The sequence below is a fragment of the Myotis daubentonii genome, chromosome 20, assembly GCF_963259705.1.
Source record: "Myotis daubentonii chromosome 20, mMyoDau2.1, whole genome shotgun sequence".
NCBI lineage: Eukaryota > Metazoa > Chordata > Mammalia > Chiroptera > Vespertilionidae > Myotis > Myotis daubentonii.
The window spans coordinates 15,509,318-15,579,669 of NC_081859.1; the positions used below are offsets into that span (position 1 = coordinate 15,509,318).

At 57.1% G+C, this 70,352-nt stretch overlaps 1 protein-coding gene across 1 annotated transcript; it reads right to left on the bottom strand.

The window, feature by feature from the left end:
• Positions 1–4,113: 4,113 nt before the first annotated feature.
• STUM (stum, mechanosensory transduction mediator homolog) lies at positions 4,114–53,133 on the bottom strand. Its single transcript, XM_059677298.1, has 3 exons — positions 52,770–53,133; positions 12,688–12,867; positions 4,114–7,345 (listed from the first exon to the last, which is right to left on the bottom strand). Exons 1-3 carry the CDS (start codon positions 52,951–52,953, stop codon positions 7,311–7,313), a joined length of 399 nt encoding a protein of 132 aa, XP_059533281.1. The 5' UTR covers positions 52,954–53,133; the 3' UTR covers positions 4,114–7,310.
• Positions 53,134–70,352: the final 17,219 nt, after the last annotated feature.

Sequence of the window (70,352 nt, forward strand, 5' to 3'; positions counted from 1 at the left end):
GAAGGAAGGAAGGAAGGAAGGAAGGAAGGAAGGAAGGAAGGAGATAGGGATGGAGGGAGGTGCATGGGTGGCTTGTGCACTGAACCGAGGCGGGCGAGGCAGCCGCGGCCGTGGCCGTGGCCGTGGCTGTGGTCATGGGGCCACAGGAGTGACTCTTGCTCCATCGCTCTCCGCTGTCTCTGTGTCGTGTCTCACTGCAGCCTCCTGTCTCCGAGAGGCGGGCCTTGGTCCTGGGCAGCGCGCAGGCCTCCGAACTGCAGCCTCGGGCCAGGGAGCAAGCAGCTGCCCCCAGACTGCAGCTAGAAGGCTCTCAGCAAAGCCCCCGCCCTGCAGGTGGCTCTGCGAGAGGGCCCTGCTATTGGCCTGGGTGGGGGGCGGGGGGCTATGATTGGCAGGCGCCCCCAGAATCACAGGGAAGCAGGGGAGGAACTGGCACTGGGACAGGGTGTGAGAAGAACCAACAAGGGCACGGTTTTGTCTGACCCTGGACTTGAGCTGGGCCGGGGCTCACATGAGGCCACCGTGAGGGGCAGGGCCTTTCCCTGGGGTGAGAGTCGCCCCCAGCGCGCCCGGAGCTGATGCGCCCGCTGCTCCGATGCATCGATCAGGCGCTGTCCGCTGCCCGCCGCCCGCTACCCGCCACGGTGTCGGATGACGCCCTGGGTGTGAGGAGCAGCGAGCACCCTTCCATGTGACATCAGAGTCAGTTACTGGATTTCACCTGTGAGATGCCTCTGTCTGGCGAGAGTGCTGTGAACTCTGATCTGTTCTAATGGACTTGGTTCCCTTCCTCCACGAGTGTGAGAGCTGCTAGGTCTTCACCCAGTTTCTACAGATGCTGGCTGGCCCGGCCGCTGTGGCTCAGGGGTCACAGTTGGATTCCCAATCAGGGCACATGCCCGGGTTGCGGGCTCCATCTCCAGTGTGGGGCCTGCAGGAGGCAGCCCATCAATGATTCTCTCTCATGGTTGATGTTTCTATCTCTCTCTCCCTCTCCCTTCCCCTGAGAACTCAATAAAAATGTATTTTTAAATGAAGAAGCTGAAGGTGTTGGCTGGGCCGTGGACTGTGCCCTGCCGATTCCCGCCAAGGGAGCACCAGGCCAGCCAGTCCCTGGTTGGAGCTGAACCTCTAGCTCCGAGTTCGTCACTCTCTCCTTGCTTCTTATTGATGTGGGAGACCTTGCCATGCGCACGTCCACACGTTTGCCTCACCAACCCCTCGCACAACCAAGACAAGGCCGTGAGTTTCATCTGCACACGTCTTCTTGGTAAACCCAGGCGCGTCCCAGAGACCAATTTAATGTGTAAATTTCCGGCTGCAAAGGGATCAGATTATCAAAGATATGGCCCTGGGAGGAGGAATTGTAGAGCCTCCCGGGAGGAGAGGAGTGTGGGTGAGAAGGTCTGAGGAAGGCGAGGCCGCCCTGGGGAAGGGCGACCTTCAGGACGGAAAGGGTGACCTTCAGGACGGAAAGGCCGCCGACAGCCAACGCAGCCGACAGAGGGAGGAGCCTTGGGGAGCCAGTCCGCAATCCGTTCGCTTATGAACATGAGAGCACGCAGGTTGGAGAAGCCACCAAGGTCACGTGGTGTTTATTACATAGAAAAGGGGGGAAGGGAGAAAAGGTTTCCAAAGCCGTTTTCCAGGATTTAAAAAACCACGAACTGGAACTACGAGACGTGTCATGCTTTACGTACTAATAACAGGAACGCGTGTGAGTATATAAATATGTACATGGAGATATGTACACAGGCTTTGTCATCTTACATGGTATTTTCATTGCATGTACAGTAATGGTGCTCGAGTTACAAACGTCAAAGCTGGCGGCGCTGCAGAAACTGGAGCCCCACTGGGGGCCGCGGAGATGCCAGCCCCGGCCGTCGCGGGCTTGTCCCAAGGCCCCGGGAGAGCCAGGCTGTGCGTGGGCGGGCCCGGCTGCGCGGCTGGGACCAGGGCACGTAGGAAGCTTCCCTCCATCCCTGACATCAGAGTTCCTTTCTCTCTTGGAACCAAAACGGCTCCGGTCACTGGGGTGCTGGACCCCCTGGTGGCTGGACCCCGGAAGCTGGTGGGGCTGCTCCCAGGGGTCTGGGTGGGAGTGAGCAGCGGAAGCCTGGAAGGTCGGCGAGCGCGTGTTGTCAGAAAATGAGAGAAATGCACAGCGACTGACGTCACGGAAACGGGCCCAAACAAAGCCAGTCACGGTGTCAAAACACTGCAGTTCACGACACCACACTCACCCGTGTGTGCACAGAGCCAGGCTTGTGTGTGTGTGTGTTTAAAATGAAAGAAAAGAAGAAAAAAAAAAAAAGAAAGAAAGAAAGAAAGAAAGAAAGAAAGAAAGAAAGAAAGAAAGAAAGAAAGAAGAAAGAGGGAAAGGAAAGGAAAGGAAAGGAAAGGAAGGAAGGAAGGAAGGAAGGAAGGAAGGAAGGAAGGAAGGAAGGAAGGGAAGGAAGAAAAAGAAAGAGAGAGAGAGAAAGAGAGAGAGAGAGAGAGAGAGAGAGAGAGAAAGAAAGAAAGAAAGGAGGGAGGGAGGGACGGTGGCACCGTGTACAACAGCGTGGACTTAGCCTCTGAGCAGGGCGCCCGGCCCGTCACAGCCGCCACCCCTCTCCCTGCCGGTCACGGACCGGCACCAGCACAAAACATGGGGTGGCCGTGACTGTCCTCCTCCTCTCCTCACTGGTCCCCACACGGGGGAGATGGGGGGGGGGCGTTGGGGAGCAGAAAAGGCCTCAGAGGAGCATGGGACGAGCCCAGAAGGCTGCCCCTGTGCCCCGTCCCCTGGGAGCCTCGCCTCCCACTGAGCCACGCAGTGCACAGTGCGTGGGGGTGAGCCCAGCGGGGGAAGGAGAGAGCCCGACCAGGTGCTGGAGAGGGGAGATGGCACATCGGGGCCCCGGGGGCTGACAGGGCATGATGCCACCGCCCAGGCTGGAAGGCAGGGCTGCTGGACGAGGCGAGGCCCCTGGAGAGGAAAACCCACCTGAGCCTCCAGCGGCCCTGCCCGTCTCCCAGCACGCAGAGGGGCTGTGGGCGAGCACGTGTGTGTGTGCACGTGTGTGTGTAGTGTGCGCGTGTGTGTGCAGTGCGTGCATGTGCACGGTGTATGCGTGTGCGCGCAGTGCACGGTGTATGCGTGTGCGCGCAGTGCACGTGTGTGCGTGCACGTGCGTGTGTGCGCACGTGTGCGCAGTGTATGCACGTGCGCGTGTGTGCAGTGCATGCATGTGCAGTGCGCGTGCATGCAGTGTATGCATGTGCACGTATGTGTGAAGTGCGTGTGTGCAGTGCGTGCATGTGTGTGCTGCAGCCCACTGAAGGGTGGGTGTGCGGTGGGGCTACTGGGGAGTCGGCCCGCGGGGGTGGCTGGCATTTTGGCAAATCCAGGCAGGAGAGAGGGGGAGGGCTGGGGACAGATTCCACAGCTAAATCAAAGCAAGAGACAACTTGTACCAGAAACTTAGACTCGTACAAGTGGGACCAAGTGGGCGGGATCAGGAGGGGAGAGTGGAATTGGGGCTGGTGTTTCTGTTTTACCAGAAAGAGTCCCAGAGGCAGGGTCCAGCCCAAGTCCACGAGGCCCAGCCGGTGCAGGAGAGGACCCTCCCTTCCCTGTCCCTGCTCCTCCCCCTCCCCCTGCTCCTCCCCCTGCCCATCCTTGCTCCTCCCCCTCTCCCTGTCCCTCCCCCTGTCCCTCCCCCTCTCCCTGTCCCTCCCCCTCTCCCTGTTCCTCTCTCCCTCTCCCTGTCCTTGTCCCCCGCCCTCCTCTCCCCTCCCAGCCCTCTGCCCTGACAGAAATGGGGGACACCATGGCTGCCCAGGCCCCTCCTTGTTCCCCATCTACAGATGGCTAAACTGAGGCCGGAGCCCTGGGAGAGACCGAGGGCACTGAGGCAGGAACTCACACCCAGGCCGGAGGGCGCTCAGGGGCCTCCTGTCTCACCGGCTTTAGGGCGGGTTCCTGAGCGTCTGACCAGGAGCTTCCACAGCCGGGACCCCACCCCCACCGCCGGGACCACACCCCCACCACCAGGGACAGGACCCCACCCCCACCGCCGGGACCACACCCCCACCGCCGGGACCCCACCCCCACCGCCGGGACCCCACCCCCACCGCCAGGACCCCACCCCCACCGCCAGGACCCCACCCCCACCGCCAGGACCCCACCCTGCTTCAGCAGCGCTCCTCCAGCCCGGTGGCCTGGCTCAGTGGTCGAGCATCGACCTATGAACCAGGAGGTCAGGGTTCGGTTCCGGTCAGGGCACATGCCGGGTTGCGGGCTCGAGCCCCATGGGGGGCGTGCAGGAGGCAGCGGATCCATGATTCTCTCCCACCGTTGATGTTTCTCTCTCCCTCCCTCTCCCTTCCTCTCTGACCTCAATCACACACACACACACACACACACACACACACACACACACATTTTCAAACGCTCCTCCACCGCCAGCCCCTCTGGGGAAAGCCCTCCAAACAGAAGAGCAAGAGGGATAAGAACAGCAGCGAGCAAGGCCTGCGACCGCCCAGCGAGCGGACACACAGGGAAACGACCCCCAGCGGCTTCTGGGCAGGGCTTTCTTCCGGCATCACTGACGGTGACAACGGCCGGAGTCACCGAAGACCAGGGCCCAGCTCCCCCCAGGCTCTTCTCGGGTCGGACCCTACTGGCTCAGGCCCAGGGGCCCGAGGAGCTGGATCTGGGCGCAGCTGACGGGCCCTCATCACCCCGCCACACCCCACCCCCCGTCGGCGGTGACAGCCCCTCCGCAGGGACCCTGCCCCCGGCCTGCCGTTAAGGTCCGCCAGCAGCCTCCGTCCACACCCACAGGCCGTCCCCCCGCAGGGCTCACTCCTGCACCAGGTCCCCCGCGGCCCAGGGACGCCCCCTCTGACCAGCCAGGTCCCAGGAGTATCTCACTTACGATGGAGCTCTCTGCACCCCGGTGACCCCCGAACACCCAAGGCCAGGGAGTGTCCTGGGGGCTCCGACTGCTGACAGGCCAACCTGAGGGAGCCCTGTGCGTGCTGGGCCATCGGCCGGCCCAGGGCTGAGTGTCCATCCAGCAGGCGGGCGAGAGCCCTCCGTCCACTGGCTTGTGTGTCACCTGAGCTCTGGCCCCGACAGCCTGCGGCCACCGCTCCTTCTCTAATGAGGCCGAGTCCGTGGCTGATCAGATGGCGCTCCCGGAGCAGATCTGCCCACGTGCCATCCTCACAGCTCCCCGCTCAGAAGACCTGGGGTCCACCCTCCAGTTGCCCGAACAGGGGCTCCCCCTGAGCCTCAAGCCTCCTCAGGTTTGGAGACGCCTCTGCGCTAGTCACTCCACACAGCACTCGTGGGGACACCTGTCACTCAAAAGAACCCCACCTGCGCCTGGACTGTGTCACTAAACATGCAGCATAATAGCTGTCCCTCCTCTACCCTCAGCCCCAGCCCAGCCCCAGCCCAGCCCGGAAAATGAGCTCCTCCGCCCCCTCTGTAGAGGTGCCCGCCCCCCCAGACCCGTCACCACTCCGGGGAGCCGCAGACGGGGTGAGGGCTGTGGGCAGAGGGCCATGTGGTCACTTCGCCAGCGGAGGCTGGTTGATCTGATTCCAGGGGAGGCCCTGAGCGTAGGCAGCCAGCAGCTCCCTGCTCGGCCTGGAGGATGCGAAAGGGTCTCCTTTCTGATCAAACCGCGCTGGTCCCACCGGAAAAGCACAGAGGCACGTGGAAGCCTGAAGAGGCCTGGGTTGGCGTCAGGAGACAGGAGGGAGGAGATAAAGACAGGGCCAGGGGTTCAGAAGGCAACCCCGCCCAGGCAGCCATGGTGAGGTGCTCCTCAAAACTACAGGATGGGGTGGGCGGGGGGCGGAGATCAAGCCAGGAGCAGAGAACTGGGGGAAAGGGGGGTTTGGGGGAGGTGGGTGTTGGGAGGAGTGGCTGGAGGGGATGCCAGGGAGCTGTCCGGCCACAGGGACCCCAGGCCGCTTCCCAGCAGGACTGTAACTGAGATGCCCAGGGGATGGGGTGGGGGACCACTGCCCCAGGTGGGGGGTTAAGAGCAGAGACTATGCAAACAGTGGCCCCAAAGGGGCTCACGGAGGAGCCAGGGGCCTGACCGGCTGTGGCCCCAGCATCCCATCCAGACAGGTCACTGCTCCGGTCCTGGCCGGACTCTGACTGAGCCCCTGACGACAGGAAAAGCCCCACCGTCCCCCCCCCCCCCCGGGACACCCCAGCGGCACAGAGGCCAGTGGGCTGGCAGCCGGCTGGGGCCAGGGCGCACTTGAACGATTCCTGTGTTAGACAGTGAACACAGACACGTGAGTGTCCGCCTCCTCACTAGCATCGCGGAGGTCTTCCTCCTCCTTCCAGTGGATCCGGGACCCCAGGCGCCTGGCAACTTCCGTGGGATCTGCTACATCGCGAGCCCCCCCAGGGCCCATCGGCTCTCGGCCCCAGAGGCACCCCTGTCACGTGTGTGATGCAGGAGAGCTGTTCCAGGCCGAGGGCTGTTAGCACATGTAGGTTACACACCTCCTGCTCCCCTCGGACCCAACATTCCTCAATCAGAGACCCAGCCCCTCCAGTGATCTCAGAAGGACTGGGGGCCAGGAACGGTGTTAAGTGAAACGGGGAAGGCGCTGGGCTGTGCGCACCCAGACCCGGGTGGCAATTCCGCGGGCGACCGTCTGACCCCACAGTTTGCCCTGGCGCGGGGCCCCTGCCTCCTTCTCAGGGAAACAGGTCACAACACACACAGGCCCGCAGGTTCCCGTGGCGAAGAGCTGGGGTGCGAGCGGGAGGGCAGGGCCAGTCACACCGGAGGGATCCGTGTGTCCCCTGCCACCAAAGCTGAGGGCACCGCAGCCTGTCCACTCCGCTGGAGTCCATCCTTTCTCTCTCCGCCTGGTGCCACTCCCAGGAGGCCACTCACAGGCGCTGGGGGCCCAGAGGCAGCGTCTACCACAGTCCTGTCCGCTGCTGCCTGGACGGGCCCTGCTGCCTGGCGGCGTGCTCTTGCTGTGGGCGAGGCGAGGGGGTGGGTGTGGGGGCACATTCCAGCCTCTGTCCGCATCCCTGTCTCTACCCCACCCCCACCCCGGGGATGGGGGGGCTCTGGGTGCCGGGCCGACAGGGCTTTCGGAGCGGGGAGGGGCTGGCAGCCCTCAGAGCTGCGGAGAAGAGCAGATGTGTTTCCAAAATAAATAATCGCTTTAAATCCTCCCTTTCCTCCAAACCAGGAAACAGCAGAGACAGCCTGGGAGGTCCTGGTGCTGCCGGGCGCCCTCACGGGGCCGCCCGGACTCTCGGGGTTCCGGGCTCACAGCTGCTGAGGGATGCCCTGCTCCTTGTAGCCTGCGAGGAAGAAGCAGAGGAGAGGGTGAGGCACCCACCTGCTTCAGGATTTCTCCCGGAGCCGCCCAGAGGAGGAGGGGCTCCTGAGACCTCAGTCAACGGCCCACAGGGTCCAACTGTCCCCAAGGGCATTGGCTGTTCCATGGGAATCAAAGGGGTGAACGGAAACGGTGGAGCGTGGGGTTTCCTGGGGACATGGGAGGAGGGACCTGCGTGGAGGGGGGGGGGGCTGGGAGGTGATCCACGCCCCCTGAGCCCACAGCCCTGCACACAAGCGGCCCCCCAGGCTGGCCTGGCGTGAAGGTGCCGGGGAGAAGGTGCCAGACAGGCTCCCCCAAGTGATGGGCGCCTGGTACGTGTGGATGGAAGGAGGAAGGAAGACAGCCCACAGGAGGGAGTGAGCATGCGTGTCTTCAGCTGGACGCTGGGGGCACAGGCAAAGGTGACTGAGGGTTTGGAGCCTTTAGAACATTTGGTGATAATTGTGAGGCCACGGGAACACTCACCACATCGATATTAGAGATTCGCTGCTTGTTTATTTGGGTATAAAAGGGCACTGTGGTTGTGTTTTTTAAAAAAGGATACCTCCTGAAATATTTAAGGATGAAATTGTGGGTCTTGAATTTTGAGTGGTTACCCCCTATTAGCTGGTGACTTGGCCCAAAGAGGACCTCGGGTGGACTTAACTTTTTCCCCTCCTTATTTATCCGTTTATTCATCTATTTCGGGTGCTGAGAAATCCAGGGCTGGGGGTGGGGGCGAGGCAGGGAGTAACTGATGAAACAAGAGCAGCCTTGAGCTGACCGCTGTTGGGCCTCAGGCACTCACTGGACTCAGCCTTTATGTTTGTTTATGTTTCAACATTTTCCAAAATAAAAAGCTAAAAATAGAAGCCAGTTGACCAGCTGAAAGAGGGGACGAGTGGGGCATTGGGGGTGGGGAGGGTGGGGGGGAGGCAGCCCAGGCCCGAGGCTGGCACCCACCAGCAGACTCACCTTGGGAAACTTGGAGAACACAAGATGTGAGGCAGCATGAGGAAGGAAAGGAAAAGAAAAAGAGAAAGGAGTCTGAAAACAGAGGGCAGAGGGGCTGCTGAAATACAAAACAGAGGATGCTCGAGGCCCGGGTGATGGAGCGGGGTGGGCTCACCGTGGCCAGTGGCCAGCCTGCCCCTGGTGGCCCCTTTAGGCTGTGGGCACCGCGAGGGCTCCTCCTCCCCAGGAGTCCTGCCCATGAGGCACTGCCAAGAAGCCCTCTCCAGGCCCCTCCTTCCCTCCACAGCTCAGCCACGCCCCCTCTGCTGCTCGCCTCCTGCCCCTCACTCTCTTGTACCCCAACACCTGTCTGCCTGAAGGTGAATCCTGGATGGACCTGAGCAGGGTCAGCTGCAGAACAGGTCTGACCACAAGAATCCAAAGGTACTGAAGTGCCATGCCTGGCCGGGCTCCGCTGCGTCTGAGCCCTGTGGGTCACCCTTGTATAAACAGGAGCCACACATGAAATCTAATGCCCGGAAGGCAAGCAGATTTTATCTTGCAAACATCTTGGATCAATTGGCAGTGACTGCCTGAAGCCCCCATCGCGAGATTGTTCAGCAGAAAGTGTAACAATTGATTGGTAATGTCTGCCATGGGCAAGGCAGTAGAAAGAAGTGACTGTAAAATGACCAAGTAGTTACTGACCCATGACCAAGACGGTCTGTTGTTCCCCGTTATTTGCTTATTGTTAATATAGAGTAGAGTCCTAGCTGGCTTGGCTCAGTGAATAGAGCGTTGGCCTGCAGACTGGAAGGTCCCAGGTTCAATTCGATTTTGGTCAAGAGCACATGCCTGGGTTGCAGGCTCGATCCCCAGTGTGGGGCGTGCAGGAGGCAGCCAATCAATGATCCTCTATCATCATTGATGTTTCTATCTCTCTCTACTTCTCCCTTCCTCTCTGAAATCAATAATATATAATAAAGAAGTAATATGCAAATTAACCCTCATGCCCTCACAAGATGGCTGCCTACGACCAGGCCAGCAGCGGGGTCAGTTAGGGGCGACCAGCCGGCAAGGGGGGCAATTAGGGGTGATCAGGCCAGCATGCGGAGGCAGTGAGGGGCAATCAGGCCAGCAGGGAAGAGCAGTTAGGGGTGATCAGGCAGGCAGGCAGGCAGGTGAGTGATTAAGAGCCAGTGGTCCAGGATTGTGAGAAGGATGTCCAATGGCCTAAACCAACAGTTGGACACCCTCTGAGGGGTCCTGGATTGGAGAGAGTGCAGACTGGGCTGAGGCCCCTGCCCACCCCCCCCCCCCGCCCCAGGGAATGAATTTCATCCACTGGGCCTCTAATATATATATATATATATATATATATATATATATATATATATATATATATATATACACACTAATAAAAGAGAAAAATGGTAATTGGCGTACGGCGATACCGTTTTCATTGGCTAATCAGGGCTATATGCAAATTAACTGCCAACTAAGATTGGCAGTTAACTGCCAACTAAAATTGGCAGTTAACTGCCAACAAGATGGCGGCTAATTTGCATATGTAGGCACAATGCAGGGAGGCGAAAGGGAAAGCAGGAAGAAGCCCCCTGCCACTGACAGTGATCAGAAACCCAGGGGGGAGCTAAGAGCTGGGGGGCAGGGCAAAGGCGGCCCCAGGGCCGCCTTTGCCCTGCCCCCCAGCCATGATCAGAGAATCAGGCGCCTTTGCCACCCTGGCCAGTGATAGCAGGAAGTAGGGGTGAGCCAGCGATGGGAGCTGGGCACGGTCGAAGCTGGCAACCCAGGAGCTAGGGGTCCCTTGCCTGGGCCTAAAGCGAAGCCCACGATCGCGGCGCCCCCCGCTGCCACTGCAGGTCCCCGCTGCCTGGGCCAGATGCCTAGGCCAGAGGCATTAGGCCTGGGCAGGGGTGGAGCCTGCAACCGCGGGGAGCTGGGGGTCCCCTGCCCAGGCCTGACACCTCTGCCGGAGGCCTCAGGCCTGGTCAAGGGGCCGATCCGGTGATTGGTGATCGGAGGGTGATGAGGATCAACTCCTCTGGCTGAGGCATCAGGCCTGGGCGGGGGGTGGAGCCGGGGATTGGGGGGATATGATGGTCCCCTTGCCCAGGCCTAAAGCCTGGGTCAGAGGGGTCAGGCTTGGGCGGGTGGTGGAGCAAGTGATCAGAGGGAGATGGGGGTTCCCTGCCCAGGCATGATTCCTGGGCCAGAGGCCTCAGGCCTGGGCGGGGGCCAGAGCCAGTGATCGGGGGGAGATGGGGGTCCCCTGTCCAATCCTGACACCTCTGGCGGAGGCGTCAGGCCTGGGCAAGGGGCCGATCAGGCGATCAGAGGGTGATGGGGGTCTACGCCTCTGGCCGAGGCATCAGGCCTGGACAAGGGGCAGAGCCAGCATTTGGAGGGGTCTGGGGGTCCCCTGCCCAGGCCTGAATCCTGGGCCAGAGGCATCAGGCCTGGGCTGGGGGCAGAACCAGTGATGGGGGGAAATGAGGGTCCCTTGCAAGGGGCCGATCCTGCGATTGGAGGGTGATGGGGGTCAACGCCTGAGGGCTCCCAGTATGTGAGAGGAGGCAGGCTGGGCTGAGGGACACCCCCCCCACACACACCCAGTGCACGAATTTCGTGCACCGGGCCCCTAGTGTATATATATATATATATATATATATATATATATATATATATATACACACACACACATATACATACACATACAGACACACACTAGTGAGCTTGTAAGTTCTTCATTTTAACTTCTACTTTGATCTATAGTTCTCCGATTCCCCTCTTAGGAGTTTTTTTTTGTTGTTGTTGTTTTATGGTATGGTATGGTATGGTATGGTATGGTATGGTATGCTATGCTATGCTATGCTATGCTATGCTATGCTATGCTATGCTATGAGAAAGATCTTCCTGTATGGTTACAACTGAAAAGTTTCCTTCATTTTTCTCAGAAGGGGCTGGAGGGACCAGAAAGGGCTCTGCCCAGCCAGGAGTGAAGTCAGGTGTGGCTATTCCCTTCAAACTCGTCATCCTGGGACACACTGCCTTGTTGCTTGGGGCCATCCAGGCTCGTGGCACCGTCTCAAGAGTGGCAACTATTCATCCTTTGAGGTGGGTTTATTTTTGGGGGAAAGTGCAAGGACACCTAATACTGAGGTGGGTGAGCACGTCTGGGTCCAGGGCAGGAAAATGGGTAGCAGCGAAGTCTGGCGGGTTTTCTGGTGCAGCCCCTAGTCCATCCCCAAACAGTGCTCTGAAACGTCTGACATGAAGACAGCACCCGGGACCAGTGTACAGACATCCAGGGAGCTGGCTCTGACCCCAGGGGAGGCCCGGGTTGGGAGCAGTAGGAAGGGTGGGGGTGAGGTTCTGCATTTGATGACCCTGCAGCCCAGTTATGGCCCCACACCCGCCATAGAGGACCGGGCTCTGGCTGAGTCAACAGCCTGAGGTGATGGGAAGTGAGGCAGCGACAGGTCCCCGCCTGTACTTGGGGGCTTCTATGTCCTCATCTAGGGCGAGGCGAGGGGGGCTCTGGGTTATCGCTGAGACCCAGTCCCCACGGTTCCTGGGTACAGCCTTGGTGTGAAATGGTTGGTGAAGGGCCAGCAATCCCAGTGAGGAAGGAAGGCTTTCGAATCAAGCGACAAGGAGCTTAGTTTAAAGGAGACATTGTGCTGCTCTGGCTGTAAAAGCGCAGTCACAGGGTCCGCGGGCAAATGCACCGCGTGGCCGTTCCCTTCTTTCTGGAAAGTGCATGGCCGAGGCGCAGGGCAGGAGGCACAGGGACCCGAGCTCCCTGGCTTGGTCTCTGCCTGTCCGTGCCCAGGAGTCCCTGCAGGCGTGGGGCTGGGCGTGCAGGGAGGCGGGCGGCACAGACACGGACACGGACACCCGTGAGGAGGACACAGGTGAGCCCTCAGGGAAGGAGCAGGCTCAGCAGATCTCCTGGCCACGCGCCAGGCCCTGAGGGTCACAGACACCCAGACCCCAGTCAGCCTGCTCCTCCTCCAGCCCCGTCCCCTCCCCCGGCCCGGCTCCGCCCACAAGGAGGCGTGGCCCGTGGCTGCTCCTCCTCCGTCCTGCCCAACAGCCCAGCCCATGAGGAGGCGTGGCCTGTGGCTGCTCCTCCTCTGGCCCCACCCCTAACCTGGCCCAGCTCGGCCCACAGTGAGGCGTGGCCCATAGCTGCTCCTCCTCCAGCCCCGCCCCCTCACCCTATCCGGCCCCGCCCCCTCACCCACCCCTGCCCCGCTCACAAGGAGGCATGGCCGATGGCTGCTCCTCCGGCCACGCCCCCTCACCCAGCCCCCCACGAGGGGCTGGCCCGTGGCTACTCACTGGCCAGGATGACCATGTCCATGCCCCAGAAGATGCTCATGATCCAGCCCACCATGACGATGGCCGTGAGGATCTGGATGAGGGCGGCCGCGATGTTCAGCCAGAAGACGCAGCACACGTGCCTGTCAGGGAGGTCGGTGCGGGCCCCGCACAGCACGGCGAAGGCCGAGACGAACGTCCCTGTGAACCAAGGGGACAGCGTGTCAGGTGCTGGAGACGCCGGCATGCTCCTCACTGCCCGGCCTGCCTGCCCCCGGGAGCCCGGGGAGAAGCAGCCTGTGTCCATCCCCCTCCCGCTCACACCGGGGACCCCCTGGAGGAGGTCCAGCACGGGGCTGCCGCGGGCCTTGGGGACACAGGGGTGCCGTGGGGGCAGGAGCGGTGGCATGGGGTGTTGGGGGGTGCTCAGGGCACCTGTCGGGGCTCCGAATGCCTGGAGAGGGGCTTGCCCCAGCCTGTTGGGAACTGAGCTGACCGTTTTGAGCAGGAGAGTGATACCCCGGGAGCAGGGATCTAAGGAAGGTGACTTGTGGGCAGAGTGTGGGCGGATTGAAGTGTTTGAGAACCAAGCATTGCCCATGAACCAGGAGGTCACTGGTTCGATTCCCGTCAGGCACATGCCTGGGGGAGGGCTCATCCCAGTGGGGGGCGGGCAGGAGGCAGCTGATAGATGATGTTTCTCTATCCCTCTCACTTCCCTTCTCTCTAAAGATCAATTTTTTTTTAAGTTTTTTTAAAAGAGAACACTACCCAAGTAGGACAGCATGAGAGGAGCAAGAGCCTGTGGGGGATCTGAAGTTCAAAAGCACAGACGCCGCTCCCTGCTCAGCTACACTGTGCTCGCTGTGCTCCCCTCAACCCTCATCCCCTGGACTCTGCCACCCACTGGAGGCGGTCATTGGCACCCCCACTCTACAGATGGGGGACAATTCCAGCCCCGGAGGTGGTCATTGGCACCCCCACTCTACAGATGGGGGACAATTCCAGCCCCGGAGGTGGTCATTGGCACCCCCACTCTACAGATGGGGATCAATTCCAGCCCCGGAGGTGGTCATTGGCACCCCCACTCTACAGATGGGGGACAATTCCAGCCCCGGAGGTGGTCATTGGCACCCCCACTCTACAGATGGGGGACAATTCCAGCCCCGGAGGTGGTCATTGGCACCCCCACTCTACAGATGGGGATCAATTCCAGCCCCGGAGGTGGTCATTGGCACCCCCACTCTACAGATGGGGATCAATTCCAGCCCCGGAGGTGGTCATTGGCGCCCCCACTCTACAGATGGGAACAAGCCCGAAGAGGCTGAAAGCCTTGCCCACACGGCACAGCCCCATTCAGACCCAGACCTGCCTGGTGTAGAGCCTGCCCTCGGTTGGGGCGCTGCCTCCGCAGATTGGAAACCAGGGGAGCTGGGATGGCCGCCCTGGGAAACAGGAGGGCGGTTCCTCGAAAAATTGATTCCCAAAGGAACTGAAAACAGTCTCCCAGGGCACCTGCACTCCCTTGTTCACAGCGTGTTATTCTCAACAGCTAATCATGGAGGCGGCCCGTCGTCCATAGATGGAGGGACAAGTAACTAAAACGTGGTAGATCCACCACGGAGAGTATTCAGCCTTGAACAGGAAGGGAGTTCTGGCACACGCTACAGCATGGAAGGGGCCGGTCACAAAAAGACAAAGACTGGGTTCCACGTGTACGAGGCACTCAGAGGAGTCACATCCATCCACAGGAAGTAGAACGGTGGCTGCTGGGGGCGGGGGGGGGGCGAGGGGGGCAGATGGGGAGTTCGGGTTTAATGGGAGCAGTTTCCGTTTACAAGATAAAGACGTTCTGTGACGGATGGTGGCGACGCTGCAGTCATGTGGATGCACTTGACACCGAGCTCTGCACTGAAGGACGGCCGAGAAGGTGAGTTTCACGTTGTGTGGATTTTACCGCAATAGAAGGAATTGGGGGGAGAGAGACTTGTGTGAAAGAGGGGACAACCTCAGGCGGGCGGTGTGGGAGGGACTTCTGGTCACCACTCGCTCTGCTGCCACATCGACGCAGTCGTGGTAACGGTAAGACGCCTATAAAAATGCAAGCGCACTGTGTACCACTGACTTGTACGACATGTACCTATCACACCTGCAGTCGCATTACTTTAGATACATTATTACTAATGAACTTATTAATGATAATTTGGATAAATAATTTCACTAAGAAACAACAGTGATAGGTCCCTTTTGTCATATAAAAGTAACATATGCCACAGAAGGATTGAGTGCGTGGATTTATAGTATAAAAACATCATCTTAAGCCAGCAGGAAACTTAAAAAATAATGTTAGCACCATTTCACACGGAGGTGTTAATTATTTAAATAAATAAAAAGCCCTCCCCAACAGCGACGTGTTCGTTCTCATTCACAAGCACGGACCAGGCGCCTGTGCGGGGTCCTGGGAACGGAGTCCACTCGGGCGGCGGGGCTTGGCCCACGCCCACCCCCACCCCCACCCCCACCCCGGAGCGCACGCTCTGGAGGGAACACTGGCCACAGAGAAGAGTGAGGAATTCGCGTGGTCGTGTCAGGAAGACGCCTCAGGAGAGGCAGGGATGGGGCGAGGTCTGGAAAGCCCAGGGAGGGAGGGCGAAGGGCGCCCAGAACCACCCCGCGGGGACGTCCGGGAGCTCAGAGGTGCGGGGACTGCGTGGCCACGGGCTGCTGGACACGGGGAGGAAACAAGGCCAGCTCAGACTTGGGTTTAGAAAACATGGAAGAACGAGGCTGAGGTGGGCAGCGGTCAGACGGGCGTGGGACCCACGCGCCAGGCTTCCTCGCCAGGCAGCTGGCAGCCCTGGGAAGGGTTTCCACAGGGAAGGATGCAGCCAGGGCTGTTTCAGAATCAGCCCCAAGGGCCGTTGTACCCAAGGGCTGTGGCCCCCAGGGCTGTGGCCCCCAGGGCTGTGGCCCCCAAGGGCTGTGGCCCCAAGGGCCGTTGTACCCAAGGGCTGTGGCTCCCAGGGCTGTGGCCCCCAGGGCTGTGGCCCCCAAGGGCTGTGGCCCCAAGGGCTGTTGTACCCAAGGGCTGTGGCCCCCAGGGCTGTGGCCCCCAGGGCTGTGGCCCCCAAGGGCTGTGGCCCCAAGGGCTGTTGTACCCAAGGGCTGTGGCCCCCAGGGCTGTGGCCCCCAGGGGAGGGCGTGGGGAGGGGTGAGGAGAAAGGCTGGGAGGAGGGACGCAGCAGAAATCCCGCGGGAAGGGCAGTGGGGGAGACCGTGGGAAGGACCCCCGGAGGAAGGGGAGGCCGTGTCCCCAGGGTCAGCGGCCAGCTGTGAGACGGGGAAGGCGGGGCCAGGGCGCAGGGTGAGATGCAGCCTAAACCAAGCAGGAAAGCCGAGAGGCATGTCCACCCGCTGAGGAGAGCCGCTGGGGACGGGGTGGGGGGGGGGCTGAAGTGAATGAGGTCACCCCAGGAGGGCAGGAACGCAAGGGAAGATGCTGAGGGACACTGGGCTCTTAGGCGAGCACAGAAAGTGACTACAAAGGGGACGAGGGGCCAGTCAGGGCGCTGAGGGAGGCGTCAGGTGCGGGAGGGGAGAAGGTGGGGGTCCCCTGCTGCAGAGGGGAGGGACCTGCCCAGCCCAGCGGCCAGTCTGAGAGAAGGAATGACGGACGGACAGGAGCGGGTGTCAGGGGTCAGAGGCGAGAATGAGGACCAGCCGTCTGAGTCCCGGGAGAAGCGTAAGCGAGTTCACCTGCGAGGAGACGCTGCCGGGCAGGGGCGGTGACAGTGGGACCCGACGGGGGCGACACGGGTGTCAGGGGTCCTGATCAGATGAGACGGTGAGGGTGAGGGTGGGGGAGCCACAGCAGACTCCAGCCGGTCTGTGCATCAGAAACCTTGGGCTGAGTGTTTCAAAAGCAGGTTCCAGGCCCCACCTCCAGGCCCCGGAGGCCCAGCGGGGTCCAGGGATCGCTGGTTAAGAATAACACATCCCCCAGCCGATTCCTACATGCAGTCGGGGTTGCAAATCCCGTGAGAGATCGGCCTCGCAGAGACCACCTGACCTGCAGGAAGGAGCCCACGATCCGCCCTCACTGTGCGCAGCCCCCCACAGGGCTCAGTGCTGGGTGGTGGGGGGCGGGGCGACCCTCTGGGGACAGGCACGGGCCGGGCCTTGAGCAAGTGCCTGGGGCGTCAGGGCCCCGCCAACACCAGCTGGCACGGAGGACAGGGAGCTGTGCGGTCAGCCACTGTGGGCGTGTGAGAACACCCAGAACCTGGGCAGGGCGTGTGCTCTGTGTCCGTCCTCCCGGGACCCCCACCCCATGGAGACTCAGCGAAGACCCCGCAGGCTCTCACCACAGCCCCCGGCCGCCTTCCCGCTGAGGTCACCGGCTCCCAGGAGCCCACGGCTCGGCCCAGAAGCAGGCACAGGCGGTGGGAAGGGAAGCCTGGGTCCCTTCTGCCTGGAGTTACAGGGTCCTGGGGGAGCCCCCCAGCCTGGCTCCCCCTCCCCCACCCGCTTCTGGTGGGCCCTGGAGAGAGGCCAGGAGTCGGCTGGCAGTCTCCCGTCAGGGAGCGGCCTGGGGCTGGACATGTCCTCTGTCCCTCAGGTCCCCCAGGTCCCGTCCTGCAGGCCTCCCGCGGGGCTCCCATGGGGCTGTGGAGGCGCTGATGGGAAAGGGACTCTCAGGGCCCCCTGGAACTCGGGGGTGGGCGGGGGGGAGGCAGCGCTGTCTTCTGAAGCAGCTGCTCCCCATACAAAGTCCCCCCCTGGGACCCGGGCCAGTCAGTCAGTCAGAGCCAGACGCCACCTGCAGCCGGCTCTGCAGCCACTGACTCACCTGGGTGTCCTCTCACTCCTCCCGGGGGGGGGGGGGGGGGGGGAGGGCGGGCACAGCCCTCTTTTTGTAAATATATATATTTTTATCGATTTCAGAGAGGAAGGGAGAGGGAGAGAGAGAGAAACATCAATGAGGAGAGAGAATCACCGATCGGCTGCCTTCTGCACGCCCCTCACTGGGGATGGAGCCTGCAACCCGGGCCTGTGCCCTGACCGGGAATCTAACTACTGAGCCACGCCGGCCGGGCCAGCACACCCCTCTTCCCAGCACAACCTTGAACGGAACTTCAGGGCAGGAAGGAATCGGAAGGGAGGCGTGGCCGGACTTCCCAGCCGATGGGGACAAGCCACTCCCTGCACACAGGTCCCACTGCCGCCTGCTGCCAGGGCAGAGCCAGGGCGTGAGGAGTGGGAGGTCACGTTCAGGGTCAAGCTCAGCCCCCGAAGCTTCCATTCTCACACCTCAGGGGCACCAGACGCAGTGGGGGTCGTGCTAACAATACAGCCCGCTAGGCCCACACCCCGAGGTCCAGTTCCGAGGTGCGGGCATCACCTCCTCATCACGTGCCGTTATTTACGGGAAATGGAAGTGGAAAGGCCAGAGGAGTGTACAAGTTCCCAAATGATTCCAGACGAAAGTGCTTGGGAGGAAGAATCAGAATAGCTTGAAAGTGCACAGGCCGATGCGCCCGTGGCTACTCGAGCTGGAGACGATGAGGGCTCGGACCTCATGGGGCTCAACGCCTGCGCTCTACACCTTCTGTTCTGATTCCTTAAGAAACGGGGCAGGTGCCCGGGCATGTGGCTCAGTGGTTTTAGCGTCGACCTATGAACCAGGAGGTCAGGGTTCGATTCCCGGTCAGGGCATATGCCTGGGTTGCTGCCGGGGTTGCGGGCTCCATCCCCAGTGGGGGGCGTGCAGGAGGCAGCTGATCAATGATCCTCTCTCATCACTGATGTCTCTCTCTCCCTCTCCCTTCCTGTCTGAAATCAATACAAATATTTAAAATAAAAAGGGGCGGGGCAGAAAGGGGAAGAGATATTTTGGGGGAGGCACTGCCTGGTTTCTCAGCTCAACAACCTCAGGGACAGAGGGTGAGGAGAAGGTGCTCAGACACCCCTGAGCGGGACGAGGTGTCTGAGAGGGCGAAGGGGTGTGAGTCCGGGATGCCGGCCCAGGGTCCGAGGCTGCGGGCTCTGTGAGGACAGCGGTGTCCTCATTCAGGACCCCCATCCTGGCAGCGAGGAGCTTGCCGAGAGCAGACAGACTATGCAACCGAGAGAGACCGTGCAAGTCAAAGCACAGCCCTTGTACGTCCCCCATCCGGGCCCTCTGGTTCTCCCACGCCACCTGCCCTCGCCCTCGCCCTGTGCCCGCACCAGTGCACCACCCACAGCACACAGACACCCACCCATGCCCTGTGCCCACACCAGTACACCACCCGCAGCACACAGACACCCGCACGGGCCCTCACCCCTGTGCCCGCACCAGTGCACCACCCGCAGCACACAGACACCCTCACGGGCCCTCACCCCTGTGCCCGCACAAGTGCACCACCCGCAGCACACAGACACCCGCACGGGCCCTCACCCCTGTGCCCGCACCAGTGCACCACCCGCAGCACACAGACACCCGCACGGGCCCAGCCCATGGGATGCCCCTCGTGAGCGGGGAAGCGTGTCTCCAGCGCAGGAACTGGTCCTAGTGGCCATCCTGCCACCCCGACCCGTTAGCGACGAGGCTGTGACCTGACTATGACGTAACCTCTCCGAGCCTGGGTTTCATGGGAGAGAATGGGGTAGGATGGGATGGGGTGCGGTGAGGTGGGGGGGATGGGGTTGGGTGGGGGTAGGATGGGGGGATGGGAGGGGAGGGGAGGGGATGGAGTTGGGTTGGGTGGGGTGGGGAGGGTGGTGTGTAATGAACGGGAGCCCGGCTGGCACTGAGGCCTTGAGGCCGGGCTGTGCCCTCCCGCTCTCCACAGGACGATGCTGACAGGGTCACTCGGGGGAAAGAAGGGCCAGGGCAGCAGGTGACAGGTGAGACAGCACAGCTCCATCTCCTGCGGGTGCACCGGGCGAGATGGTTCCCACGGTCGGACAGCTGGACTGAGACTGAAGCAGCGGCTCTGCCCACAGTCCGCCAGGAGCCTGTGAGTCAGCGCAGTGAGACCCTGGCCCGGGAGCCCCAGGGCCCTCAGGGAGCGGCTGCTGCAGGAACGGAGTGGGGAGCCCGAGGCCTGCGCCCACCCCCTGCCTCAGCGGGTGTCCTTCCCCTCGGGGGCGAGGCCCAGACCTCTGGGTTCATGGGGGACCCGCATCCAGTCACCCAAATGCAAGCAGCACATACGACGGGCCTACCGCCCGCTCAGCGCTGAGCCAGGGACAGCGAGTAACTCTGCTTTGGGCACGGGGACCAGGCCGCCTGGGGTCTGCGGCCACCACGTGTGCAGCAGCTGTGCCAGGGCTGGGCCATCCCGGTGCTGTGGGGGTGCCCGCAGGTGCCCCCCCGTGGCCACCCGGGCCTGCGGGAGGACAGCCCTGGGGCGTGGGCCGTGGCACCCTGGGTGGCCATGGAGCAGTTCCCATCACGCCCCTGGGCCCGGAGCCCGTGGTCCTGGCACAGAGCCGCCTGTTCCTTAAACTCTTTCCCGGTCTTTCATCCCTCGTTTCCCATGTGTCCACGTAGCGTTCCTGACGCACCTGCCAGGCGCCAGGCGCTGGGCTAAGTCCACGTGGACCCGGACAGAGAGGAGCCGTGGCCTCGGGCGTCCTGGTCGGGAGGAGGACACGCCAGGCACAGAACCCACCCCTGCGTGGCCGGCCGCGGGGCGGAGCAGCATCACGGGGGACAGAGGGGAGCAGCAGGAGGCCAGGCCCAGTTCCGGCCGCACCAGCCCAGGGCCCGAGGCCTTGACAGTGACTCGCTCCTCTGGCCCCGTTTCCCCACCATGAGCTGACGATACTGATGGCAGCCTGCCAGGCAGCGGGGGTGCGAGGGCTGTTCGAGCGTGGAGAGCGCTTAGCACACAGAGTGCACGGAGTGAGGGGCGTAGGAGCACACAGAGCCCCGGTCCCAGGCTCGGGGGGGCGGGGGGGGACAGGAAGGCGTCCCCGCAGCCTCTGCTGGAGGAGACCCAGCGCTAGGAACCTGACATGAAACCAGGTCTCCCTGACGCCCGCTCAGAGTGGCTGGTGGCCAGCGGCGCCTCCTCGCCTTCTAACAAACGCACGACCGCGCTCACGGCGGCCTCGTGCAGGGAGGCGCGCCACCCACCCACAGGCCCCGGCGTCGGCAGCTGGTGACAAGCACAAACACGATGGCTGCGCAGCGACTGGGCAGGTGCTTCCAGGGAAATTACAACAACAGCCTGCACACGCGGGACGATCACACGTAATCATGTATGTGGACGAGAGCTCCAGTGGACGAAGCGAAATAAAAACAGTTTGCCGTGCAGAGTGATAGGTCGTTTTTTTCTCTTTTTTTAAAAAAAAAATTCTCTTTCCAGTTGAAGTGTTTCAGGCACCTGTCAGGGCCCGCTCCGCAAGGCCGGCGGCAAACGGCCTCTCACTGGCCGCAGAGAAGGCGGGAGCGGCGAGCACCCGAGGGGGCAGGCGGCACGCAGGCACGGGCACAGGAGAAAAGGCGAGGTCGTGGGGCTCGGCTGGGGCTGCAACAGGGCACCCCGAGCTCCCAGGAGGCCCTGGAGCAGCGGTTCTCAACCTGTGGGCCGCGACCCCTTTGGCGGTCGAACGACCCTTTCACAGGGGTCGCCTAAGACCATCCTGCCTATCAGATATTTACATGACGATTCATCACAGTAGCAACATGACAGTGATGAAGTAGCCACGGAAATAATGTTATGGTTGGGTCACAACATGAGGAACTGTATTTAAAGGGCCAGAAGGTTGACAACCACTGTTAGCGGACGCCTCCGTGGCGATCTGTTCACTTTAAACCCTCGCTGAAGGCCTGCGTGTTCCAGGCGGTGCCCGGTCCTGGGACATAAAGGGGAGTAACATGCAAGCCCTGTTCCTGGTGTGGCGACGCGGTGCCTCCTGGGCGCCCGCCCTGTCCAGGCACCTGCAGCTCCCGCGTGTCCGGGACAGCACAGAGAGGTGGGGCCACACCTGGTACTCGAGCCAGCAAATCCCTGTTGGTGAAGCCCGTTTGAGGGGGTTACTTCCAACGTAAAGGCCACACGCCCTCCTGCAAGTGTGGCGCGTCCCTGGGCCCGAGCAGCGACGTCAGCCCTGCTGGCAGCACGCTGTCCGCACTGATCCCGGGGCCCTGGCAGGAAGCTGCCCCGCCCAGCAGCACGCGGGCCACCCGCAGGGCCCAGGCCGCAGGCGCAGGTGTGCCTGCCGGGCCTGTGGGAGTCCCCAGCCAGACAGGGAGCGCCTGAGCATGAGCGTGTGCCCCCTAAATCTCTGGAGCCTGAGCCATGTCCTGCTGCCAAACAAGAACCACAGCGTCCGCTTCCACACCACCCCAACTCCCTTCACCCCCTCTCCCCCCCTCCCCCCGCCCCCGCCCGGTGTCCCAGCGCCTGGGCGGGGAGCTGCTTTGTCTGCTCACTGGGAAGGACGCCCTGGTCGGGGCTTCCCTCCAGGGCAGTGGTTCTCAACCTTCCTAACGCCGCGACCCTTTAATACAGCTCCTCATGTTGTGACCCAACCATAAAACTATTTCCGTTGCTACTTCATCACGGTCATGTTGCTACTATTATGAATTGTCATGTAAATATCTGATGTGCAGGATGGTCTTAGGCGACCCCTGTGAAAGGGTCGTTCGACCGCCAAAGGGGTCGCGGCCCACAGGTTGAGAACCACTGCACTAAGACCTGCAGAACGGGACAGGCCGTGTCTGTGGCTTGTACTTTCTCTGGCCTCCTGTCCTTGTCTCCGGTGTGACGTGGTTGACCTTGAGGGGACCGTGTGCCCTTGGGGACAAGCCCGGGTGGCTGGCTTCCTTTGTAAGCAGGTCTGCACCGGGTCCCGCAGTCCCCCGCCCCGCCCTCCGGGGGCTGCACACAGCAGCACAGAAACACGGCCACGGGGACCCTCTTCGCTGAGAAGCTGGTTCCACAAGCCCAGGAGGTGGGCTCCCCTGGTCCCTGCAGGGGAGGAGCGGCCAAGCCCCGGAGACAGGCAGCCTGCACCCCGGCTGCTTCGGAAAGGTGGCCTGGCACAGGTAGGTGGGGCCACACCCCAGCCCCCAGGCCTACTCGGGGGCCTCAGCCGTCGCCGCCCCTGGGGCACCCACTCAGGGCTGGCTCTTCTCATGGTGTGTGATTGGCACCCGGCGGAACTCAGCCCAGGATGCCTGGGCCGGCACCACTCTGCCGTCGGGAAGGGAGCAGGAGCCGGCTTCTGGGAGGCTGTGCGGTCCAGGAAGTTGCTCCCCCCTCAGGGTCTGGGAAGGGGACAGCCCTCAGGGCACAGCCTGACAAGAGGAGCTGTGTGAGCAGCATGAGCGCTGCATGTCCTAGACCAGTGGTCGGCAAACCGCAGCTTGCAAGCCACATGCAGCTCTTTGGCCCCTTGAGTGTGGCTCTTCCACAAAATACCACGTGCGGGTGCGCACGTACAGTGCGAAGTTGACTTAAAACTTTAAATAAAGTTTATTAAGTTAATTTTAGGGAACGCTGTGCAGTGAAAGAAGATGTAGTGTTGAGGATGGAGAAAGGCATGTTGAGACGGTTTGGACATATAGAGAGGATGAACGAAAGGAGACAGACGAAACAAGTCTACAAGACGAGTGTGGATGGGAGAGTTGGAAGGGGTCGACCTCAGCGAACGTACCTCCATCAGATTGAGGACGTTTTTAGCAAAGGCCAGCTTAGGAGCACCCTCATTAAGTTAATAACAATGTACCTACCTATAGAGTTTAAGTTTAAAAAATTTGGCTCTCAAAAGGAATTTCAATCATTGTACCGTTGATATTTGGCTCTGTTGACTAATGAGTTTGCCGACCACTGTCCTAGACTGTCCCCCACAAAAATGGACACGAACAGAACACAGACCAGGGAAGAGCTCCCCAAAGGGTTTGGGGATCAGATCCCATCCCCTTCCCCGGAGTCAGAAAATTTCAGATATGCGAGCAATCGGTGCACACAGACAGTACCTCAGAGTGCGAGGCCGTTCCTACAATGCTGACTGTTTTCCCCGCCCACGTCAGCTCATGCACCTGCAGGAGCCACTCTCTGCCCCCCACGCTGTCACACGTGAACCTGCAGGAGCCACTCTCTGCCCCCCACGCTGTCACACGTGAACCTGCAGGAGCCACCCCTTGCTGCCCCCCCTGCCGCCGCCACACACACACATACACACACACACACACACACACACACACGACGGGACTCAGGGTCACAGTTCATCCTGACCTCACAGGAGTCAAATACTCAGCTTAGTCGCCCACTCCATTCACCTCCCTTGACTGCAAAGCACCTATTTCCGGAAATGAATGTCACCCCTTAGGGTGAGGCTTCTGGAAATTATTTAAAATTTTCAAAAGAGCCGGGCCAGCGTGGCTCAGTGGTTGAGTGTCAACCTATGACCAGGAAGTTTGAGTCCCAGTCAGAGCACATGCCTGGGTTGCGGGCTCGATCCCCAGTGTGGGGTGTGCAGGAGGCAGCAGATCAATGAGTCTCTCTCATCACTGATGTTTCTCTCTCTCTCTCTCTCCCTCTCCCTTCCTCTCTGAAATCAATAAAAATAAGTTAAAAAAAAAAAAAAAAGACTGTGCTGCCACCCTGAGGGCAGATCCTGGGGGGCTGGGGAGGGGGGAGGTCACAGTCTTGGCTGGTCCGAGCCCGCAGCCCTGCTGGGGCCGATGGCACTCAGGACAAGAGGACCACCCATAAAAGTGCGTCTTGTAGACGTGACCTTCCCTGAAATGCAGTGGCTTTTCGCACACGGAGCCAGGTCTCCCCTGCAGGTCCAGGCTCAGCACATCACCTGCCCGAGGGCCCAGCCCCCTCCACAGGCTCCCAGAAGTGGGCGCAGCAGAGAGGCAGGTGCGGTTTGTGCCTCGCACCCCGATGGAGCGCCAGCAGGCTCAGGCCCCGGACGGCAGGGTGCGAACGCAGCGTCGCCAGCTGCTGCACCAGCCCCCGCTGGCTCTCCGTGCTTACACCGATGTTTACAATTAGCGCAGGCCCCTGTCATCCCGAGGCTGGGAACTCACCCGTGTTTATGCTTTGCTTCCCAAGATACCCACTGGAGGGTCCAGCCACTCAGAGCTGATGGCCCTTCGGATGCTTTGAGCTGGAAGTGACACAAACCAACTCAAACTAGCCTAAGTGATAGGACGCATTTATCATCGCAAATGACAGGAAGTCCAAAGGTGGTTCGGAGGTTGGATAACTAAGAAGTTCAATTGTAGCACCAAGGGCCGGGCTCCCTTTTTGGGGGGCGGGGCGGGGGTTAATCCTCACCCAGGGATATTTTCCCATTGATTTTTAGGGAGAATGGAAGAGAGAGGGAAAGACAGAGAAACATCAAATGAGAGAAACATGTCGATTGGTTGCCTCCTGGACACACCCTAACCAGGCCTCAGATCGGGGAGGAGCCTGCAACCGAGCTGCATGCCCTTGACCGGAATCGAACCCAGGACCCTTCGGTCCACAGGCCGACGCTCTATCCACCGAGCTAAACGGGCCAGGGCGGGGCGGGCTTGCTGCCTCTCTCTGCACTGACATGCTTGGTGCTGGCTTCAGCCACAGCCCGGTGCCAGGCGGCTCAGCAGCTCCAGAAGCTCGGCCTTGACAATTCGCTGACTAACGATCGCTGGGTCACCTGCCATTTCTGAACCAGCCACCCACCCGAGGTATGAGGTTCCAGGACTGGCTTACACTCGTCATCTGGGTGCAAAGGATGCTGGGAGTCAACCTCACTGCCACCACACACAGGCCTTACTGGGAAGCCGTGCCCCTCTCGCCTTCACTCTGGGCACCCCTCCTCCCAGGCAACCAGATGCTCCAAGTCAACCCTAGAGACCATGTGAGCTGTCACAGCTGGACATCCGGGCCCCTTAGAACAATACCGCGTTTTTAAGTGCCCTGCCCAAGTGCCCATCAGCAGAGGACGGATACACGGAGTGCGGTGGGTCCCGACAATGAACGTTATTCAGCCTGGAGAACGGAAACGCTGACACACGCTACAGCAGGGTGAACCCTGGGCACAGTAGGCTAAGGCCGCATAAGCCGTCACCAAAGAACAAGTACTGTCTGGTCCCAGAGACAGGAAGGAGGATGCGGTCACCAGGGAGAGGGGGAGGGACCTGGGAGCTCAGTGGGCACCGAGGGTCAGTCCGGGATGATGAGAAAGTTCCGGAGAGGGTGGGCACAGCCATCGTCAATATACTAATGCCACAGAGTGTGCACTTCAAGCGCTAATTGGTGCATTTTATGTTGTGAAAACTTTACCACAATAAGAAAAATGACCTTGGCTGTCTACTAACCCACCCGTCCTTGGCAGCCTCAGCAAGAGGCGCGTCTTCACTGGGACCTCACGCTCCCGCGCAGCGTGGGAGGCCTGGTCCCGTGTGATCTCTCCTCCCTGAACGTCGCCTCGTCACGGCGTGAAAGCGGAGGAAGAATCCCGTCTTCTCCTCTGACTTGAATGCCAAGCGGAGGAAGGAGGTCCGGCCACAGGGAGGTAGAGTGTGAAGGCCAATCGGGGCTCCGGGCCCCGAGGGGCACTCAGAGCTGGGTCCCCAGGACACACAGGGGCCACCCCGACCCAGGGCCCTGGTCCCTCTGACAGCACCCCGCAGCCACCTGACTGTTGTCACCCCTCTAATGAGGCCCGAGCGGAGCCAGACCATCACTCCACCTGCAGGGGGCGCTGGGCGAGGCGCTGCGAGCCTTTCGGGGACACCCAGGAGGGAAGCACGAGTCAGCGGTTCTCAACCTGTGGGTCGCGACTCCTTTGGGGGTCGAACGACCCTTTCACAGGGGTCGCCTAAGACCATCGGAAAACACGTATATAATTACATGTTGTTTTGTGATGAATCACTATGCTTTAATGATGTTCAATTTGTCACCGTGACATTGGGGGTCAGCACCACATGAGGAGCTGTGTTAAAGGGGCGCGGCGTCAGGAAGGTTGAGAACCGCTGGGTCAGACAGAGCGCTTCTGTGGCTGATGGATCTCGGAAGCAGAGCCACTGGTGGAGGCGGCCTCTCTGGGCCTGCAGCCTCGGGCAGTGCACTGCGTTCCACAGGCTCAGCAAGCAGGAGCATGAAGGGGGGCCCAGCTGGGGAGGGCGGCCTGGGGCCAGGCCGGGCGCCAGGGCAGGCTCTGGGGAGAAACGCACACCAGACATTTCCTATTAGGGCAGGAGACGGCGGCGTCAGGGCTGGGTTTGTGCTGGAGGGTTGACTGAGGCCGGGAACGGGTGGCTGAGGACCGCATGCAGCTCTGTAGAGAGCTGGTTCCTTTCTCCCTCTCGGAAACGCCTTTCGGGAAGTCTGATAGGTTCCCAGAGCTGCCCCGCGCTGTCCTCACCGGCACCGCCGTCAGGGGCTGGCCCGTGGCCGGCTCTCACCCACTGCCCACACGTCTCCATTGCCACTTAGCCCCCCAACTCAGCTCCCCACGGCCCAGGGGCCAGCCAGGCCTGGCTGCTGAGTTCAGGGACCTGGCTCACCTCCATCCTGCTCCCTCCCACACCACCCGCCTGGGTGCCCCACTGGCGAGGGGCCCAGAGAGCGGCCGGTCGGGGAGCCAGGCGGGCCAATCTACTTCTCAGGGACCCTCAACTCCAGATGGGGGCGGCTCCTGGCTCTGCCCCTTCCCTGAGTGTCCCCCCTCCCCCCCATGTGAGCCTGGGCAGAGCAGCAACCTTTCCCGAGGGCTTGCTCCCCGCCAGGCCTGTCCCAGGGCTCAGTCTGCCACGTCTCCTCGAGTCCTCAGACCCCCAGGAAGGCGCTCCTTGCCCGGGCGGTGGTGGGACGGGTGGAGCGGACTGCGGCTGGGGCCAGGGTCGGGCACCTGGCTCTGCCCCCACCTGGCTCTGCCCCCACCTGGCTCTGCCCCCACCTGGCTCTGCCCCGTCTACCCTGGGGCGGGGCAGTTGGGCGCTTTGTGCCTCAGGCTCTCCTTCAGCCCGATGTTAGGAGCACCTGCTGCTCGGCTCAGGCAGCCTGGCTGCCACGCTCAGCACCTCGAGGGGCGGCTTAACCACCGCCGGTTCCTCACAGTCGTGGAGGCTGCGCAGTCAGAGATCCATGCTTGCCGGTGGTCACCAGCTCACGGCTCTCACATGGTGTCTCTTCTTGTAAGGGCGCTCACGCCATCCCGGGCCCCACCCTTACGGCCTCGTTTAAACCTTACTGATCCCCTACAGGGCTCATCTCCAAATACAGACACATGCAGGGCGAGGGCTCCAGCGTGCAGATTTGGGGGACACACTTCCTCCACAGCCACAGGCGGGACGTGATGGGGCGCTGGGCTGCGGGGATAGGGGAGGCGGCAGGCGGTTTAGTGATGGTCCCTCTTGGTCGAGACCAAGCATGTCGAGCTCAAGGCTAGCGCGGGCCGAATAACGCGGCGTGCGGCCTCGCCCAGAGCTTGACGCTTGGTAGATCAGCAGCTGCTGCCTCTGCTCAGGGCCCGAGGTTTCCACCTGCAGGAGGCGCTATTCAGAAGGTCCCTCCTCCGCCTCAATCTTCCCTGTGTTTTACATGGTGCTGAGGGCATCGCTGGATGCTCTGACGGTGCCGTGCGCTTTGGATGGGTCTGTTGCTAAGAGACAAAGCCCAGAAGTTCCTTTCAACGCCCAGCTCCATAAAAGCACATTCCTCCTCACTCACCAAGCAGTCTCCTCCTGGGCCCCTCGGCCATGCCAGCAGCTGGTTTCTGGGCCGCAATCTGAGCCTCCAGTGACCCCAGCAGAGGAGCCACTTCAGAGCTGGGGGGGTGGCCGTGGGCAGACGGAGGGCCCGTCCTGGCTAAGGACGCCTGTGGCTCCCCGCCCGGCTCCTGAGGGCGGCCTCCGGGCAGGGACCCCTCGGCTGAGGAGAGATGAGGGGCCCTGATGTGTGCTGACCGTCCCCCGCCCCCAGGACCAGCAGGCTGTGGGCCTGTCCTGGGGGCTCCTTTTAGGATTTCTGTTCCCTGGAGAAAGGCCCCGAGTTAAACATGCTTCAGCCACGACCTCTCCCTAGAAACGGCTGCCGTAGCCCTGGCTTCGGGGCCACAGAGCGCCCCCCTTGAGGCTCCCAAGAGCTTCTCTCCAATGGGGTTCCTTTCAGAAAAGCAAGTCCCCCGGCCCCACCCCGCCCTCCTAAGCTAAACGAGACTGCGAGGTGGAACTGGACGGGACCGTTAGCAAGTGTCCCAGATTCTCACGCTCTCGGAGGTTCAGGACGCACCCCCGCCGCGTTCCCGGCTGCTATTCTGCCCCGATGACCGCGCACCTGCGGCGAGCTGGGCAGGGGCCAGCCTGGAGGGCAGCGCTGCGGCCCAGTCCTGCCCACGGGCCACGGTCTGCCCGCGGGCTCACACCACATGCCTCCTCTCAGACCTACTAGTCATTGGGAGGGCTGGCTTCACCCCAGTCCCAGTTCCAAGAATGATAATAATGACATTTAATTTTAAGCAATTAAAAAACAAGCCCTAGCCAGCTTGGCTCAGGGGTTAGGACGTCGGCTCACAGACCAAAGGGTTGTGGGTTTGATTCCCTGTCAAGGGCACATGCCTGGGTTGCAGGCTTGATCCCTGAACTGGGTGCGGGAGACAACCAATTGATATGTCTCTCTTACCTCTCTCTCTCTCTCTCTCTCTCTCTCTCTCTCTCTCTCTCCTTCTCTCTTTCTTTTTAGAAAATGCAAGTTTCCTCCCTCCCTCCCTCCCTTTCCTCCTTCCCTTCCACTCTCTCTAAAAATCAATGGAAAAATACCCTCAGGTGAGGATTAACACAAGGTGAGCCGAGGAGCTGAACAGACATTTCTCTAAAGGAGACGTGGACGGGACAGGGCCGTGAAAGAAGCTCAGCATCGCTCATGGCAGGGAGCGCGAATCACACCCACAAGGAGATGTCACTGCACACCTGTGGATGGCTGTCAGCAGAAAGACAGGAACTGACGAGTGGGGGTCAGGGTGGCAGGAAGGAACCCTCGAGCACTGCAGGTGGGGGTGGAAATTGGTGCAGCCATTATGCAAAGCAGCATGGAGTTTCCCCCCCAAAGTTAAAACTAGAACCACCAGATGATCCATAACCCACGTCTGGGATATGCCCAAAGGAAATCAAACCCCTGTCTGGAAGAGACAGCTGCTCTCCCTTGTTCACTGCAGCATTATAGTCGCAACATGGAAACAACCTGAATGTATGAATGGACTTTAAAATATGACATATCTATATCTGTGTAGTTCAGCCTTTAAGAGGAGGAAAATCCTGCCATTTGTGACAACATGCATGAAACCTGAGGCTATAGTGCTGTGAAATAAGACACAGACAGAGAAATAATCTCACTTACATGTGAAATCTTTGAAGCAAAAAAAGGCCAAACTCCTAGTTACCAGAAGCTGGGGTATGTGTGTGTGTGGGGGGGTGAGGGGGGATTTAAATACAGGTATCCTTCAGAACTAGGGAATAAGTTGTAATCCTAACTATGGTTCAAGCACTATTTTAGGCACTTTATGTGTAATTGCTCATTTCACCTTTAAAAGAATCCTATGAACTGGGTACTGTTATTATCCCATTTGCCAACGAAGAAACGGAGGCACAGAGAGGTTAGTTAACTGGCTCAAGGTCACACAGTTCGTTATCCAGTAGCAGAGTGGGATCTAGGCCCTCAGCAAAATAAGGAAGTTATACCCAGGAAAAGGTCCCAGCGTTTAGGGAAGCACCCCAAAAATAAATAAACGAAGCCTGGGCCCCTGGCTCCACATCCCCGAATGCCCTTTGCCCTGGACCCACGGGGCTGTCTCCCCCCCAGGCCCCGCCTCTGGGCCGGGCGGCAGGCGGTTCTGTTTCTACTTCTCCCTCCCAGAGAATATAATCTTCTCGTTCCTGGCAGGGGGGCAAGGGCGGCCTGGTCTTCCTGACCCTGGAGTGGGGGGAGCATCCCAGGAGGCGACCCCCGGGGCACAGCTCCCCGGCATCGGTGCCTGGCCCCAGGGCAGAGCCCCCGTCGAAGGACACTGCTCCTGCCCAGAGCAGGGCAGTGGCCGCAGGGGGCCTGGCTGCTGCCTCCTCCCTGCTGCCCGGCCCCGCCCTGCTGCCGGCTACTGGGGCTTTTTCAGTTTTAAGGGAAATGTGCGTTAAGGGAGGAGGCCGGGCCGGCTGCGGGCACCGAGATTCCCACTCAGGACGGGGCGGTGAGCACCACGGGCAGCTTTCCACGTCACGCTCCTCGGGACATTTCAGGCCAAAGTCAATGCCTGGCCGCCCTCCGAGCAGCTGGACAGCGTCCCTGAGACTGGCGCCTGTCCTAGACGGGCTCCCCCCAGGCTGCCCGCGTCACATCCGCGTCCCAGGCGGGGAAGCCCAGCTTCCACCCGCAGCCTCAGGCCTCGGCCTGCTCGCCCTGGAATGAGCCTTAACCGGAGCCTCACGACTCTAGAAGCACAAAACGTCCTGTAACGTCTCTCGCTCATCGCTCTCTGTTTTTCAATAAACACAGTTAAATCACATGGCGGCAGCGGTAGCAGCGGCTGCTGTCGCCAGAGCCTGCAGACTGGACAGTCCCCTGGCCTTTTCCCGCGTGAGGGCGAGACCGTCAGCCGTGAGCTGGTGCTCTCGCCTTTCAGACGTGCACGAGCCTCTGCACGAACCCTTGTCCTGTGCACATTTGGGCACTGGCTGTGCAGGCTCACACATACTCATGCACTACGTATGCAGACTCACACCTGTATGCATACATGTGTATGCAGGCTCATGTATGTACACACAACAGGTGTACATGTTCACACACAAGTATGCAGATTCACATGTACATGCACACACTAGACGTGCGGATTCACATGTAAGGCACCGGGTGTATGCTCACCTATGTATGCACACACATGCAGGCTCATGTGTGTACACACAACAGATGTACACATTGACACATGCATGTACATGTGAGTGTGCCAGTTCACGTGTACACGTGCACACCAGGCATACAGGATCACACATGTCTGTGCGCACTGGTGTGCAGGCTCACACATGCACACACATGCAAGGCAGGGGTGCACACACAGCCCCTCCTGGGCATCGCAGCGTGGCTGTCAGGGAGCGGCGAGGAGCACTCCTCGGGCAGGAAGTCTGACACGTCCTCCTCAGGGGCCCTGTTCGAATTTCTGGCGCTGCACACGTTGTGACAGTCCACACAATGGCTTTCTAGTAATTATTACTCCTGACTCACAATTCTGCATGATGCAAGCCCGCGCTGTGCCCAGGTGTTCAATTACACACCAGCGAGCCCTTGCCGGCACTCCCGCCTTTAACTCCTTTTACGGTCATTTCTCTTCCAAAGCGCTTTTCGTTATTAGAAAATTCTCTCTGTTTGTTCTGCGTCTCCCCTGACCCCTGCGTATGTTCCGTTTGCTGGGGAAGGAAGGGTAACAGGGAGCTCAGGGAAGCCCCACGGAGCCCCAACAGCCACCCAGCGTCTCGGATAAGGGGAAGCCGGGTGCCTTCAGGACCGTCTGTCTCTTTCTCTAATTAAAGCTGCTTTTGCTCACCACCGGCATTCAGGACAGCTATAAAGCTGTCCGCGTCTCACCCATGTTTCCTTTATGGCTGATACTGCTGTGCTTTTCCCTCCTGTCATTTCCCATTGCGGGTGTTCAGCGTTGCAGCGTGTCATGCACGAAAGGGGGGTTTTTCCCGACGAATCTGCACAGGAGGAGAAAGGAGCCCTCAGGCTCCTTACGGCCCTCGGGCAGCTCCAGGGTGTCCGTCCTCTCTGCAGCCGAGGTTTGGGGAGAGGCTGCCGGTCACCCGGCCTGGGCAGGACCACCGAGCAGCAGCGGGGGCGCCCAGGGCCCAGCACCCTGTGGCCTCGTCCAGGGAGCGGCCGGCCTCTCCCTCCAGGTCTTCCCAGCAGCCTCTCGTGCCCACTGTGCCGTTTGGAGCCAGGACTCTATAAACTCGCGCTCTCGGAACCAGATTTGCAGCCTGCGAGGGAAGCAGCAATGGGCCGGCTGCCAAATTCACCACCTACTCCCCCCCCACTCGGCGTATCAACCCCAGCCTTTAATGTGCAAAAATCCCCACAAATATCATGTTTATGGAAATTACATCACCATGGCAACTGTAAAGGTCTCACAAGTATTTTTAAAATAGCAAATTGCCAGAACCCACTTAGAAAAACCTGAAATCTGTTTCCTTCTGGGCATCAGTGAGCATACGGGTGGCAGCAAACACCAAGTGAGCTTCGTGACGCGACGGCCGAAGTCAGGGACGAGGGCTCTGGCCCTGGCTTCACGGGGCCGAGGGCTGAATCTGGGAAAGTGAAGTGTGACTCTGGTTTCTTTTCCTAAAAAGAGGCTGCACTTTCGATCTATTCTGGAAAACGACACCAAGCCCTTCTGGTGAGGGGACTGTGTAGAGACTTGCCTTGCTGACACACTGATCTCTTCCTTTCTAGCCCACAGCCCTGGCGTGACTGCCTCCCCCACCTGCGGACAATCCCATGGTTAACTCGGGACTTCAGCCGCTGTGGCTCAGCCCCGCTGGCTCTCTACTCACAAAACCCGCGGCTCAGACGCTGCGCACGAATCCCACGGGAGGGAAGGCCGGGCGCGGCCTGTCCAGCTGGAACGTGTGCGCGTCTCAAAGTGTCGCCGGAATGGCACCAGAGGGGGTCCTTTTGCGTCGATGCTGCACTAAGGGTTGGCGTCTTTTGTAAAGACGAAACGCGCTGGGCATATTTTGATGACTCTTCTCACAACAAGGAGTCATTGGGGCTTTTCCAACTCGAACCGCGAGGGTCTTGTTGCGAGTGGAAGAAGATCAAACTGTGAACAGACCGTTTTATTCTCTAGCTGATCTCCATCTCCATAGAGCAGGGATGGCGAACCTAGGACACGCGTGTCAGAGGTGACACGTGAGCTCATTTTTTTGGTTGGTTTTTCTTTGTTAAATGGCATTTAAATATATAAAGTCAATATCAAAAATGTAAGTCTTTGTTTTACTATGGTTGCAAAGATCAAAAAGTTTCTCTATGTGACATGGCCCCAGAGTTAAGTTAGGGTTTTTCAAAATGCTGACAGGCCGAGCTCGAAAGGTTCGCCATCACTGTCATGGGGGGGGGTGGGGGGCGGGGGGCGGGCAGAAGGAAATGAAGGACAAAGAGCAAAACGGTGGGTCCCAGGGAGTGGCAAGTACCGGGACTGGGATGGGGTTTGCGTTCAATGTCCTTTCAGCGCAGGAAGGGTAAGGAGGACACAGGCCGGCAGGTGTCGCATCTTCCAAAATGATCAGGAAGATGGAAACGGATCCCGGAGTCGCTTGAGAATGGCGAGCTGGTTCTGGACGCTCGGCCGGTCTGTGGGCGCGCATGAGGGGAAGGGGACAGGTGGACCGAGCCATGAGCAGGTGAGAGAAGACAGGGCTCCGGGGCGAAGGAGGGCAGTGGCTCCTGGAGCCACAAGGCTGCCGGGGATCTGGGCTTCCCGTGGGCCGGTGGGCAGACGGGAGATCTCTGGGCCAAGCACAGGGGCCAGAGCTGCCCAGGAGGGGCTGGGGCTGGTGCCTGCGTTAAGCAAGAACATGGAAACCCATGAAGGAAGTCGCAGGAGGAAGAGTGCCGGTCGGGGCCCTTGGAGCTCAGCATGCCTGCAGCCCCCGCCGTGGCCCCCCGCCCCTCCCCCGGCCCCGTGGGAGCACGGCATCTCACGAGGAGAGCCATTTGGAAGCTGGAGCCCACGCTCAGCAGCCGGCAGGCGCCCTGGCTCCTATGCTGGCTGTTCCAGAGCTTCCAGGAGGAAGACGTGAGAAACCAACCTCTTTAGGAAAACTAGGGAGGCATGGGGTGGGGGTGGGAGGCAACAGTGCTGCCAGGCAGAGGTGGTCAGGGTCCCACAGCCCAGTTAGGGTGCCAGAAACAAATATCTCTGTGCCAGTGGGCATCCCTGCAGGAAACAGAGGCCTGAGCCCTGGGCCTGCTGAAGGGACTATTCACAGAGGCCCAGGAGGGACCAGGGAGCCCACGGGAGATGAGATGCTGAGGATTATAAGCAGCGGAGGCCATTCCCACCCCTGGGCCTGAAGGGGAAGGGAGAGGGAAGGGGACACACTGTCTGAATCTGGAGAGGGCTGGGGTGGAGGGAGGACTGCAGGACGGAGGCCGTGGTCATGGTCAGGCCTGGAGGAGCCAACACCCAACCTCTCCCCTCCCTTCTTCCATCCCGGCCTGTGCCTCCCACTGGTCAGCACACAGGGAGCAGGTGAGGCAGGCCAGGGCGGGTGGAGAACGGATGGGGGAGGGCGGGAAGCAACGGGGTGAAGGCTTCCTCTCCTGCCACCTCTGCAAGCACAGGTCTCCCTCCTTCAGACCTGAGAGCATGAGCTCAGGCGTGGAGCAGAGCTTCCGTTCACTTCCTGACTTAAAGGCGCGTGGCACATCGAATCCTATTGCTTTTACAATCTCCGCTCAAACCGGAGGCAGGAATGATAACCACCCTGGCTCCAGGTGGGTACAGAGTGGAGCTCGGGCAGAGGCAGAGAGCGCCACCGAGCCAAGGGTGCTGTGGGGACAGCGCCGCCGGCATGAGAAGCCGGGGGACTGGGCCGCAGCCCGGCAGAGCCCGCTCCGTCAGCAGTCTGCTGGGGTCCTGCCAAGTGCTCTGCACTGGCCCACACACTAGGGGGAGACACAGAGAAGGTGTAGTCGAAGAGGTAAGACTAACCCACATGATGAATGAAAACCCAAAATTAGAGTGGTAGGTAGACCAGATAACCCAAAAGAAGAGACACTTGATTTCAATGCATCTTGATTTCATCATTGCACCCCTTACCCCCTAGCTGGTATTGTCTTCAGACTTATGTTAAGAATCAAGTGTGGCCCTGACCGGGTTGGCTCAGTGTATAGAGTGTCGGCCCAGAGACTGAGGGGTCCCGGGTTCGATTCTGGTCCAGGGCATGTACTTTGGTTGTGGGCTCCATCCCCAGTGGGAGGCGTGCAGGAGGCAGCTGATCCATGTTTCTCTGTCATCGGTGTTTCTCTCTATCCCTCTCCCTTCTTCCCTGTAAAATCGATAAAATATATTTAAAAAATAAAAAGAATCAAGTGTGTTTCCCCTCATGATTGGTGGCTGTGCCGATCCCGTTGTCTGGGTGTGGTGGGTGGGAACCCCACGCAGAATGTGAAACAATGTCTCTCCAAACAGCAGTGGGGAGACATCGATGCTCCCCGACCCCCGGGCTGTGCTTCGGTCGATCGCCAAGCATCCTGACACAGGGCAGACCCAGCTCTCGAGTCTTCAGGGAAACCTGCATCAGGAGATCGAGAACTTTCTGCGACACCGGCTGCCCTGGGCTTAGGTGAGAAGCTATAGGGGGAATCAAACGCACAGCAGTCTTGCCAAGAGCGGGCCCAAGCAATCAGGTATCCGGCCAAAGCCGTGGCTTGGCGTGGCTTTCCTTTCGCCCCATCACTTCCCAGGGCCCTCTTCTCAGGACGTATCAGACGCAGAGTCTGGCCTCGGCACTGAAGCCCAGGACCAGCCAACTCTTTCGGTCAAGCCCAGCCTGCATGGTTCGGTGCATCCTCCGCTGCCCCCTTCTTTCTCCAGCCTTAAAAACCCACTTATTTGGGCCTCAGATGGTCATGTTTCTGTTTGTTCCCTTCTGAGTCAGGCCACAGAAAGATTCCAGTTGTGTGTTCAGCTCACATGACCCCTCAGAGTAGCCAGGGCTCAGAGGCAGCGCGGCCATGCCTTCCTGGGGTGGCGAGGCCACCGGCTGTTGGTCTGAGGCCCATGAATGCTTCTTGGACTCCATCCTGACATGTCAAAAAGAGGAATGACCAAGAAGAGAGAGAATTCTCCAAATAGCTCTGTAGCACTGGGATCTGGTCCAGCTCTGGCCGAAGCATTTACATTCCTGATCGGCCCCCAAGGACGGCTACCAATGCAGCCCGTTCATTCCAACCAGCCCCTGCCAGGAACCGAGCTGTGGGCACTGGCCCCAGCTTTCTGGGAAACTCACTTTCGTAATAATCGAGCCTGCCCTGTGGAGCGGAGGGACAGCTGACACCCAAAGGCTGCGATGAGCGTTGGTGCGACCATGGGCTTTTAACAGCAGGGATCCCTGGGCAACCTCTCTGGAGGGTCTGGGATCTGCGAGCCAACGCCACCTGTACCCTGACTTCCTTCCTGTGGCTCCAGGTGGCCCTGCGTGAGTTAGAGCTGGGAGAGAGGCCTTCAGTGATGAGAGAGGATGTGACTAACGTCCGGCCCAGTAATTTGGATTTCGGTGCAGTTGCTGGGAACCGTACGAGTATGTTTGGCTTCTAACCATATGATATTTTCACTCCTTGTTTTAAAATACTTTCAAACTTACAGAGAAGTTTCAAGAATAATACAGAGAACTCCCATCCTCCCTTTACGTAGATTGCCAATTTCTAACCCTTTACCATTTGTTTTATCCTTCTCTCTCTTTCTTCATATTATTATTTTTCCGAACCACTTGTGAGTAGGCTGAATATATCATAGGCCTTTATTCCTTAATATTTCAGTATGTTTGGCTTCTAACCATATGATATTTTATCAAAGAACAAAGGTATGTATCCTCTTACATGTTCATATTATGGGTATCAATTTTGGGAAATGTGATAAGGATATATTTTTAAATATATTTTTATTGATTTCAGGAAGGAAGGGAGAGGGAGAGATGGGAACATCAATGATGAGAGAATCATCTATCAGCTGCCTCCGGAACACCCCCCACTGGGGAATGAGCCCACAATCCGGGCATGTGCCCTGACCGGGAATTGATCCGTGACCTCCTGGTTCTTAGGTCGATGCTCAACCACTGAGCCACACCAGCCAGGTGAATATATTTTATCTAATCTACAGTCTATATTCCAATTTTTTCAATCATCTTACTAATGTCCTTATTGGTATTCATTTTTTCTCTAGTACCGGATATAATCCAAGATCATCCTTTGCATTTAGTTGTCATGCTTTTAGTCTTTTTCAATCTTTTATGACACTGACATTTTTGGAGAACACAGGCCAGGTACTTCGTAGAAAGTCCTTACGTGGGCTTTTCTGATATCTCCTCATGACTCAGTTCAGGATTTGCACTCCCAGCCAGAATACCGCAGAAGTGATGCGGGTCCCTCACAGGACGTCACATCAGGGCATGCGCTGTCTGTCTGTCCCTCCTCACCGGTGCTCATTTTTAACAGGTTTGAGATATAACTCACAGACTGTTACCTCCACCCTTAATAATTCAGTGGCTTCAGTATCGTCAGAGTTATGTAACCATGACCATAATCAATGTTAGATCATTTTCATCACTTCCGTCAGCATCACTGTCTAGCCCTCCACCCGCCCCCGTCCTCCCCTGACAATTACTGCTGCCTCTACAGATGGGCCGGTCCTGGACATTTCATAGCAGTGGCACCGTGCAGGATGGGGACACGTGGTCCTTTGTGACTGGCTGCCTTCGCCTAGCACAGTGTTTGCGGGGTCCAGGGAGGGTTGCTGTGTTTTCACCAGGCACGATGCTACTGGCTTCCTCACGGTAGGATTTTTCTCCCTGAAAGTTATAAGCATTCTGCAGAGGGACGCTGTAAGCTCATGCTAATATCCTGCTCCTCATCAAAATTTCCCCCTAGATTTAATTTGATGGTTATTGGCCAAACCAATCTTTATTACAGCAGTTTGCTAAGCTTGAACATTTCCACCCCCCCACTTATGTGTCATTAGGGATACGACTCAAAAAGACGGATGGTGCCTGGCTCTCCTCAGTGTGACTGTCCCCAGCCCACCCCCAGAGAGCAGGCCCGGTGCCTCTGTGATGGGGCAGCCAACATCCTCCTCTGCCCACGTCCCTCCCCTGAGTGACCAGGCCACCAAGGACTCCTCAGGGACACACAGGCTGTGTACAACCTCCCCCCGCCCACCTGCCTGCCGCCCTGAGGACTCCGTCCCCGTGTCCCTCTGAGCTAGGGATGCTGAGAGGTGACAGGAGAACCCGTGTCCCGTGGATAAGGGCTCACTAGCTTAAAGGAGCCAGACCCTGCTCTTGGCTCCACCACCAGCAGGCAGTGCGCACACGTGGCCTCACTTCCATCAACACCTACGCAAGGTGTTCGGTGCTGGGAGCACAGAAGGTGAGGAAAGCATAGCCCCCGCCCTCCAGGAGAGGATTCAAGAATAAGAAGATTAAGACAATAACAGAAGAGCCAGACTGAAGGACCAGAACTGAGGAAGAGCAAGAGAAGTGTCCTACGAGGCTTGAGAGGCCCAGGAAGGAGGAGCTCACCACACGGGAGTGATCAAGACGGGCTTGGAGGGGCACCTCGACGGCTGTGGAGTTTGGACATGATGGTGGGAGGGAGCTCCGGGCAGGAGCAGAAAGCCCTGGGCAGCACCTGTGAAAGGCAGTGGCCCAGCTCAACTACACAAAGGGAGGCAACGAGCAGGTGAAGCTCATGGGTCCTTGCGGGCCAGGGTGGGATGAACGGAGCTCTGGGACCAGGGGGAGCTGCTGAAGATTCCAGAGCAGAAGAACAAAACGGTCAGAGCTGAGCCATGCGCAGGGATGTGCTTAATCTGCTAACACAGATATGTATTAACGTGGCAAGACCAGAGCCGCCCTAAGCTGGGACCCAGGACCCAGGTCCCTCTGATCGGCGGTTGGCGCTCCCCTCTGCCGCGTGGCCTCAGGGCGACCCTCTCGGAACCAGGCAACACCCACCGCCAGGGCCCGCGCCCATCTGTCTCCTCCTGGGAGATGGCCCACGTCACAAGCCATGCTCCTGGCGCCGTGCTATTCCGTTTTCGTTGAGGAAGTTTGCCTTCTTGGTGAAATGCTTCTTTTCAAAACAAAACAGAAAATAAAATATGACAACCTCCCAAACACTGTTTGTTCCGGAAGCCTCCAGGCTGCTTGTGTCTGGCCCATCTGCGGCACTCATGTGGGGCGAGGATTCCTGCACAGGCAGCACCCCGGAAGGCGACCCGAAGGCTCCCAGCAGTCCCTCCTCCCACAGCACCTGCCGGAAGGTGCTCTGTCACTCACCTGAGCTTCCGAGGCTCAGAAAGCGGTGGAATAGTGAGACCGGAAGGCAGGGCAGGGGAAGAACTTGCTGCGCCTTGAAAAAGCGACTTTGATGATATGAAACTACATCTCAATAACGTTGTTAGTAGGAAGAGGCTGGGCGGTGAGAAGGTGTCTGTCCAGTGATGGTGTCTGAATGGGTCCTCCTCCGCAGCCCTCACCAGATCTGTATTAAAGGCCAGCGCACTCAAACCATTCAACAAAGAGCCATAAACCACCCAGCACCAGCCAGACGCTGCGATGGCAGGAGGCCTCGGGCTGGGGCAGGTGATGGTGAAATTTAAGAGCCTCGGGTACCAGGGGAGCCCTCTCTTCTCTAAAATGAAGATGTTGGAGAGACCCTAAAGCTGTCCGGCCCTCAGAAAGGTGGGCCTTTTTTTAAAAAAAATTGATTTCAGAGAGCAAGGGAGAAGGGGAGAGCGTCAGAAACTGTGGGGAGCCAGCACGGCCATGGCATACTCAGCCCCAGGGCACCTTATGTGCCATGCCAGCTCACCCTGGTTCAGTGACCCTGAGTGGGGGGGTGAAAGGATTGAGAAAAGACAGACAAGAGAATGAAAGCAGGGTCTCGGTGGGACGCTGCTCCCTGATGGGGAGAGCACGCCCACAAGCCTGCCGCTAATATAATATAATATATTATATTCATAAAGTATCCAGTATAGGGTCAAGTATGGAATAGCAGCATTCTCGTGAGTTTCAACCTCACTCAACTACATGCACCGGAACTCTATCACAAGGCACGTGGGGCTACGTGTTCGGACCACAGGTTCAAGCTTACAACCACAGCCGTTGGCCATAATTGTGCTGGGAGGGCCCTGCCCTCCAGCTGGGGCTTGCACGTGGCAATGAGAGGACCCTGTCCTTTCATTAGTCCGAGGCTTGAACCTGGCCAAAACACCGTAACCGCGCCCCACAAGGAACATCAGTGACAAGAGAGCATCATTGATTGGCTGCCTCCTGCATGACTGGGGATCAAGCCTGCAACCTGGGCATATGCCCTGACCAGAATCGAATCATGGCCTCCTGGTTCACAGGTCGCAGCTGAGCCCCTGAGCCACGATGGCCAGGCTGTTGGACCATTTTCTTGGTCGAGGTTTTAGGGCAGGCTCTTCTCCACAAATACCAAATTGTTCTCAGGGTCAAATTTCTCAGTTAACAAAGACCCAGGTCTACCAAGTGCTGGGCACCCTGGCCATGGCCCCCACACGCTCCAGGTTCCAGCACAGCCCTAGTCCCATGTCATTTTACTAGAGGGCCATGCATGAATTAGTGCATGGGTGGGTACAAGCCACCCACCCCTGATGCGGGGGGGGGGGGGGGCAGTTGGGAGTGTGGCCAGCGGGGGGGAGGGGCCGAGGGCGGTTGGCTGGCCAGCCCTGCCCTGATCAGACCAGGCCACCGGTCATTCTGGTTGTTCCGCCATTCGGTCGCTTGGCTTTTATATATATAGATTCCTTCAACAAAATGACTCCTGGAGAAACCAAGATGGCGGCATAGGTTAACGCCGGAGATTGCTGCCCTCGAACAACCACTTCAGAGATATAACTAAAGGACAGAACGGACATCATCCAGAACCACAGGAAGGCTGGCTGAGTGGAAATTCTACAACTAGGAGGAAAGAGAATATCATACCCAGACTCAGAGGAGGCGCAGTGCTGAAGTGAAATACTCAGGTGCGGAGTGAGCGCGCGGAGCGGGCTGGCAGCGGAGGGCGCGGTTGTTGTTTTCAATCGGGAGGGAGTTTCAGACTCTGAGCTCCAGATCCAGGCGAGTCTCTGGGGACCCAGACTCAAACGGGAGAAGCGGGACTGTCTGGCTTCGGTCGGAACTCGAAGGCAGCTTTCTCTCCGAGATTTGCAGCCATTGCTGGGACTCTGAGAGGCAGAGCCCCTGGGGAAGGAACTGAGAGCAGCCATAACTGCTTGCTCCGCCCACCCTGTAGATCCCCGGGGACCTGCCCCGCCCAAGCCCTGCGCAGAACCATTTGCCGGATAGCCTCAGGCAAAGGCTAGATTAGCACCGCCCTAGAGATCCAGCACAGAAGCTCTCCCACTGCAGACACAGCGGACTCTCATAGCCAGTTAGCCTGGAGGTCAAATCACCCCCCGTATTGCCGACATCAATCAAGGCTTAAAGGCAACAAGACTGCGCACAAAGACCACTAGGGGGTGTACCAAGAAAGCATAAAAAATGCGGAGACAAAGAAACAGGACAAAACCGTCAATGGAGGATATTGAGTTCAGAACCACACTTTTAAGGTCTCTTAAGAACTGTCTAGAAGCTGCCGATAAACTTAGTAAGGCCCTTGAAAAGACTGGTGAGACCGCCGATAAATGTAGTGAGATCCTCAAGAAATCTAATGAGACCCTCGATGTTATGATAAAGAACCAACTAGAAATTAAGCATACACTGACTGAAATAAAGAATATTATACAGACACCCAACAGCAGACCAGAGGAGCGCAAGAATCAAGTCAAAGATTCGAAATGCAAAGAAGCAAAAAACACCCAACTGGAAAAGCAAAATGAAAAAAGAATCCGAAAATACGAAGATAGTGTAAGGAGCTTCTGGGACAGCTTCAAGCGCACCAACATTAGAATAATAGGGGTGCCAGAAGATGAGAGAGACCAAGATATTGAAAACCTATTTAAAGAAATAATGACAGAAAACTTCCCCTACCTGGTGAAAGAAATAGACCTACAGGTCCAGGAAGCGCAGAGAACCCCAAACAAAAGGAATCCAAAGAGGACCACACCAAGACACATCATAATTAAAATGCCAAGAGCAAAAGATAAAGAGAGAATCTTAAAAGCAGCAAGAGAAAGAAACCCAGTTACCTACAAGGGAGTACCCATACGACTGTCAGCTGATTTCTCAACAGAAACTTTGCAGGCCAGAAGGGAATGGCAAGAAATATTCAAAGTGATGAATACCAAGAACCTACAACCAAGATTACTTTATCCAGCAAAGCTATCATTCAGAACGGAAGGTCAGATAAAGAGCTTCACAGATAAGGAAAAGCTAAAGGAGTTCATCACCACCAAACCAGTATTATATGAAATGCTGAAAGGTATCCTTTAAGAAGAGGAAGAGGAAGAAAAAGGTAAAGATACAAATTATGAACAACAAATATGCATCTATCAACAAGTGAATCTAAGAATCAAGTGAATAAATAATCTGGTGATCATAATAGAATCAGGGACATAGAAAGGGAATGGACTGACTATTCTTGGGGGGGAAAGGGGTGTGGGAGATGCGGAAAGAGACTGGACAAAAATCGTGCACCTATGGATGAGGACAGTGGGTGGGGAGTGAGGGCGGAGGGTGGGGCGGGAGCTGGGAGGAGGGGAGGTATGGGGGGAAATAAAAAGAGGAACAAATGTAATAATCTGAACAATAAAGATTTAATTTTTAAAAAAATGACTCCTTCGATGGAACTTAAGACCTTACTTACTGGGACTGCATCATTTACTCCTGTGCTGTGCCTTTTGGTTAGGAAGACACTGTCCCTCACTGCTACCTCAGGTTTTCTCTAGAAACGTCCTTCCTAAGGAACACGGCTTGGAGAGCATGTGCTCAGCGGAGCCACTGCGACCCACACCCGGCTCTCCCCGGGAAGCTCCATGCTGAGGACACTCCTGCCCACGACACACATCCTCCCACGACCGGCCCCCCTGCCCCGGTGATGGGGCCTCAAGACTGTAAACCCCCAAGTTGCAACAACTCTTCCCTGGTCTTGTGAGGCTGGGCTGTTCAAACAGGAACCTGAGAACAGTCCTCTAACTTTCTACTGATTTCAGAGAGAGGAATATGGGAGAGGGAGAGAAACATCAATGATGAGAGAGAATCAGCTGCCTCTTACACTCCACACTAAGGATTGATCCCGCAACCCGGGCATGTGCCCTGACCGAAAATTAAACCATGACCTCCCGGTTCATAGGTCTACACTCAACCACTGAACCACACCAGCCAGGCAGTCCTCTAATTTTCATAGTGAAATAACTAAGAGGTAAATCCTATAGGGACATTTGTGTGTGTGCATGCACATGTGTACACATGCACACACACACACACACACACACACACACTCATTCACCAGTCTGATGCTCCCACAGCCTCCTACACAGGGATAGAGGCCTCAGGCCCAGGGTTTGGGGAGTAGGATGGCAAACCTCCCACTGGGTGTGGTAAACCAAGTCCCGGAGAGCCTGCTCGCCCCCCTCACCCTCAGCGTGCCAGGCATGTGAACTTTGGTCGGGCCCAGGAATGCCCCGTCTCGGCTCTGGGCGTGGCCGGGGACCAGGATGCTGGAAAAGGCAGAAGTGCCTTTTGGTCCCTGCCCAGCCCAGATGCCACTCTGAGGAAAATCCCAGAAATGATCTCGGGACAAAGGAAATTTTGCTGATGTTCATCAGTAGTGATAACCCTTCCCGACCACGCAGGGCATTACCATGAACAGAACATAATGCTCTTGTGAGGTGGCTGAGCAGGGATTACTGGTTCCATTTTGACCCGGAGAAGTTAAGTGACCTGCCCAAGGTTCGATGCTACTGAAGAACCAGAACTAGCTCTGAGGTTCACCCCACTTTCTTTCTTTTTTTAAATGTTTTTATTGATTTTGAGAGAAGACGAGAGAGAGATAGAAACATCAATGAGAGAAAAATACCAACATTGATCGGCTGCCTCCTGCACGCCCCCTGCTGGGGATCAAGCCCACAACCTGGGCATATGCCCTGACCGGGAATCAAACCTGCGACCTCTTGGTTCATGGGTCAATGCTCAGCCACTGAGCCACGCTGGCCGGGCCTCCCTACTTTCCATGACGCTTGTGGCTTCATGAATGTGACACAGAACTGGAAATGTCACTTAGCTGGGTGCCCTCGGGGTCACTCTGGACAGCTGTTGCTCATTCCCCCGGAAGCCGTGCTCTCTCCCCCGTGAACCTGAGATGGGCCCAGCAGCCATGTTCTCCTTCCCTCCACAGAACACACACCGCTGTCTGCACTTAGCACAACCCACCTTCCCACAGAAGGTCAGCTCCCTGCAGCAGGACCGTGTGAGGCGGGACCGTGTGAGGCGGGACTGTGCCTTCCGTGACGTGGTCTCAGCTGGAGCCAGGCCTGGCCCGCCGCAGGAGCAAGCGCACGTCTGCTGAGGGACATGCTGTGGAGGGTCACTAACCCCCAGGAAGTAAGGCCTTTAAGGGGTGAATGAGTTTAAATGCATAGGCCCTGACCCAGCATGACTGGTGTCCTTATTAGAACTGGAGATTAGGACACAGACAAACAGAGAGAAGACAGCCGTATACATGCCAAGGCAAGAGCCCTCAGGAGAAACCAGCCCTGCCAGGACGTAAAACAGAGTTTATGCTTATATTAGTATTTATTTACTTGTATAGGGTGTCCCAAAATTCACGCAAGAAGTATTTTGATAGAAAACACATGTTTATAATTAAAAATTGTAAATTTTTAATTGATTTCATAAAGTATACAGTATAGTGTTATGTATGGAATAGCACATCGGGTAAATGGCCTCCACGGCTTTGCTGGCACAGACGCAAAGCCGTGGTCTTCATTGTCCCTGCTCCTGGGCCATAACTGGTACTTGGTGATGCTTGTCAAATTGAAGGGATTGAAATCAAAGGGCAACAGATATTAGAATCTGATTCAATAAACCAAGTAAAATTAGGCTTTTATTTTTTGTTGTTGTTGTTAATGCTCACGCAAAATTCAAATCTTGCGTGAATTTTGGGACACCCTATACAACTGTAAACCTACTTTTGCCCAACCCATATACTGTTAAAGTTCATTTTACCTGTTTCTTTTTACTTTTTATAATATAAGTGCTAGAAAATTTTAGACTACATCTGTGGCTCGTGTTATATTTCTTCTGGAAAGTTCCGGCCTAGGGCTTTGTGGGTCATGATAAGGACCTGAGCTTTTACTCTGGGGGACATGGGAGCCAGTGGAGGGTTTCCAGCTCAAAAGTGACATGATCCGACTCACTTGTGTTTTAAAAAGGTCACCCTGGTTGTCGTGTTGAGAGACTATGAGGGAGGTCAGTAAAGACAAAGAGACCATTAAGCGGCCACTGAAATCATTCAGGAGAAACTGGAGGCTTGAGAAGTGGTCGGACACTGAGTAGATTTTGAAAGTAGAGCCGAGAGTATTTCCTGGCAACGGGGTATGAGGAACAGAGGAGTCCAGGATGAGTCCCAGTGTTTGGCCTGAGCTTCTGGAAGACGCCTTTTGTGTGATGGAGAAAGATGGGGGGAAGCAGGTTCGGGAAGAAAAGCAGGAGTTTGGTGTTGGATAAGTTAACTCCAAGGTGTCTTTTGGTTCCCAAGGGGAGATGCTGAGAAGTCGGTTGAATATAACACTGGAGCTCAAGGGAGGGGCCCAAGCTACAGATGTGGACATGGGAGTCTTCGTCATAAGGATGCAATTTCAAGCCAGGAGACTGAGCCGGAGCATCAAGGGAGTGAGGTGAGTGTAGGCGGAAAAGAGATGAAGATCAAAGTGAAGAGCAAGAGCAAGTGCCCTGGGGGACTCCCAGGTTTAGAGGTTGATGAGCTGAGCAAAGGATACACGAGGCGTAAGGAAAAGCAGGAGAGGGTGGTGTCTCAGAAGCCACCTGAAGGCAGCATTTCGGGGAGGAGGAAGCGAGAATTATGGCCACTGCTGCTGAGAGGTCCAGGAAGATGAAGACAGAGAACTGACCACTGGGGCAGTCAGCAGCCCAGACGCGCTTGGTGATCCTGATGGAGCATTTAGGTGAGAGGCGGAGGCAAGGTTCAAGGGACTGGTGACAGCAAACCCAGGTTCAGGGCACTCAGCTATAAAGGGGGGAGGAGAAGGGCAGTGGCCAGAGTGGGTGTAGGATCAACAGAGGCTATTTTTAAAAGATGGGGGGGAGTTCAGCAAATGTGTGTGGTTCCGGGAATGAGTTATTAGAGAAAAATCTTATGATGCATAAGAGTTAGCCACTTACATCACCCCCATCTTGGTTCTACTCTTCTCCCAGCATGACCCAGTACATTGTTATTGTCCCAACATATCACTATTGCAGTTCATCTATTGATTACCTTGGTAATCTTTATTTCTTAATCTGTTGATTACAGACAGGATCTCTTGATCCCCCACTTTATATGAGGAAGGTATTCACACCCCTACTTGCCCCCGTACATGTCAGTCAGCTCTGATGGGTGTGCTAGGACAATAACAACACTGTAAACAACAAAAAACCTTAGCGACTCGGGCTTATTTCCCATTCACATGCCATGCCCTGCCCTGCCTCTGATTTCCTCTTGATTCTGGAAAGCAGGTTGAAGAGCAGCCCCCACCTGAGACCTGCCGCTCTCATGAGAGAGGGGGAAAGAAGGCAGGCAGAAGCTCACAATGCCTCTTGAGGTGTCCAATCCGACATAGCTTATGTCATTTCCACTTACATTCCATTGGCCAAAGCAAGTCACATGTCCAAGCCTGACACCAATGGGCAGGGAAGGAAGGCTTCCCCTCCCACAGGGGGCGCGGCAAGCCAGGGGAGGACAGTGAATAATTGGGAGCAATAATCTAATCTATCACAGTTGCCCTTCCCTTGTCTTGCCTATCTGCCAACTACCAGCTGTGCTTTTCATTTTTATTGTCCAGGTGGAAAGCCTTTCCGTCCTCCTTTCTAGCTATTTTAGTCTCCGGTGCTTTGTCTGCGTTGGGTGTTAGAAGCTGGAGACCACTGAGCAGCCTTTACATCGTCTGACGAAGCAAATACTCTTTGCTGCGGAGTCAGAGAGAACGAAGAGCCCATCTTGGGCTCCACTGGGCCAGGGACAGGCCCTGCGCACCTAAGGGAGCCGTTCTCACTCTCCACCACTTGCTCAAAACCAGGCCACGTTTTTACTCGCTGCCTATGGGAGCTATGCCTCTCATAAAAATGTCTGGGTTTTCCAGAAGGTGTTGGTTGCCCCCCTTTCACAGTTGGAAGAAACCTGTGCCGTCTTCCCCGGGTCCCTAATCGCTTCCAAATCTTCCCTTTACTGTTTGGAACCTTTCCGTCCTTCTCGAGGCCTGCTGACCCCCACTCTCATTGGGCAGGCGCCTTCGTTTGGGGACCCTAACAGAAACGTCCTTTAGCATAACGTTCTGACTTTCCGGCAGTGACCAATCGCCTGTTTTCCTTGCTTACTTCCTGCTGTGTGTGTTCTATCACCACATTAATTCCTTGCAGTACCCCCATTCTACTCTGTGGAAGGTCCCCCCCACCCCCCCGCAACCCCCATCCTCAGAGACCACTTTCCTGGTGCCTCCATCCTCCTACTCTAGTAAGACAGACTGCTCGCCAGACCTGGGGACAATTTCATCCTGAGGTGGCCTTTCAGGGCTGCCATGAATTCGATACATTATTCCTGAATCTCTTATCTTTCTTCTTGGTTGACACTGTTGTTTTCTAAAATACATCCTCAAATAACTGCCTTTAAAAGGCTGAGCCCTGGCTGGTGTGGCTCAGTGGTTAGGGTGTCGGCCTACACACCGAAGGGTCTCTGTTTGGACTCCCAATCAAGGGCAGGTACCTGGGTGGCGGGTTCACTCCCCGTCCCCGGTCAAGGCCCATGTGAAAGGCTACCAGTCGATGTGTCTCTCTCAGACTGATGTTTCTCTCTCTCTGTCTCTCCTCCTCCCTTTCCCTCTCTCTAAAAAAGCAAAGGAGAAATACCCTCATGTGGATTAACAAAACAAACAAAAAAAGGCTGAGTAGGATATAAACTTCCAGGTGCTGGCCTGCCTCGCTTCTATAAAATTAAGCTAATATCGCCCTAACCGGTTTGGCTCAATGGATAGAGCATCGGCCTGCAGACTGAAAGGTCCCAGATTCGATTCCGGCCAAGGGCATGTACCTTGGTTGTGGGCACATCCCCAGTGGGAGGTGTGCAGGAAGCAGTTGAGTGATGCATCTCTCTCATCGATGTTTCTAACTCTCTATCCCTCTCTTTTCCTCTCTGTAAAAAATCAATAAAATATATATATTTTTTAAAAATTAAGCTAATATCTACTCCTGGAGTATAATTCTAGTTAATAAATATTCACACAAAACATGCTACATCAAGGAGAAATTTAAAATGGTTGCTGCTCTCAAGGAACTTACATCTAGACAAAGAATAAACTCCTGAAAGAGTAATAAAAAGTCAACAATGGAAAAGATGCCTCAGGTAGAACCTAATAAATATCAGTTAGAGCCTTAGGCCCAGAGAGAAGCTAGAGTGAACCAGCCGGGATGCTCTTACAGGGGAAGCAAGACTTCAGCTGAGTTCAGAGAGTAGGCAATATGTCCGGGGTAGATTGAGTATTTATGAATATTCCGCAGGAGACTAATGGCCAACCTTAGTCTGACAGAAGGGCTGACAGTCAGTGGAAGCTCCCTTCTGTCCCACTTGCCCTCCCACTATCGGAGTTACCAACATTTTCACTTCACCAAGTCAATCAAGATATAACTGTAAAATATGAAAGTGTAATTTTACCCCTGAGCAATAGACACACTCTCTGGCTATTTAGGGCCATAACAATGAACTTCCCTACATGTATGAGGATTGCGTATATCCTTATAACTGCCCTACTTGCTGGACTATGCAGGTACAGGCACTGGTCTTTATTAGTGGGGTGTCACTGAATAGGACTGGGTCACTCTCTTTGCCATGCTTTTTTTTTTTAATCCTTAACAGAGGATATGTTTCCACTGAATTTTAGCGAGAGAGAGAGAGAGAGAGAGAGAGAGAGAGAGAAACACTGATAGGTTGCCTCCCTCACACGCCCCCGCCAGGGATCAAACCTGCAACCTTGGTATGCACCCTGCCCAGGAATAGAATCCGCAACTTTTTGGTGTACGGGATGACGGTCCAACCAACTGAACCACCTGGCCAGGCTTCATCATCCATATTTTAAATTCCTTTTTATTGTTCCAATGAGGAGTCTGTCAGAAAGACCATAAATCACTTCTGCTCCCTGTCCACTCCCCAGGAGAGGAAACGTCCCTCTTATTGGCCGGAGTGTTATCCCAACAGCACTATTGCTTGGGTCAAGAAGTCACCAGGGGCCCAGCCGGTGTGGCTCAGTGGTTGAGCATCCACCTATGGTTTGATTCCTGGTCAAGGCACATGCCCTGGTTGCGGGCTCGATCCCCATTAGGGGGTGTGCAGGAGGCAGCCGGTCAATGATTCTCTCTCATCACTGATGTTTCTATCTCTCTCTCTCTCCCTCTCCCTTCCTCTCTGAAATCAATAAAAATATGTATTTTAAAAATAAAAAAATAATAAAGAAGAAGTCACCCGGGAACTGTGAAGACTGTGCCTCTCCAAGGCAGGTCCTCCATGGACCTACGACGCCTACATCAGAGAGAACACGCGCCTTCATTCACCCCAACACTGGCACTCTTGTCCGACTTGCAAATGAGGAGAAGACTGTAGGGAAGGAAACTTCCAGGAAGATGACCTCTGGGCCAAGGGTCTGCCCAGTTCTCAGAGAGCGGGCCCACAGTGAGGGTGGGAGAGCCTGGGCGGTGATGGGTCTCCTCACTCTAACGCTGCTCCCACACTGCTGCTCTGCCATCGGGCACTCATCGAGTTTAAGCACAGTTCGCATCAGCTGCTCCGATGATCTATGCTATCTTGGCTGGTTTGTTCGCCATCACATCCCCAGTGCCCGGCCTGGGGCGGACGTCCTGTGCTCGTGGGATGAATGTGTGAACGGATTGAAATGAGCTGCATTTCCGCAAAGGGAAGAGCCAGACATGAACGTTCTGTTTTCACCGGAGCTTCAGATGGGCCAGGAGGACCCGGGAAATGTGAGGGAGGCAGGCGCCTGCCTTTGCCTGGGCTGGTGTGTCACAGGTGGAGGGGAGCAGAGAGATCAAGTGCTCAGAAGAAAGGTCCGGAAAGGCCCCCCCCCCCCTCCACACACACACCCGGGGATGGAACCGGGGTCAGCTCTGCAGCAGGGCCCAGAGCAGGAGGGGCCTCCACCTCCAGGGCTCTCCCCATGCGCCAGCCCCTGCGCCCTAGGTAACCTCACGCCGCCCTCCCCGCAACCCGGAGACGCACCTCTGATTCGCAGATGAGACCCTGCCAGGATCGCCACCCCTTGGGGGGGGGGGCGGGGTGGTGGGTGGGGGCGGGGGGACACGGGCTGTGCACCGTCAGCTCCACAGGGACTAAAGGAAACACGCGGGATTCGCGCACTGAAATTCGGGAATCTGTGCCCGGGACTCACCTGTTCCACTACTTTGCAGTTCCCTTACTTTCTCAGAAGGTTTCTTACAAGAATCCCACAGGACTCTGCCCTAACAAAGGGAAGTGCATAGAGGGGACATGGGTCCCTAACGGGGGTGGGGTGGCAGCTGCCGGCCCCCTCGCTCCGCCGGGCCTGGTGCGGCGCCCCCGCCCGGCGCCAGATCCTTTGTTTCCTCCAAGGACCAGCGGGTGGCACTGACTCCACTTTTTAAAAACACTGAGTGGACCGGGGGCAGTCCTGCCGGTGATGGTCACGCGGCAGGGAGGCGGCGGTGCTCGCACTCCCGCAGGTGGTTCCTGCGCCCGCGGACCCCAGCCCCGCGCCGGCACGAGCCCCGCAAACGTAGCCCGCAGCCCGCGCCCGGCGGCGGGAGAGGCACCGGGAGGGGGCGCCGCTGCGACCACCGGCCGCCTCACCTGCTCCCGCGGAGGTGCTGCCCGGCCCCGGCCCCGGCCCCGCGGGCGGAGGGACCCGCAGGGGGAAGCGGCCGGTCCTGCGCGGGTGGGTGCGACCCTCTCCCGGCGCCGCCGAGGCCCCGCTAAGCCGCCAAGAGCGAGGCCGCGGGAAAGGCCGAGGGGAACAGAAAACGCCTGAGCTGAACGGACCTCGGTTCTCGGTTCCTGGGAGCCGGACGCGGGCACCGGGCTGGCGGCCAGGGTGGGCTGCCCTGACGCGGGCGGAGCGGTGCCCTCGGTCCCGCGCGGGAGTGGGGAGGGCGCCCCTTGCAGGAGGGACAGCGGGCGCCCAGCAGGCCAGCTGGGGGGGGGGGGCGTGCAGACGGAGAAGCGGGGTAAAGAGGGGTGCTGGGGAAAGCTCTCCCCTCCCGGACGCACCCGCCGCACCCCTGTCCCTGCGATGGGCTCCGCTTTTAAAATTTGGAAAGCCGGGCAGGGTGCGGGGGAGGGGGGGGGGGCACCAGGGTCCCTCCAGACGCCAGGCTGCAACACAGAACTGCACGGGCGCGCTCTCCACGTTCAGGGGAACAGGTGGAGGGAGCTGGGGTCACCTCCCGCCACGCGGGACCCCGTCCCGCAGGTGCCCGTCCGGCCGGTGTTGCACAGTGGGTTGGGCCCGTCCTGCGCACCTGGAGGGCTGGGGTTTGGTTCCAGGTCCGAGGTCCGGGCACATGCCCGGTTGCCGGTGGGAGGCTCAGCTCCTGGGGGGCGTGCAGGAAGCAGCCCATGTTTCCCTCTCCCCCTCCCTTTCTGTCTCTCTCAAAATCAAGTTTTAGAAATCTTTAAAAACACACAAGCCCACAGGTATCCGAACTAACCATCCCGTCCCCTCGGCACCCCGCGGGGCTGCTGGCGGAATCGCGTCTCCGAAGGCAGGTGAGGGGGTGTCTGGTCACGAGCGCCCCCCCCCACGGCCGCCCCCTCCTGAGCCCGCGGCCGCCTTCTCCCGGCTCCTCCGACTCCCCGGACACCCGGGACGTGGGCGCCGCCACGCGTGGCCGCCAGCGCTCCTCCGGCCGGTCCCAGGCCCCTCGGAGAAAGGGCTGCGCGGCGAGAGCAGGGGCAGGGTTTCGGGGCGCCTGGAGGGGGGGTTGGGGCGCCGCCCGCGGGCTCCAACATCCCGGCAAAGTTTGCGGCTCTTCGGGCCGGACAACCTCGTTCACGGGCGGGAGAAGGTGAGAGGCGGGCCGGGGGCGCCGCGCCCTCCAGGCGCCTCTCCAAGCGCCTCCACCGGCCGGGGGCGCACCGGCCCCCCGCGTCCCCCCCGCCCCCCTCCCCCGCGCCCCGCCTTACCCAGCCCCGGCACGAAGGTGTTGAGGAAGAGGCAGATGACGGCCACCGGGAAGGGCATGTAGGGGATGGCCGCGCGCAGCGGGCCCTTCTTCTCGCGGACCTGCACCACCACCCCGCTGGCCGCGGCCGCCCGGGGGTCCGCCGCCGCCGCCGCCGTCTCGGCGTCTTTGTGCGAAGGCTCCATGGCGCGCGCTCGGGGGGCTGGGGCGCCGGCTCCGAGGGCGGCTCCGCGCCGAGCTCCGGGGGCCAGCGGCTCCGGCGCCCGCGGCTGGCAGGACCCGCACGCCGCTCCCGCACGCGCCGCCCTCTGCGCGCTCCGCGAGCTCCCGCTCCCCGGCCGCGGGCGGGCAGGGCGGCGTGACTCGGTGACAGCGCTCCGACGCCCCACCCCGCCGGCCCCTTCCCCGCCCTCCTCCCCGCCCCCTCCCCACGCCCCCAAAACCGCCACCTGCAGATCAGGGCGAAGGGAAGAAGTGGTGGAGGAGCGCGGAGGGGCTGGTGTCCAGGACGGGAGGACGGGCAGACCTCGCCCGCCCCAGACAGGGACTCGGCGGGAGCCTCCGCGGGGACGCTGAGCACCGGCCGCGTGTTCTCGGCGGGCGGGGCCGGGGAAGCCTGAGCGGGAGTCCTTGGATCTGGAGGAGGCGGCCTTGCACGTCAGGGAGACGGAGGCGAGGAACCTAGGGAGCCTGGTGCCTAGTAGGCCTTCAGGTCATTCTGATTGAACGGATTTGTCTCCCGGAGAAAAGGCGACCTCTAGGCAGGCGGATTCGGCGCGCCCTCTGCCCGCCCGGCTCAGCTGGTTGAGCGCCGTCCGTGCGCCCCAGGGTTGCTGTTCGCCTCCCAGTGAAGGCAAATTCCTGGGTGGCGGGTTGGACCTGGAATGGGAGCGTAGGGAAGGCCGCCGGTCTGTTTCTCTAACTCCCTGTCTCTGTCTCTCTCTCTCCCTTCTCTCTCCCTCTAAGCATGTCCTCGGGTGAGGATTATAAAAAAAGGGGGGACCCTCCCCCACACACGCAAAAAGCGGAAAGAAATGCGCTGGCGGGGGTGGGGGTGGGGGTGCTGGGTACCATCCCCGGAACTGCCCTGGAGGAAAAGCAGGCCCGTGTGTGCTCGACGGGGTGGTTAGGAAGCCAGCGAGCACACAGCGCCGTCTGGCGTTGAGGATGCGGCAGTGGATAGAAGCAGGAGGAACAGGCCGTCTGTGCTTGGAATTACATTTTCTGAGTCCTGCCGCCCTCACCGCCACACCTGGAAAAAGGGAACTTTCAGGATGAGAGCAACGCTTCTTGCCTTCGGGGTTCAATGCATGAGAAGTTTCCAGAAGTTCAGCACATCGTGGGGAGAACTGGAAGGAAGCAAATCCACTTCCCAGGAACCCTCCTTCTCCAGGAGTAACACAGGGCAGGGCTCAGAGGGAGGCGCCCAAAGACCTGGGTTATTCTACTGCTATCTGATTAAAATAATGTTAAAAGCAGTCGGCCAGCAGGGGCTAGTGGTGATACTGGTGGACACACACACACACACACACACACACACGCACACGCACATGCACACACACACACACAGTAACCAGCTTAAGCCTGGCAGTCAGCGGAGAACAAGACTAAAAGCTTCAGTCTCTATTCAGTCCCTGTATCACTTAGGGGAACTCATCTAGCCTTTTCTGGGCTGGTGTTACTGGGATTATGAAATCAAAGCAAGCCTCAGTTTAATAGACATTTATCGAAGGCCTCGGATGACTTATCTGTGGGGGGCAGAAAAGCCTCTCTCTGCCGTGGAGGTTGTCATAGGGGAGGGGCATTAACACCCCAAGGATCGGGTGATAGACAGTGGCCGGTGTAACTGCGGGAGCTGAGGTGCTGAGGAACCAGGAGCCTGTCTGAAGCCAGCTCCAGTGGTTGGCCTCCCAAAGAAGGTGATACTGAATGAGACTTGAGCGCTGACCAGAGTTAGCTACTTGCTGGAGACTTACTTTATTTTTTAAGACCAAGCTACTTTTATTAAAGACTAGAGGCCTGGTGCACGAAATGTGTGCACGGGGGGGGGGGGGGGGTAGGGAAGGATTCTTTAGCCCGGCCTGCACCCTCTCGCAGTCCAGGACCCCTCAGGGCATTTCCACCTGGATTTCCACGGGGAGTGGGCCTAAGCTGACAGTCAGACATCCCTCTCACAGTCGGGAGCCCTCACTCCTTACTGCCGCCTGCTCGCTGCTCCTTAGCACTGCCTCAGAGGCGGGAGAGGCTCCTGCCACCACCACTGCACTCACCAGCTGTGAGCCAGGCTTCTGGCTGAGCGGCGCTCCCACTGACCACCAGGGGGCAGTTCCTGCATTGAGCGTCTGCCCCCTGGTGGTCAGTGCATGTCATAGCAACCGGTCTTTCCACCCTTTAGTCGATTTGCATATTAGCCTTTTATTATATAGGATATTATATAGGAGAGTGTGCCACACAGATTTAAGCAATTATGTGTTTACATGATCCTTTGCCTCTCTCCATAATTCTCTCTGGTTGGATATTAATTTTTTTAATAATTGAGATTTATTTTCTTTTAAACAAACACTTCTTTATCCAAGCACTCCCTGTAGACACCATTCTAAGCACTTTACACATTTTAACTCATTTAATCCTGACCACAACTCTATGAAGTATTATATGTTACCCATTTCACAGATGGGAAAATGGAGCCCAGAGAAGTTAAGGAACTTGCACAAAGTTGCCCACTAGTAAGTGATAGAGCTGGGATCTGAATGCAGGCAATCTGGCTCCAGATCCACATAACTGCGCAGAGACCTAGAATATATCCTTAAATTTTAAAATATTCTTCCACAGAGAACCTGGACTGTTTTAGAGCCACGCAAACTCGATTGTTCCTGGAAGAAAGGGTTTCAGAGGAGGAAGTGGATTCACATCCCCCAATTTCCCAGATGAATCACTTAATTACTGGGGGTCAGAAGGAGATCGAGGCAGAGCACCAGCATGTACAAAGAAAGGCATGGAGGCCTAGCAGGGTAGGAACATCCCAGGAATTGCAGTGTGGCTGGACCAGGCTCATATGAGCGGGGCAGGAGATGGGCAGGAACCTCGGAATGAAGGGCACAGGAATTGGGACTTGGTCCTGGTGGCGATGTGGAGTCGCTGGGACATCTGAAGCCGGTGTGCGGCGTAAGTGTCCCAGTTACTGTTCTGGACGATGTAAAACACGACCCCACATTCATTGGCGTGGCCCAACCATTTTGTCATGATCACAAGTTTCGTGGGCCTGGAGAATGGCCTGCGCAGCGGAGGCAGCTCTCCTTTGCTCCATTATGTCTGGAGGCTCAGCTGCGAAGACTCAGTGGAGGCAGCTGGAACGGCTGGGATAGAGCACTCACTTCCGAAGTGATTCTCAGGCTCGTGCCTGGACTGGGATAACCTGGCAGCTGACTCCACTGGGACTGTTGGCTGGAGCACCTGGCCGTGGCCCCTTCCCGTGGCCTCTTCCTGTGGCCTCTGCACTTGGCCTCTGCACATGACCTGGACTTTTCACAACATGGTGCTGGGTTCTGAGAGGACAGTCTTCAGAGGGGCCTTGCAGGACCCGTGGACACTAACCTCAGAAGTCACACAGTGTCACTCTGTGACCTCTACTGGTTGAAGCAGTCAATGGAGCAATGTCAAAGGATTTGAACCCCGGCTTTAAACTCACCATAATGCGATATGGTTTGGGGAGTAAACCATCCGTCAACAGTGTGGAGGAGGGACTAGAGAGGGCAAAGTTGGGTCCCACGAGAGGGGACCTAAAGGGCTTGAGACTGGGGGAGGGGTAGTTCCCCAATGCAAACGGGGTATTATTAACGAAGAGGAGAAGTTGAGTGTGAGGGTCTGAGGGCACCCAGGGGTGGCAGGCACTTGTTGACCAGCATGGACGATTGTCTGGACAAAAGCTGGATAGTTCGCCCGTCTGGAGCTTAGCAAAGCAACCGGGGCTGTGGATTTGGGAGCCATCAGCACACAAATGGTAGCGAAAGCCCCGTATACAATTGTGGACTAAAGAGAGGGCCCGGGAGGAAACTAAGATGGCGGCATAGATAAACACCGGGAAATTGTCGCCTCACACAACAATTGAAGAATGCCGCAAGGGTCAGAGCAAACATCGTCCAGAACAACAGGAAGGCTGGCTGAGTGTAAATTCTACAACTAGAAGAAAAGAGGGGCACGCTGAGAGCCAGAGGAGCTGCAGAGGTGAAGTGCAGAGGTACAGCGGTGGCTCGCGCGGGAAAGGGGGTGGCGCCTGAGGACGCGGCTGTCTTTTTGAATCACAAGCTCCCGACTGCTCTGAACTCCGGTTCCAGCGGGTCTCTGGGGACCCAGGGCTCATACGGGGAGAGGCTGGTCTGTCAGGCGGCAGCGGGCGAACTTGAGGGCGGCTTTCCCTCAGAGGTGCTTGCAGCCGTTACCGGGACACTGAGACGCGCGGCTCTGGGCGCGGAGAATCACCATAGCTGCTTTCACCGCCCTTTGACTCCCTGAGACCCCGCCCCACCCAGGCTGCGGCAGAGGCTTTTGCATGTGAATGTACCGGCCCTTTGCAAACTGATAATTACCTAACTGCAGCCGAGCCAGGCAGACCTGGAACTTCCAAGAGAAGGCCCAAGGCCCCGCAGCGGCTTGCATTGCTTCACAGCTGAGCCTCTTCGTGGCTCCTGCTGTGTGGCCTCAGGCAGGGGCTGAATTAGCACCTCCTTAGATCCAGGAGCCACTGTACCCAGTGGTCAGAGGGGGACCATTCTCCCACTGCAGACACAGCTGATTCCCACAGCCAATTGGCCTGGAGGTCAATTCCTCCCAGTGATCCTACAACAACCAAGGCACCAAGAGTGCACCAAGAGTGTCTACCCCAGGTAACTGGGGAGGCTGAGCCACTGGGCCCTACAGGACACCTGGCGCGCAGGGCCACTCTATCAACACAGGGAAGCAGCCAAAATGCAGAGACAAAGAAAAAGGTCACAAATGGCAGAAACGGAGGAAAGCAAACGACTGGATATAGAATTCAAGGCCACGTTTATAAGGTTTTTCAAGAATTTTATGGAAACCGCCGATAAATTTAATGAATCCCTCAAGGAGTATAGTGAGACCATGGAGGACATGAAAAAGGACCAACTAGAAATTAAGCATACACTGACTGAAATAAAGAATAATTTACAGAGATCCAACAGCAGACAAGAGGATCCCAAGAATCAAGTCAAAGATTTGAAATACAAAGAAACAAAAAATACCCAACCGAAAAAGAAAAAAGAAAAGAGATTCAAAAAATATGAAGATAGTGTAAGGAACCTCTGGGACAACTTCAAGCGTACCAACATCAGAATTATAGGGGTACCAGAAGGAGAGAGAGGGCAAGATATTGAAAACCTTTTTGAAGAAATAATGACAGAAAACTTCCCCTACCTGGTGAAAGAAATGGACTTACAGGTCCAGGAAGCGCAGAGAACCCCAAACAAAAGGAATCCAAAGAGGACCACACCAAGACACATCATAATTAAAATGCCAAGAGCAAAAGATAAAGAGAGAATCTTAAAAGCAGCAAGAGAAAGACAGTCAGTTACCTACAAGGGAGTACCCATTCGACTGTCAGCTGATTTCTCAACAGAAACCATGCAGGCCAGAAGAGAGTGGCAAGAAATATTCAAAGAGATGAATAGCAAGAACCTGCAACCAAGATTACTTTATCCAGCAAAGCTATCATTTAGAATGGAAGGTCAGATAAAGAGCTTCACAGATAAGAAAAAGCTAAAGGAGTTCATCACCACCAAACCAGCATTATATGAAATGCTGAAAGGTATTCTTTAAGAAGAGGAAGAAGAAAAAGGAACTCTTACCATTTGCCACAGCATGGATGGAACTGGAGAGCGGATAAATACCACAGGATCTCACTCATTTGTGGAATATAATGAACAACATAAACTGATGAACAAGGACTGATCCAGAGACGGAGAGGCATTGATTGGACTGTCAGGCCTTGGAGGGAAGGTAGGGGAGGGTGGGGGCAAGGGGGAAAGATCAACCAAAGGACTTATATTCAAGCATATAGGCCTAACCAATGGACACGGACAACGGGGGGGTGAGGGGATGAGCGGGGGGGGGGGGTAGAGGGTACACATATGTAATATCTTAATCAATAAAAAATATTAAAAATAAAAAAAAAAAAGAGAGGGCCCGGGAGACGCACTGGAGGGCCCTGTGAATTCCGCACAGGGGAGGGGAGAGGAGGAGGTTTGAAAGGAGACACACGAACAGTTTCATGGGAGCCAGAAGAGGAAGACGTTAGGGAGGGGCAGACAGCAGAGTCCAAGGCCACAGGGGAGCTGAGTAAGACCCAAAAGTGCCCGATGGATTTGGCACTGAAGAGGTTAGCTCACTGGAGTCCCAGCTCAAAAATCTCACCCACTTGTCCATTTCCAAGGCATTTGTCCATTTCATCGAAGTTGTTGAATCATATAATTACTCATAATATATTCTGATCATCATTTTAATTCCCGTAAAATCTGTGATGGTGTCTCCTCTTTCAGTCCTGACAGTGTTCATCTGGGCTTTCTCTCTCTTCCTGATCCTCTCCCTAGGAGTTCATACCACACCCATCTGGCGTTGTGATCATGGCTGATGTTTAAAAGAGGGTTTAAGATCTAAGCTATTTCAGGTAGGAAGAAGCCTCCAGATAAAAGTTAAAACCTTAAAAAATAATCCCCCTCAAAATCAGACACAAACATGACAGGGGAAACAGATCAAACCGTTGGATTACATCAGCCAAATCATACATCGAGTCCAGGCATCGGGCCATAAAGACAAAATCTGTTTCCTGGCCTTGTTCTGTCATCAGCTGAATACAGTGCCTCAGCGTTGGACCTCTTTTAGCTGAAAATATAGTAATAATTTTGCTAAAGTCGGCTTCCAAACTGTGCAAGTAATTCATACAGCAGCAGGGCTGGCTCCTGTTGGCAGACTGGCATTGTAGCATTGTCAGTAGGAAGACAGACTTTGCTTAGAGCTCTGTGTCTTTGAATAATTTCTTAACCTCTCTGAGCCTCAGTCTCCAAAATTGTAAATAATATCTATTTCATTAATGTATGTGTGAGGAAGGATTAAGTGAAATATCTTGTGTAAGGCACTCAATAAATGGCAACTGAGTCAGGTGCCTTTTCACCCCGAGTGATAGAAACCCAACCCAAATTTAGCTTATGGGGGGCAAGGGGGCGTTTATAGATGTGATGGCTTTTGACGGATCGACTTGTCAAGGCTGAACTGCAGTCCCCAGAATTCCCGTTCTAAGCTGTTTGCGTTTAGGCTGGGCCCCGGGGGATCCTCTCTCAGGAGCTGGAGGAAGGAAGGGAGACAGCGGCCATCTGACAGCCAACATGCTCCTTCTTGGGGTATTTCACCAAATGCTAACCTCGGTGCTTCACCAAGGAATTCTGCAGGTGCGATCACGTCCCTAATCAGTTTGGTTTAAGTTCATCAGTGGGTGATAATGGGGGGAGAGCGGGGAGGTCTGACTTAATCAGTTGGAGCAGTGGTTTTCAACCTCCCTGATGCTGCGACCCTTTAATACAGTTCCTCATGTTGTGGTGACCCCAACCATAAAACTATTCTCGTTGCTACTTCATCACTGTAATGTTGCTACTGTTATGAATCGTCATGTAAATATCTGATATGCAGGATGTATTTTCATTGTTACAAATTGAACATAATTGAAGCATAGTGATGAATCACACACACAATATGTAATTATATATGTGTTTTCCGATGGTCTTAGGCAACCCCTGTGAAAGGGTCGTTCGACCCCCATAGGGGTCGCGACCCACAGGTTGAGAACCGCTGAGTTAGAGGCACTTGAACGCAGGTGTAGGCCTTCTCCAGGGAGACTCACCAAGTAGCTGCTGGGCTGACAACTGCTCTCGCTTCCCTCTCGACCGTCCTCCCTGACTGCAGCCTGTGAATATCCAGCTCAGCTCGCACCGTGGGTGTCCAGCTGCTTGTGACCACAGCACGATGAAACCGCCTGCACGTCTAATTCCTGTGCCTCTGGCCTGCCCTGCTGGCCGGCCGCCCACAGGCAGGGCCCACCCATTGCCTTCATTCCCAGAGCTGCTCCTCTTCCCAAATCTCTACTACCAGCCAATGCTGCACTGCCAGCTCCCAGGGCGACTGTTAAACAGTCTTGTTCCTTGCCCTACACCAGGCATGCCAAACTCAAAGGCTAACATGGGCCAAATAAGCAAGGTTTGAGTGCATGTGGGCTGCAAAAAGCAAAAGCTTCCATTTTCATAGAAACATGGGTTTATTTCGATAGAGACATGCTGAGTATAAAGGGTCGAAATAAATGAGTCATCGTTAACATAAAGTAATAGAACATTTTAATAAAAACTAGTATTTTTTCTTGAACATTAACTTACCAGACACTGAATAACTGCACAAATTAATAAGCGTAATGCAAATAAGCCTATTTTTCTTGTTCTCTGAAAGTGAAATATTTCCTGTTGTGCACACCAAACAAGTCAGTCCAGGACTAATGATGTGGCCATCGGCTGCTAAAATATTCGCTGCTGGTATTAGTGGAGAGAAATGGTGCACCTGCGCGTAAGGCGCGTAAGGGAAATGAATGCAACAGGATTATAGTCATCGGTCATTAGCAAACGTTGTAGTTCGTCATTAATAATGATGTATAACAGGATATTGTAAAAAGTTACAAAATTTTTATTAAAACGTTTCTTACCGTTATATTGGCTGGGCCGCAAAAATACTCGCGGGCTGCGAGCTTGACGTGCTTGCCCTACACGGTCTCTAAGGACAGGGAAGGACTATTACTGCACTACATGTAGAGTCTTGGTGATCAGAGAACATCTTGCGATGAGCTCTAGGGAGGGGACGCAGGTCTCTTTAAGAGCCCTGCAGCAGACGCTCAGACTAGGGCGTCGCCTTGGCCAGTCCCACTTCTTATGCAAACAGCTGTACATTTTCCTAACGTTGGGGAGGCTGCTGCCGCCGACCAGGTTTCCAGGAAACTGGAGGCTGTGAAGAGAGGGAGCAGGAGATTCCTGCCAGCAAAGGCCAGATCTAAAAGCAGCTGAAATCGAACAGATTTCATCCTCTTCACAACCAAGGCCTCCTAGACCTCGGCCGGAGCACAGGCCCCATTCCAAACCCGAGGCAAGGAGGAGCCGGCCCAGCAGGCTCTTCCCAACACGGAGGAGGAGCTAAAGGGCAGGGAGTTCCCCGGAGAGGACTGGGCAGCCTGGCGCACACCTGTGACCGTAGCCAGTCCTCACTATGGTAGCCTTCAGCCACCTGTGGCTACTTACAGTTAGTTCACGTTCAGCAAAACTTAAAATCTGGTCCCTCGGTTGCACTGGCCACATTCAAGTGCTCCATGGCCTCGTGTGTCCGGTGGCTGCCACGCTGGGCAGTGCAGACGGGGAGCAGTCATCTCCGGAAGTCTGGTCAGACAGCACCGAGTTGGATTATGGTCGGGCTGCACATTAAGAAGTTGCAGCATCAAGAGTGGCTTAAAGACGTAACGGTTTACTTCTCTCTCTCTTTCCCACAAGTCTAGGGCAGTAGAGCCGCTCCCCGAGATCCTCAGGACGAGTTATGCTCATCAGGTTCCTTCCATCGCGACCCTGCCATTCCCGGGGCAGATCCTTCTCCTCACGGTCCAGGGTCCCGGATGGTGCACCAGTGGCGAGGGCGGGGGGAGAACGGGGGTGGGCGGTGGGGGGGTATGGGGGGGAGAGGGAAGCAGAGAGCTCCTCCTTCCTTTGAAAGGCATCACCTCGACCTGCATCCCTGGCCAGCATTTGTCATGTGGCCTCACCTGACAGTGAGGAGGCTGGGAAACCTTATTCTGGTCAACAGTAAAGAGTGGATGGCGGTGGACAGGGGAGTGTGGCCGCTGCGGGCGTAGCGGTCCCTTCCACGGCGGTTGGGCATCGCTGAGCCAGTGTCCGCGGCGTTCTCTTTCTTGTGACCTCTCTGCTCTCTCTCTCCCTCCACTTTCCTGTCTCCTCCCTCTTCCTTTGACCCCATCCCCACTGCACCCCCTTCTGTGTAGCAGGTACCACGCTCAGCTCTTCCACACACACAATCTCATTTTCCTTCCACAGCCACCCTGTGGGGAAGGAATGAATTATGCCCGTTTTACAGACTGTAGCTCAGACGAGTTCAATAATGAGAGAGACTAGATTGGCCCCAAAGCTTTCGCCCCAGATTCACCAAATTCCACTTGCTTCCTCCTCCCCCTGGCCAGGCCCACCCCTCCTTCTTGGCGCCTCTCCCCAGCCTTTCTCTCCTCACATCTAACGCCCTCCCTGCCTCCCCTCACTCCTGGATTTCATTTTTCTTTTCTGTCTCCCAATGCAACAGGCCAGCCTCACTCAGACAATGACTCGCTGGTTCCACTCAGCTCCTAACACAGGAAATCTATTAAGGTGTAATCAATCTATAAATCAGCTCTCCTGATTAAACCTGCTGCGATTAGGGTGGCGTTTCCCTGTAATTTCAGCTGAAAACCTGAACGATGAATCACATCGACTGACAGGACCAACGGGGTTATCTCAGAACACCTTGCCTCTTCCCGCCTGTGGCCCAGCTGGCCAGGCCCTGGCCGCAGACGACCTTGCCCCCGGCGGCCCCAAGGCCAGAACGGACCTCTGACCTCGGGCTGGAGGTCAAGAAGCTGACCTTCACAGAAAAGGGGTCGCCCAGGTGGGCAGGAATCCTCCAGCACTCTCGTCTTCCCATGCACAAACGCCCCTCCCCTTCCAGGGCGCAGCCGTAACTCTCCCTCCTTCGGTTTCTGGGGTCTCTCCCTCCACTGGGTGCAGCAGTGAGGGGGCAGGGCTTCCTGAGTGGGGGGGCTAACTGGCCTGGAAACCGCGTTTGACTTGGACTGTTTCTCGCAGGAGCAGGGACTGCAGGCAGCAGTGGGCAGGACGGCGGAGACCAAGGAGGAGGAGGCTGGCTCAGGGCAGGTGGTGAAGGTGCCCTGGAGACTGAAGGTCCCTCTCCCTGTCCTGCTCCCGCTCCAGAGACCCCAGTGGCCTTGGAGCAAGGGCCCTTGGTCGAGGCAGGGGCGCCGACCGCTCCTGCTCCGAGATCTTCCTCAGGGTCAAGCTTGGGCTCCTCCCACCCCCACCCCCCAGCTCTTCTCCCCTCTGCGCCTGCCACCCCCAGCTGAGCGTGGGCGGGCCGCCCTGGGTGTCTGATCAGTGTGATCAGGGTGCTCCGGGCAGTTCCCAAAGCGGCACCTGCAGTTTGTGTTGTCAGCTGTCCCAGGCCGCCCAGAAGCAGTGGGAATCCTAGAACTGATGACTCCCCAGAGGATGGGAGAAACGTGGCGGGGGGGGGGGGGGGAGTTGGGGGGGAATCAAAAGAGAAACAGGGAGGAGAGAGAAGGAAGCAGAGAGGAAGAGAGACAGACAGGCCGGGACAGAGAGAGCTTGCCTCTTGCCTTAAAGGTGACCTGCATGGGGCACAGGGCTGGACCTGGTCTCACGGGTCCTCTGATGACACATGGGGACGTGCAGCCCTGTTGTCGGGCAGGCACTACAGACGGGTCTCTTGGCATTTAGCTCCTGGGAGTAGGTTGTTTGTTTCCTCTTCACCACTCGGCACGTAGGCCAGCATCTCCAAGGCTCCAGGGGGGCTGCCGTGCTGCAAAGGCCCCCCAAAGGTCCTCAGGCCTGTGCCCAGGGCCGCTCCTCCTGCCCCACTCTCATCCCCCACACTGCAGGGCCCTGGGGGCTGCCTCCGAGAGCCCCGTGTGGCTGTGCCCTGGGAGGTGGGCGGGACACATGCGCACGCCATACCGAGAGGCACCGTCTTGTGGCGGCCAGAGGGGCGTTCCTGAAAGGGCGAGTCGTCTTGGGGCCTGACCACGCTGCTGGCGGCCTCGGGCACCGACTCCCCAGCCCACGGCGGGAGCCCGGCGCAGGCTGCCACCCGCCCGCCGCCCCGGGACCAGACCCACGAGGCAGCAGCTGTGGCGGCGGGGGGCGGGGCGCGTGCCCTCGCCCGAGGAGATGGAGGAGGAGGCGATCGCCGACGCCCCCGGGAACGAGACGGAGGACGTGGACTTCCTGCCTGGGCTGGAACTGGTCGATCTACTGGACCCCCAGCAACCGGACTGGCCCCTGGAGCCCGGGCTCAGCTCGCCCTGGGGGGGGGCTAGGACTGCACCCTCCATCTTGCCCTGGGTCCTCCATTTTTGGGGCGGCCACCATGTGCTCAGGAGAGTGCCTTCTTCCCGGAAGCCCAGGCCCCTGCTGGCCACGCCCAGGATTTCTTTAAACTAACCAATGACAATCAAGGGACGTGCGCGCCATAGAGATGACCCGACTCGCGCCTGGCCAATCGGCGGGGCCCACAGTCCCCTCTCCTGCCCTCACTCCACCCCCCTATAAAACCCCCTGTCCCATCAGGCCTCTCTCTCTCGGCCACTGGAGCTTACCGTTGCATCGGTGAGTGTGGCAGGGGAGCCAAACCTAGGTTTGAAATTAAATGACTCTTTGCTTTTGCATCGGACTGACTGGCTCCCTGGAGGCCTTGGGAACTTTGAAATCTGGGCACAACATTCCTACTTCTGTCACTCTCCAACCACCTGACCTTGGGCCAGAGACTTAGATCTCAGAGACTGTTTCCACCTTGGAAAACAAGGACAATGAACGTACCTGCCTCTTCGGGTTGGCGTGAGGCCTGCACAGGGATCGCCTAGCGTGTGGCTGAGCACAGAGCGGGTGCTCAGTGAATGGCACGCGTGACGTTACCGTTGCTAACACTTTAAGAGGAGACTGGGCAGGTCCCCGATGCCGGGTTCTCTAGCGCCTCCTTTGCAAAACACAAGCACGCGGGGTCTAGGTGATTGACCAGGGGTCCTTGGAATTGGGGTGAGGAAGGAGGCATGACCCTAAAGCGTAGAAGAAAGGGCCCTGTAGAACAGTGGTTCTCAACCGTGGCTGCACATTAGAATCACCTGGGAATCTTTTTTTTAAAATCCTGATTTCTGGGCCTCATCCTCCAGAAATTCTGTTTCTTTGTTACTCATGTTGTGGCCCACCCCATAACAAAGACACAGAATTTCTGGAGGATGAGGCCCAGAAATCAGGATTTTTGAAAGATTCCCAGGTGATTCTAATGTGCAGCCAAGGCTGAGAACCGCTGCTGTAGAGTCACTGTGCCGGGCCAGCACAGCCAGGGTTCAGTGAGCCTGAGGGGAGGTGGCAAAGAATTAAAGACAAAGAGAATAAGCTGGGTCTAGGGCAGGGATGGCGAACCTGTGACACGCGTGTGAGGGGTGACACGTGAACTCATTTTTTTGGTTGATTTTTCTTTGTTAAATGGCATTTAAATATATAAAATAAATATCAAAAATATAAATCTTTGCTTTACTATGGTTGCAAATATCAACAAATTTCTATATGTGACACAGCACCAGAGTTAAGTTAGGGTTTTTCAAAATGCTGACACACCGAGCTCAAAAGGTTCGCCATCACTGGTCTAGGTGGATCTCCTGTGCCTGGCTGAGGCCGCAGAGAGAGACACAGACCCAAGCTGAGCCTTTATTTTATAGCCAGAGGTAAACAAGGTAGTGGTCACCATAGTTACAATGTTCTTGTGAGTTTCACTTGTTTTTGGCAGCACTTGCTGAACCTCCCACAGCCCATTAGCTTCCTAGAAAGGATCTAGGGAGTGTTATAAGGTCAAGCCTAATTATGCTAAGAGGGCTGTGCCCTCTAAGCTGGGACTTGTTTGTGGCTTTGCCAACAGGTCAGTCCGAGGCTTACCCCTATAGCCACTCCCTATAGTAACGAGGTAAGTGGTCATCTCAGCAGAGGAAGAGTGACCACCCCTTCCCAGCATCCCCATGGGCCATTTCCATCACTCACTAGTCCCTGATCCCTAAGATGTCCCCCACTGGTCACTTCTTTGGGAGGAGGTGCAGTGGGGCCTTGACTTACGAGTTTAATTCGTTCCAAGACCGAGCTCGTTAAGGAGCTCGTTAACTCAAATTACTCTGTCAACTCAATGCAAAAAATGGGCTGAGAGACAGCTGGTATCTCAAAAAACTCGTTAGTCGGGACACTCGTATGTACAGTCCCCGGACAAAGACTGAGTCCCTTTGGGGGACTTATTTCTTTGATCTAAGTATTGCCACCTCATCAAACACCTTGGTGGGGGGGAGTAAGATGGAGAGTTGAGTCTTCGGTATCTGCTGAGAAGAGTGGGTCTGGGGGAGTTATTCATGAGCGGGTCTGCGGGGGGTGGGGGGGGGGAGGTCTTAGCAAGCAAGGGGAGGGGTTAGCGTGGGACTGGGGAGGGAACATAACGGTGAAGGGATTTTGCAGGTGTAATCCGGGCCTCAGTGAGTTGATTGTGAGTTAAGGTGTGTGAACCTACCTTAATGAGGTGAGAGCCCTAAAGAGGGACAGGGCCCTCCCTGCCCATCCCTGCCCAGAACAGCTCTCCTGCGGGTGGAGGGAGTCAGCGGCCACGTGGGGAGGCCACGTGGCAGGGAGCGGGCTCCTGGGCCTGAGAGCAGCCCCGTGGTCACAGGCAAGAAGATCAGCCCTCTCAGCGGCCTGAGCGCCCTGAAGTGGCTTCTTCCGGCCCGACCCTCCCCAGGAGGCTGCAGCCGCTGACACCTGGGCTGCAGCCCTGAGACCGAACCCCAGGGCCCCACCCCCCAGACTCCGGACCCAGGAGCTCTGACAGGGTAATGTGTGCTGTTCCAGTCACTGAGCCTGTGTGATCCTGACAGTGCAAAACTGGTGTAATGGAGGGAACGCGCCCTGGGCTGGAGGCGGGAGGCCCTGGCGACAGGCGCCCGCTGTACACGTCAGCCCCTGCTCACTCCGCTGGGGCCAGCCCTGACCCCCCGCCGGCCCCCTCTACTTCTGTTCTTCAGGCGGATCGGGCTGTATTTTGGGGACCCGCTACCCTGAAACCTCTCCCTAAAGCTGCTCTGAGGAGGGCAGCATACCTGGGTCACGCTGCCTGGAGGCCTCACCCAGGCAGGACCAGCCCCGTCCTCTCCTCGGTGCTCCTGGCAGTGGCGCCCAGCACCCTGGCTCTGGCCCTACCAGCCTCCTGCCACCTTTAGGCAGCCCTGGGGCCAGCCCTGGGTGAGGAGGCCAGGCATCCCCAGAGTGTTGCCTCCGACTAGCGGGCACAGACTTGTGCCTTGGTGCTGGCGCTGACTCTGAACCCTGCCCACCACCCTGGGGTAGGCAGCTGCCTGCCCTGCCCACCTCAGCCGGCCCTGGCTCCATGGCAAAGCCTGTCGGCCCGCTTCCCGTCCCTGACACTGAGGGTGACACCCTGTCCTTGGTCCCACGTGCAGCAGGACCCTGAGCTGACTGAATGTCTCTTACGGCTGGGATCTCTCTGGGTGATTCTAGACCTTGCTTGCATTTATTTACTTATTTTATTTATTTAAACCCTAGGACCCTTTCTTCAAACACAATTCAAACAAGAGTCCTAGCTGGTTTGGTTCAGTGGATAGAGCATCGGCCTGCGGACTGAAGGGTCCCAGGTTCAATTCCCGGTCAGGGCACAGGCCCAGGTTGCGGGCTCAATCCCCAGTGTGGGGCGTGCAGGAGGCAGGCAATCAATGATTCTCTCTCATCATGGATGTTTCCATCTCTCTCTCCCTCTCCCTTCCTCTCTGAAATCAATAAAAATATATATATTTTTTAAATCGAAGAAAACTCAGTCTGCAAGGACACAGCCGTGGAGCTGTGAGTGGGGGAGGCAGGTGCAGAGCCTCTCTGTCCCCTTCCCCCCTCCCCTCCCCTCCCCTTTCCTGGGGGCCCTGAGGGGTGTGTGGCCCCAAACGCTTCTGAGAAGCTTGTTTGGACACTCAGGCCCAGGGCCCTGTCCGCCTTCTGTTTATCTTCCTCAGGGTGCTCTGGACAGGAAGCCCCACCCTCTCACTCCCAACGCAGCTGTCAATCAATGGAAGCATAAAACCTGTTCCCAGCCTGCAGAGGCCGAGTCCCTAGAGCAGCGGTTCTCAACCTTCCTGCTGCCGCGACCCTTTAATACGGCTCCTCATGTGGTGGGGACCCCCAACCATAACATTATTTCCGTTGCTACTCCATCACTGTAATGTTGCTACTGTTGAGCCATAATGCAAATATCTGATATGCAGGATGTATTTTCATTGTTACAAATCGAACATAATGAAAGCATAGTGATTCATCACAAAAACAATATTTAATTATCTATGTGTTTTCCGATGGTCTTAGGCGACCCTGTGAAAGGGTCATTTGACCCCCAAAGGGGTCGCGACCCACAGGTTGAGAACCGCTGCTCTAGACACTCAGCTACGGAGAGCATTTCCACCTGGAAGACTGCGGACTCCCGCGGCCTCCCTCTCACGTGCCCTGACATGTGCCCTGACATGTGCCCTACGTGCCCTGACATGTGCCCCGCGATCTGGGAGCCGGCGCTGCCCTTGGCCTTCCAGGAGAGCTGCCCACAGAGTCCGAGCTGAGAGGAGCGTGTGGGCTCCTGACGCACCCCCCTCTCAGGGCCGTGAGGATGGGCCATGAGGCTGGCTCGGCCCGAGGGACACTGGCCGGCGAGAGGCTGGAGAAGCACTCGCACAGGGGCTTGCCCCTCAGAATGTTCCTCCCGGGAAGCCGGCCGCGCTGCTGAAGGAGCCAGTTAGGCCCCCGATGATGGAGGCCATGTGGAGAGAGGCCCTGGAGAAGTGGGGGGCAGGGGGGCATTTTGGATGTTCCAGCCACGGACGGGCTCCCAGCTGAATGCAGCCATAAGAGCGACCTAAGCCACACACGGGGAGCAGAAGAACTGCCCACTGAGCCCAGCCACCCTCAGAATCATGATCAATGATAAAAGGCAACCTGAAGCCACCACATTTTGGAGCCGGTGGTTATGCAGTGCTGGGTAACTGAAAGCCACCGATAGAGCCTGGCGGGGGGGGGCGCGCAGTTTCTGGGATCGTATAGCCAAGCTTTCTCATCCCGGGTCAGCCAGGCATTTGCAAAGAGCACACACCAGCTGGCTCAGCTGAGGGATCGCAAACATATTCACTGGGGATACTGGGAGCCCTGCCACTCAGAATTAAATTAGAAGGAACCAGTGGCTGATGGGGAGGAGAGAGGAGCCTTTGGCTTGAGCAAGTCAGAGAGCCCTGGCTGGATGACAAGTTATGCAGAACAGCTTGGCTTTGCTGCAGAAAATGGAATTATGCTTCAATTCAAATTCCTTGCCACTTATAAATTACTTTTTATTTTATTACCCTGCAAGCCGCCATCCAGGCCGTCCTGGATGCTGTTTGGAGACGCCAATTGCTCTCCAACGCTGTGAGGCTGCGACTCCTGTGCCATCCTCAGTGGCTGGGAGGAGAGGCTTTCTCTTTAGGAAAAGAAAAGAGGTTTGGGGACATGTCAGTGGTCATGTCTTAGACGTAAAACACAGCAAGATGTCCTGGGTGGTGCGGCTCCCGGGTCAGAGCGCCAGCCCACGCACTGAAGGGTCTTGGGCTTCAGAGTACATACATGGGCCCTAACCGGTTTGGCTCACT

Excerpts from the sequence above, each read along its gene's own strand:
- STUM (XM_059677298.1), bottom strand. The coding sequence starts at position 52,953 with ATGGAGCCTTCGCACAAAGACGCCGAGACGGCGGCGGCGGCGGCGGAC. Across the intron at positions 12,868-52,769 it reads CACCTTCGTGCCGGGGCTGG|GGACGTTCGTCTCGGCCTTC; the intron begins GTAAGGCGGGGC and ends CTTGGTTCACAG. Across the intron at positions 7,346-12,687 it reads GGACATGGTCATCCTGGCCA|GCTACAAGGAGCAGGGCATC; the intron begins GTGAGTAGCCAC and ends TCTTCCTCGCAG.